Source organism: Girardinichthys multiradiatus, chromosome 4 (assembly GCF_021462225.1).
Source record: "Girardinichthys multiradiatus isolate DD_20200921_A chromosome 4, DD_fGirMul_XY1, whole genome shotgun sequence".
NCBI lineage: Eukaryota > Metazoa > Chordata > Actinopteri > Cyprinodontiformes > Goodeidae > Girardinichthys > Girardinichthys multiradiatus.
This window is the reverse complement of record NC_061797.1, coordinates 39,129,282-39,201,370: the sequence shown is the minus strand read 5'-3', so window position 1 is coordinate 39,201,370 and position 72,089 is coordinate 39,129,282. Positions and strand designations below refer to the sequence as shown.

The following is a 72,089-nucleotide window of genomic DNA, read 5'->3' as shown; positions in this document are numbered from 1 at the left end:
AATAAGGCCTAACAATAGCATTTAAACCTTCTGTGCTTGTGGGGGGGCAACCCTTGTGGGTCTGCAATACCTTTCAGGTCCACTTGAGTTAGTGCGTGTTCAGTTTGTTCCACCAATTTTAGCTGGTGTGACCCTCAACACTACAGACTGAAGATAAGTGTCAAAGCCATGTTACTAGAAACCAAAGAGCTGCTATTTCTCTGTATCTCTTGCACCTATTGATAGTCAGCAGAGTGAGTCGTTAAGTTAAGAGAAGGGATAAGTTTCCAGGCAGGGTCACCAACCTTTCTGTTATCTGAAAAAATCCTGAATAAATGAAGCAAGGGTTGAACTTAAGCTATACAGTGCACCCTTGTTCTGACTGATACGTTAATGTTTGTCCGGATGAGAAGAGTGTGTCAAGGTGCTGTGGAGGGAGCCAGGGTTGGACGTGGTGCAGAAGTATTAAAGGAAGTGTAGTAATTACAGCAGAGGCAGTGTCAGTGACCTCTAGATTGCACTATCTTGTCTCCTTTGTGCCTGCTTTTGGAGCCTGCCTCATTGAGTGAAATTGTATCTTTTCATTTTGTCTCTCTTAAAAATGTGCATGGTATTGAGAGTCAGTGATGCGTGATGTTTCTTTTTTCCTTTTTCATGCCCTTTCTCCCTCATCCCCTCCATCCCGCCTCCCCCAGCTGCCCCTTTTCCTCCGTCCCCACCGCCTTACTAGGAGGTATTTCATGAACAGCTGGGCCCCAGGAGAGGAGAGGTTAGTGAAAGAGGCGCACTGTGTATAATTCAATGATTATCAGGTGTGTGTGTGTTTGTGTGCGCACTCGTTAATATATGTGTTGGGTGAATGTGTGTGGGCCTCCCCCCTTTCTATTGGCAGGTGTCAGGTGACAGGCAGGCCATGGTAGGGGCTGTCAGCTGGGCTTCTATTGGAGCAGTCACACTGTTCACAGCATTACCATAAGCTGATGAGGAAGGCTCGGGATGTCACACAAGAGACTAGAACTGTGTCAACGCCACAGCTTCTGCATCTCAACAGACATCTTTTATTTCACTTTGCCATGTGCTCCCATTGACTTTAAACCATGTAGGGGAACAGAGAAACTCAGAGATTGGAACAAGTTTAAACCTACAGGTCAGATTTCCCTTAGAAAATCAATGAGTCATAAAAATCAACACCACTGTCAAATTTCTTAGTTTTGCTATTTATTTGTAAATCATTGCTCAGATGGATGAAATACATCTTTGCAACAAACCAACTGTCGCATCTGTACATGTCACTAAGAGGCCTAGAATGCCTTAGTTTATAGAATGGAGTATGGCTAGGTTTGACTAATGTGCTAATGCACATATATTTGTAGTTGTTTGCTGTTTATTTATAGAGCTGTATGTTGGGAACACTGCATAGGTTTCAGGATAATTTCACCACCAAACAAAAACCACATGAAAGGGTTTCATGAAGGATGAAAGACTGAAACGTCCATGTTTGATTTCTAAGAACCAACTGTATTTCTTACTGAGATTTTAAGTCATTTCTCACTTATGTATTTTTTCAGCATAACTTAAAAAAACAATTAAATATATATATGTATTTATTTTTAGAGTGAAAATCTAGTATATCTATATGTGACGTTCCATTTAGGGTCCTTTATGACTCCCTGACCCACAGCTTAACACACGTTTACCTCCTGAATCTTTTCCCTAAACCCCACATGCTTGATAATCTTGCATAAACACTGAGCCAGTCTGCCCATTAGTAGCACCCATAATGGGAAAATTGGTTCAGGGCTGATTCAAAGATGGCCCTGTATTTGCGCTACCTTTAGCATGCTAATTGCCATTCTCCTCCACAGTGGGGATCCTGTTTGAGAGGGAGGGTAGAAGGCAACTTCGCTCGATCTCTGTAGCTGCCTCCCTGGGCTGTATTGTCAGCATGCTGGGCCATGCAGGGGTGGGTGTAGGGGAGGTGACATCCACACCAACCATGAGTCTTTAAAGCAAACTTCTTTTCTTTTAATTTGTTCTAAAGAGTTAAATTAGAATATTTGTTTTTTTCAACTTGTGCCTGATCGATGAAAAGTGAATATCAGAGACCTGAAAGATGTTTGAAAATAAATACTCAACAGCTAAAGACAGCTGTACATAAAATGATTTTTAAAAACTGTGTTTTGTGATTAAAATTCGTATATCCACATGATGCAATCCTGTAAGATCAGATTCATTTTAAAAGTTAAATGATACACACAAAAAAGTATTTATTCAAGTTTTAATGGGGCTATGACAAGTGGCAGTGCTGATCAATAACATTGGCTGCGACAAAATACATAAAAAAGGGAATCAATGCTAATAAAGTGAGCTCAGCCTGACAAGAAAGCATCTGCCCCTTCCACTCACCTTCAGGTCTGCTGTCTCGCTTGTCCAGCTCTTTGTGAGACATGAGTGACTATCTGTGACACAGCATTCAGGTTAGAGATCACATGTATTAACAATTATTAATCACCAGGTTCCTGATAGAGCTTAGCTGTTGAAAAGAATGATAAAGGCTCCTTTTGAAATGCAAAGAAGCCGCTTCAGGCACAGCTCGGGAAAGCATGTATAAAATGTACAGTGCCTAAAAAAACAAAAGTATTAATGCCCATTGATCTTTTTTTGCCTTTTGTCACATTAGAACCACACATTTTAATGTATTTGTTTTATTGGGATTTTATGTGACCACATAATGCATAATTACAAAAAAATGTAATTCTGTTTACAAATAAAAATTAGAAATATATGATTCAGTACTTTGTAGAAACCCTTTTTGTAGCACTCACACTTTCAAGTCTTTTGGAGTATGCCTCCATCAGCTTTGCACGTCTGAGGCTAAAGTTTTTACCTATTCTTTTTTGCAAGGTAGCTGAAGCTCAATAAGATGGGGAGAGTCTGTTGCAGTAAAGCAGAGATGTCCAAAGTGTGGCCCGGAGGCCATCTGTGGCCCTTGGAATAATTCTGTGTAGCCCCCAACCACAGTTCAAGAATGGTACAAATTTGGTTTTCCAGCAAATGGAGCTGATGCAGATAGAACTTTTTTGTATTTTTTTTAAGATTACATTTTAAATGACAAATGTATATTTCTCCTTAAAAGGAACAATACTAAGTATTTTTATTTTATTAGCCATACTTTTTGGCCTTATTTTGAGATCATAATAAGTAGGACCACAAATGTCCAAGCTACTTTTAATTAAAAAAAGACGTAGGGTAAGGTTTTCATTAAACTTGGCTAAAAGGAAAGTTCTCAGTTTTGTTGTTGTGAAAAGACTACAACATTTTGTACACCAACAAAATAGAAAACATTCAACCTAAAAAGCTAGGAAACTTTACACCTTTTTTCTATTAGGACAAACCTGTCATCTTTATGGACCTACAACAATGTTATTTTGTATTTTGTTATTTATGCTGAGCAGGTAAAAAGTAAAGAATTTGATTTTGTGTTTTTAATTTAAAAAAAGCTATGGGCCCTGAATACTTTCAACTTGCTGATTTTGGCCCACTGTGCAACAAGTTTGGACACCACTGTACTTAAGGATGGCGAACCTCCACCAAAATCATTTGTCTTTTGGAGCCTTATCTTGACATTAACACTGTTCAGCTTCCTTGGTCCTGCTGAAGAAAAGCATTCCCACAGGATGATGCTGCCACCACCATGTGTTGCTTGAAGACGGTGTGTTCAGGGTGATGTGGAGTTTTTTTTAATCTCCACACATATCATTTTGCACGTAGGCCAGAAAGAATTGTGGAGACTGTCTCACCTAGGCTGTGGATCTCTGTAGTTTCTCCTGAATGACCATGGGCCTCACAGCTGCTTCTGTGATTACTGCTCTCTTTGATTCTTCTTTCAAAGTGCTGATCAGCTGAACTCCACTCTGCATACTTGTGCCAACCTTTAACAGTCTAAGCCAGCTCCCCCTCTTAAGTCTCAAGCGCCTGTTAAACACTTGTCTCCTGGACCGTGTTCTCAAAATAAAAAAAAACTTGGCACGGTTTGTTTGAGAAGAAATGCCAGTTTGTATTGTAAGAAGAATAAAACAAATTAATAAATAGCATGTGTGGTAAACTACAAAGTTTAGTAAAAGGTAATATAAGTTGGTCTTTAAATGTTTTTTAAATCATTATTATTAATAATTTTCTTTTCTTTTTTTGGGAATTATCTATCAAGGTTTATGTAACCTTTAGCACTTTGTGCATAGTTCAGACCATTCATGATCTGCACATAGAGGTCAAGTTATGCAAGGTCTGTTTGATTTAATTGACATTCACGGAAGACATGTTTGTGGAAATTGAATGAACCTGGCAATCTTTTTGTCACACAGAAACTTTTGACTTTGTTTAACCTGAGATCAGTTTCATGTTATAAGGCACAAACGGGTATTTGCACGTGAGCCTTCTTCAGCCTTTACTTTGATTGCACATGAGTAAAAATATACATGTTTTTAACATCAATAATTATTTAGGATACATGTAAGGCACTTTATGGGAAAATAAACTTTTTTTACATATCTTTTTAGAATTGAAGTGAATATCTGAGGTAGATTTTTACCTTGCAACACACTGAGATAGATATCCAGCAGCGTTTTCAAGAGAAACTTTTCTATGTGCTTTTCTGCCTCATTTGAACACACAGACATGTCCATTTTGAACATGTTTTTGTGTTCCTCTGAGCTCTGGTGAAGTGACACTCAGTGATCTGTAGAGCAGTGCCCCACAGTGGCCGGGTCTGGGACACATTTCCTCCCCTGCTCTTCCAGCGCCTCGAATCTAAACAGCATCTGCTGCAAGGTGGACAGTGCATTTGCATAAAGGTGCAACCGCTTAGCGCCTGCCATCATCAACACTGTTTATCAGTTGGTCAGCTATGATTGATGCTCTGTTAATACAAATTTAACTTAGCATATTTTGCCTGCCAAGGGACCCATGAAGAGGTTCAATTACAGAGCGATCTCATTAATTTGAGAGCTTGTTACAAAGAAAAAGGACAGCAGGCTTTTTTGAAAAACTCTAGAATGCAGATGTGTAAGGGACATAATTAGAAGATAAGACACCTAATTGGATCCTGCTGTGTGGCTGTGCAGGGTGTGCAGCCTTTGCCATCTTTTTCAAGTTCCATGGTGTGGAGTGTCATGACCTGCCTGTGTTTGAGATTTTGAGTTTTGAGTTCTATTTACTTTTCCTCACTGCCATGTTCTGCACTTTCAGTTCATTAAATTCATTCTGTTGTTTAGAGGTTTGTTACTTCCCTGGTTCGATGTGTTGGGTGTGTTTATATTTTCCTTATTGTTCTGGCTCCCCTTGTTAATGTTCTTAAGCTAGTCTCATTGCTTACTTGCTTCAAGTCATTTAGATGTGTTCTGTTACCCCCCTGCACCCCCTGCTCATTTGTGTTAAATAGTCAGTCTTCCTCTGTATTCCTCAGTCTTTCTTCCACCAGCTGCTCCTGATTCTCTCCCTGATTATTCTCCTCAGTTCATACTCCACTTCCCTATGTGTTTAAACTCTCTGGTTTTCATTGGTTGCAGGGTATTATCGTTAACAAAAACTAACGAAATAACAAAAACTAGTAAAAAAACATTTTTGTTAACTGAAATAAAAATAAAAATGAGACTTTGCAAAACAACAAAAACTAACTGAAACTGTAATGAGTGTTCACAAAATTAACAAAAACTAATTGCATTTATAGAGATAATGTGCTTAGTTTTCATTTGTGTGTCTCATGCACAAGTATGAAGTTTAGTCTCGGGTTGTTTTTGTTTTTTTTCTTGCTGTGCCGCATTCCACCAAAGATGGCGGGTATGTCAGTCAAGTCATCTGAGCGGTCCGTCCACACCTAGCGTCATGTCAAAACTTGGGATAAAGTGCCAGAGCCCAAATTGGGATTACTTTGAATATGACTGCGTTTTAGATAAAATCAAATGTCTTGTAGTGTAGGATGACCAGATGTCCCCGATTTAGATTACCTGTCCCTGGCTAAAGCTGTCCCTGGAAATGTCCCTAATTTTAGCATTTTATGATCGAGAAATGTCGTGTGTAGACTTACTACAGTAGACGGGGGTAGAAAGCGCGAGTGAGCATGTTGCGCGCAACAACTGCTGTAACGTTATAGACAGAGTAGAAGAAGAAGAGCTGTGTGCGCTGTCTTGGACTGGGCTGATCCTGGCTGTGATGAACATTCAAAAAAATGGTAAAAAAAAAAAAAAAAAAGTCTTGGATGTGTTTTGTTTTACTAAAGGTGAAGACACAAATGCTAATAAATCAAGTTTTTATGAATGAACAACATTAAATAGGAAGAAAAGAGGTAGCTGAAGCTCAATAAGATGGGGAGAGTCTGTTGCAGTAAAGCAGAGATGTCTAAAGTGTGGCCCGGAAACCATCTGTGGCCCTTGGAATAATTCTGTGTAGCCCCCAACCAGCAAAGAAGACAGACATTACAATTTCTATTTATTTTTTTTTTTTTTTCTCTTAGGAAATGCTAACAACAGTGTAGATTTACTTTCCTGCTATTACACTCGATTTTTATAGTTTAATTATGAATAAATATTTTAAAATAAATGAAACTGTGACTGTACCAATGTTTTCATTATATCTTGATAAAATTTATTTATTTTAATATCTGAGCTGGAAATGTCCCTGGATTTGATTTCAGAAAAAAGACTGAAACTATAACTGAAAATAATAAAAACTAAATTGAAACCAAGCATTTTCAAAAACTAAAAACTAAACTAAACTATCAAACAAATTCTAATTAAAACTACTTAAAACTAAAATAGAATTAAAAATGTGAAGTCCAAACTAAATAAAAATAAAAACTAATGATAATTGCAAAACTATTAAAACCTTGATTGGTTGTCACCAGTTCCTCTTGATAACTACCCTGTTTGCTACCCATCAGTTTCCTTGTGTGGTTTTCCTGCCTGAATCTGTTACCTGCCAGTTGCTCATCACTGTGCTCTTTGTAAGTTCTGGTTTAAGATTCATTATTAAAACCATTTTCATCTCACCATTATCCTGCTCGGCTCCAGCAATCCATGACATGGAGGTACACTTTTTTTTTTAACCTGCTCACACACACACAGACCCTCAAAGTCAAAGGAAGCCCCTTTGTAGCTCTTTTGTCTTTTTGGTAAAAGATTGTCACCGCAGAAGCATGAAGCATGAAACAGTTGTTTGGTTCTACTCCACAGTTCTCTAGTAATGTTTTTAAGACCTGAGTCCTTTTTTGCCTGGATTCATCTCGCAGGTCATGTAAAATGTTAGCCAGGTGGAGGCAATATCAAAAGGCAAACCACCCTTAGGTCCAGACCTTGCAGAGATGACTTCATTGCCTTGTTGGATGGTCGTGTTATTTAAGCCAGTATGTCCTATGGCCTCTATGGGAGATCCCACAATGTAGAAATGGGAGTGGCATCAACACATCTCTAAGTGAAGATACGAGCTCAACAGTGCTCACTGTGGTGGTCCTCCAGTGCCTGAACTCTCCCGCCCTCCGCTCGTTCTGTCAGGAGTGAGCTCCATGCTCCACACTGAAGGTGCCGGTCAAGAGGTGGCTGAAACTGTGGAGGAGGGGGGTATGTAACCCCGCAAATAGGTGGCAGATCTCCCACCAGCTGTGCCCATCTGAGGGGAAAAGTGGCCCAGAGGAAGCTTTATTCTTTACAGGGCAGACCCAGGCCCAGAGTGGCTGATGGTGACAGCACAACAGTAGACCCTGCTCTCAATTACTTCTTTCTGAAAGAGGTCAATGGACAATGAGTGTAGCCTCTGGAGCAAAGATTTAAACTTTATTTACACAGCTTTTTTCATTCACAGTAACCTTTTTAAAGACGATTCTCTGAATTTACACCTGGACATCTTACTTTAAGTGTGGACAAGGCATGCTGCAAACTGTGCCAGGCTGCTGTGGTCTTTCAGGTACAAAACAACTTTTCAGCTTCTTCATTTTCACACTGCATGTTTGTATAAGGAAGCTGATAGAATACATTATCTTTAACTCTAATTCATAAGCATCTGTATGATATTACACTCACTTGTCACTTTATTAGGTACACTTTTCTAGTACTAGGTTGATCCCCCTTTTGCCTCCAGAACTGCTTTAATTTCTTATAGTAAAGATTCAAAAAGGTGTCAAAAACATATGATCTCAGAATTTGGACCCCATTCACATGACAGCATGCAATTGCTGCTGATTTATTAACTGCGTATCCATGATGTGAGTCTGCCGTTCCATTACATCCCAAAGTTGAGCAATTAGGTTGAAATCTGGTGACTGTGAAGGCCTTTCAAGTACAGTGAACACAAACCCGCTTGAATTGATTTGATCTTCATGACATGATGCATTATCCTGCTGGAAGTAGTCATCAGAAGATGGGTACAGTGTGATCATAAAGGGATCGACATGTTCAGCAACAACAATCAGAAAGTTGTGGTGTTTAAACAATGTTAAGTTGGTACTAAGAAAAACCAAAGTGCACCAAGAAGATATCCCCACACCATTACACTACCAACACCAGCATGAACTGTTGGAGGCAGGCAGGATGGATCCATGTTTCATATTAACTTCATTCATTTCTGAGCCTACCATCTGAGTGTCATCGCTGAAATCGAGATTCAAGGCAACATCTGTTATTGTCCACTTTAGAAGCATTAAGGTGGGCTATGTGATTGACTAATTTGCTATTTGTAGCAACAAGCAATTGAACAGGTGTACCTAATCTATTGAATGTATCTATTTTTTTTTTTCATGCGTTTGTCATTACCTTTGTAATTGTCGTTATTTCTCTGGATTGCCACCTTTTTTCTTTTCTCCCTGCCCTTGTCATCTTTGTCTCTTTATGAGGCTCATTCCCATTCCCCTTAGTCGCCTGAACTGCGTCCTCACTATCCCACCACCAGTGTTTTGCTAAAAGCTATGTTATTACAATTAGTGTTTGTGTAACTAAAACAAAGCACCAAATCTCTATATTGTAAAAATTAGACCATCTCATTTCTTATGCTGTCCAGCTCTAGAGTCAGAAAGTGCATAAAACTGGGCTGAGTCTCAGTTGGCTCCTGATCCATATCTCTGTTAATTACAATCAGAGCTTACTTCTCACACACTAGCTCTTTCGGTCAGGCTACTTCACCCATAAAAATGGACAGATTTGTGTCAGCTCTGTGGCCTCTCTGTGACACAAACAACTCGTGTCTTGCTGCTATTGGTTCACCCATAAGGAGCTGCTGCAGTATTTTCACATGACATTTGAGAACCAGTTATAATAATAGGTTGTTTATTTTTTTTATTTTTCCCATCCCCCCTTTAGAACCTTCACATTAATGATTCATCCCTGTTTTCTTTCGAAGGAGGAGCACTTAGAAGTTAACGAACTGTTACAGATATTTTCATGCAACAAGAACTGTGTTTTTATGGCAGACATCTTGGTTTCATGGGTCTGCTTGCGTTTCTTTGAGGACAAAACACTTTGACCATCTTCCCCTGTCATTTTTGGTTTTATGTGTACACTGCTGTTTTGTACTTTATGCCACCTAGTTTGGCTCCATGTCTGTGTTTCCATGTAAACACGGATTGTTTGTGTTTGTTTATGTGTCTCGTAAGTCTTGGCCAAGCTATTCTGGCCTGGTTGCCTGCTGTGTTGCCTGTCATTCTTACATCCATTGACATTCAAACTGAGCCACTGTGGTTCTTCATGTTTTTCAATTAGACATCACTTTAGACCAGCTGGTTTAGAATTTTAAACAGCCCGTCATCCCTGTTTGCATAACCTAGAAACAAGGAAAAGCTAAAAAAAAAAAAAAACATGCATATATATTTATAATTGCTTGCAATCAAAAATAAGAAATGCTTACTGTGAGCTGCAGTAGATTATAAGAGAAATGTCTGACTCATCCCAACAGGTGTCCCACCACAGGCTCGGCCAGAAAAAAGCAAAAACACCCAGTGGTGGCACTAAATAACCCAAAAGGCTCGCATTTTTCCAATCACAACAGAGGTGTCATTTACGCCCCTGTCACCAGGCGTGACCTGGACCCAGACTGAGCCCTGAGGAGACACGCTATTGATCCACCCAGCCAAGAAAGCCAGCTGCCATTAAAGCCATGACAGTAGAACTGTACGGCATCGATCCGCCAGCGCCGGGGCCACACCATATTATTTATAGAGAGCTCCATCCTCTTACTCTCTTATGTCTGATAATTGATGGCAAGTGGGGCCTTGCTTCCTACCCTGACCCTGACAAACTGAAAGTCAGATGGATTACATCTAACACAATTATGATTGATATTATCAGATTACGCCATGCACGACAAGGCATGCTGGGTGAGCAGAGCTGAGGCATTCACTCTGTCAGGTCGTCTGCTTTAACTCCTCCAGTGGGAAAACGAAGACTCCGTGGTCAAGATGCACTGTTTGAGAAAGCAAAACATCTGAAATGTAACCAGATTTAAAGTCTAAAGATAATGTAGCAGTTGTTTAGCTATATCGTTGATGTAATCATCAGGACTTTACAACACATATAACAATGCAAGAAAATTCCTAAATATTTCTCAGATTAAGATCTCCTCAACATCAATAAAATGAATACAGTTCAGTCAAGACATTTTGGGGAAAAACACTAATAATTAATGTAATAAATTATTTTATTTCATTATTGATTAACCCAAGGTCTATTTTGTGAGGATTTAATTTGGTACTACTACAGATAAGGGGAGGTTTTATTTATAGAAACTCACCATTCGCAACATTATTTAAACTGATTAAAGCTCTGACTTGGTAAGTCAATTCAATTCAATTCAGTTTTATTTATATAGCGCCAATTCACAACACATGTTGTCTCAAGGCACTTCACAACAGTCAGGTACATACATTACAATTAATCCTAGCCATTGAACAGTGCAGTCGGAGTTAGCTTTTTATTCAAATTGGATAAAAAGTTTTTCTATCTAAGGAAACCCAGCAGGTTGCATCGAGTCAGTGACTTGCAGCATTCCCTCCTCCCGGATGAGCATGTAGATACAGTGGACAGTCACTGGCGTTGACTTTGCAGCAATCCCTCATATTGAGCATGCATGTAGCGACAGTGGAGAGGAAAAACTCCCTTTTAACAGGAAGAAACCTCCAGCAGAACCAGGCTCAGTGTGAGCAGCCATCTGCCACGACCGACTGGGAGTTTGAGAAAACAGAGCAGAGACACAAAAAGAACACAGAAGCACTGATCCAGGAGTACTTTCTATGGGAAGGAAAAGTAAATGTCCTTATCAAAAATTTACTGGTCGTTCAAGAGTTTAAAGAAAGAAGCTTTTTGTCCTAGAATTCTAAGTTCTGTTGTGTAATGTTAATTTAAGAGATAGAGTTTGGAAAAGGTAAAAATTGAGGAATTCAAGGTTTTGGAATCACTTATTTTCTCAGAATCAACTTGAGTTTCTTTCAACTCAACTGGGGCTCCTTTACCTCCGTTCAACGGTTCTGTCCGCATGGAAGATTGTTGGAGATTGAAAGGCAGTTGGTTCTGGTTCAGCTGCTTGGATGTCCAAGTAGTGATTCACTTCTGAACCACGTGTTTACACTTAATTAGATTACAGTAGCAAACAAAACAAAAACAACCAGCTTTGTTCTGTGGTGGGCTCAGAAATCAGCTGCTTTGTAAGCCAGCAATTTCTGAGGGAAGGAGTCATCATGAGGGCCCAGATCAGCCAATCAGAAGCAGCCTTTCAGAAACGTGCTGCCACATCAGACTAAAAACCCAATAAGAAAAATGAATTGTACTATTTTTTTCAGCCACGTTAGATTTAGAAAGAGACCAAGAACTTCAAACAAACTATCCTTGTAGATAAAATGATCTTAAGCTTTCACTATTAAGGTTTCAAATGTTTAATTGTTCTATAGAAAAAAAAATGCATTTAACACATTATCCAACATATAAAGTTAACTATTCATGGTATGTTTTAAAAGGTTTTTGAATTACAAAATAATAAGTTAACGTATTGACAGATGCAGATGCAAACATTCTTTTCTGGGCTGTACTTCAAAGTCAGAAAAATAATATTCTGGATGCCTTTAGCTGTATTTGTGGCCAGGTCTAATATGTCCATCAATTATATTTTTTGAGAATTTTGAATCAAAGCAAATTTTAATGGAAAATATGAGCAGATCTGGTGTGTTAGTGTTCACCACAATATGTCATGGCTTGTTTTCACTTATGCATATTAAAGTGGCGAAAAAGGCAGGATAATTGCAAAACTACCTTTCTATCTGAGGGCATGATCATATCCTTTCAGCAGACTTTGTTTGACTTGAGTAAATTAGTTGGTTTGCTGAAATTAAAGTTGGTGCATTCCCTTCATTGATTTATTTCCACCACATTTATACGACCCCCCGAGCGTAATGATCGGATTGAGCACTTCACATTTTCTTCCACCTCAATGTGTTAACATTGTTAAATGGTTTTGTGATTTTCCTTTTCCTTTGGAAGAAAAAAAAATAAAAACACATCCTCTGTCATGAGAGATGGATTTAAATAATTAGGCCCAGAAACCCTTTTATCTTTAATATAATTTTCTGAACCCTGAAATAATAAATATTTTATAGATCATGATGTAATATTATTAGCTAATATTAGCTCCTGAGCAGGAGCCTGAGAAAAAGGAGGTTTTCCATATATACAGTACCTGACAATTTTGCATGTTTTGACTCGCAGTTCACATGTTTGCACCCAAATGTTGGCGAGCTTGTCCATGCTCAATTGCCAGACTGTGAAACCTTAACTCCAGACAAGGCAGGGTGAAAGTGGCATACACCACTACAGCACAGACTCTTCCTGTTCCATCAATGACTAGCATACCGCTCCCAATCCATTTCTTTATATGCTATTATTATGAGGTTTGCTTGCATTTTTCCCCCTTCCTAATCCAATCACTCTAAAGGACTATAATGCAATTTAGACATTGTTTATTATTCAATTAGAGGACATATCTTTTCCTCTCAAACATGCAACGCTTGCCCTTAAAGGCCTGTTTTATGAGTGGGAAGTTTCTGCATTCTGCCGAGATCATCGTGACAGGGAATTAAATTAACATGACAGAGGGAGTAGTTCCTTATGAGGCTTAAACTGTAACGACAAGCCCGTTAAAATTCATTTTCCACTCTGATTGGATTTAGGGCACTCATCACTGCTTCACAGATATGTCTGTTCTTCATTCATATTTGAGAGAACAAGAGGAAAAAAAAAAGAAAAAAACATAAATCTCACAAATTGGTTCCTGTCGGTTCTTGTTAAAATGATGGAGATTTATGGCTCAACTGCAGCACATGGCCTCAACCGCTCTCTTGTCCTTGCCAGGATCCGATCCCAACAAAAAACAGTTTGACTACAATTGCCACAGCAGTTGTAGCAAATTAAATTAAACCTGCATTAGTCTTCTGGGAGATTTTATGCCAATTTAATTGGAAAAAATAACATTCTTATTAGATATGGATACTGGATAACATAGGGAGAGCGTGTCCATTTTGTGGGGCATTCTCTTGTATGTCTTAACTACGTCTTAAAGGCATGGGCTGGTTTATGCTTCATGTGTGGGAGAAACTGTTTACTGTTTGCATTTACAGAAAGGAGGTGTTAAATGATGCTAAGATGTAGTGCAGAACATAAAATGTGTGCCCATTTGGAAATAAGTGTGTAGCACACATATATCTGCAGTTTCATGAAACAGTGGTGGAGCGCAGGAGGAGACTTACTCTCCTGCTGCTTCTGGCCTGTTTGCCAGAACCAAAAGCATTTTAGCACCTGAGGTCCTGGCCAAGTTTTTACCATGGACCACACTCTAATGAGCTGCTAAGGAGTTTAAGGGGAAAAAATGACTGAGGAAACATAAAAATGTCCCCATTCAAAAAAATGTGTGTGTTGCATTCCAGTTAATTGTTTTAATTTAAATTCCTCTTCTCATTTGTGATATTTGATTTCATTTTTTACTTCAGCCAAGAGATGGGAGGTCTTATATGTATGGTCAACATATGGCACCTATTAAATTACACATATATTGTGTTTTGTTTGGGCGGTATCATCTTTCTCACGCAGCAGCTTCATGCAACATATGCTCTTCCTCATTACTCATATCGCACCAGCTATTGAAGAATATCTGGTGTCTGATACTTGCAGTGCTTCTTATCTTAAAAAAAGATCACTTGATCTGAGATGTTGGAAGCATGACTTCAAAAATGCATTTATATGAACCACTGCTGGTGGTTTTTATAAATTCCCCTGAATTATCTTTTTGAACTTGTACTTCTAACATCTTTTTATAGCAGTCACCTTCTAGACTTTTGAGATAGGACCCAACAAAACCCCAAACCTGTTATTTGATTGATTGATTGATTGATTGATTGATTGATTGATTGATTGATTGATTGATTGATTGATTGATTGATTGATTGATTGATTGATTGATTGATAACCTGGGTCACTGGGAATGGATTCAAAAGCCATTTTCATTTTGAAGATAATAATATGAAACTAACTGCAGTTTGATGTATGAAGTTATTTTAAGGCTAAATATCCAATCTAGATGTTCCCTGCCAAATTCCAGCTAATGCATATGTTCCTGCATTGCCTCAAACAAAGAAAACACACCCACCAAGGCCATCACAGGAGCACATAATGTATGTAAACATATTCCTCCACCAAAGTTTGATGTCTGCTGCTCTTCCAGAGTTACCATGGGCCTCTTGGCTGCTTATTCTTGCCCGGCCTGCTACTTTACATGGACAGCCATGTCTTTTACAGTGGCATACTCATTCTATCTTTGATTCATTCATCTTTTATACTGCTTATTCCATAGTGGGTCACGGGGGAGCTGGGGCCCATCTCCAGCAGTCTAGGGGCGAGAGGCAGGGTAGACCCTGGACAGGTCGTCAATCCATTGCAGGGAAGTTACCTCATTCTATCTTTTTGGTGATGAATTCAATGGTGCTCCATGTTGTATAACCTAACCCTGCTTTAATCTTCTCCATAACTGTATCTCTGTCTGCTGTGTTCCCATGTCTTCACAAACCTCTGAGGCTTTCACAGAACAGCTGCCTTAATGCCGAGCTTAAATTACACACAGGTGGAATTCTTTTACTAATAGACCTCTAAAGGTGATGGGTTGCACTAGATTTTTTAGGGGGTATCCAAGTAAAAGGGCTTAAAATACACATTCTCCCAACCCTTTGCAGGTTGTTATTTGTAAAAACATTTGAAAACCTTGTTTCATTTTCCTCTTATATCACATTTGTGCTCTACTTGATCTATCACTTAAAATGAAGTTTGGGGTTGTAAGGTAATATGATGTGTGAAAACGTCAAAGGGGTATGAAAACTTTTGCAGGGCAGTGTACCTCTTTTGTCACGTTCCTGGTTGCAGCAGGGGAGTTTGGAGTCTATCTGAGCTGTTCCTGGGTGGGATGAATCCTTCTGTCAGGCTGCCCATTCATTAAACAACTTTTAACAGAAAATGAAATTCAGATCTCATGATTACTTTGGTTGACTGATGAACCATCTCTGGTCCATCGCCATGTTTCCATATTAAGCATATCGGCAGAATTATCTCAACTTTTATCAAATCTTGATGAGACAGCCCTTTTGTATCAGATATGTGGCATCATGGGATGAGGCTCTTCAGCTGAATTGTAAAACCTCTTGGCAATAATACAATTACAATATGTACAACGCAACAGGGCAACAGTGCAGGGAAATAAACAACTACTGGACAAACTGGCATAATTCTGTGATGAAATGAGACACCAGACACCTCCTGTTCTTTGGCAGTCACATAAACATATCATATGCTATCATATGACAACCATGATAATGTGACTGAATTCACTTAACCTTCCTACCTGAGTCATCAATTATCTTGTGCTCATCTTCATCTAAATTGCATTATGAAGTCAAAATGCAGTCCAATACGTTTTCAGTGCAGCTAGTAATTCAGCTTATCAGCTACCAGAGGCTAATAAGACCTATTTTTTTAATGTAAGAATTGTACATTGACAAACGGATTGCATTTACTTCCTTCTACCTTGCTTATTATCAGTAACGTGTAATATAAAAATGCAAATCCGTTGCTTGAACTTTACAATCCTCCATAGAAGCTATTCATCTCGTTTAAAGTGTTCATTTCCATGTGGAGAGCCCCAATGCATCAAGCCGTGTCATTTTGAAAGCAAATATTAATCAATTTTGCATTGTGTATTGGCCTAGAGCAGTGTGTAATATATGATGCTCCTGTGCTAGGACAGATGCATGCAAACGCTTCTCCAGTCAAACCTCAGATAACTGGAACCTGGCTATACCATTATATGGTATCATTAAGCTTTTATCTTCATACACATGCTCTGTCTGTTCTCACTCTGGAGCCTTTGTTACTCCAAAATTGCTTTGTTTTCCAGAGAACCTAAGTTTGCTCTGATGTTAATTTACTTATTTACTTAAGCTATATATTTATATATATATAAATATATGTGTATATATATATATATATATATATATATATATATATATATATATACACATATATTTATACATAACTTTTCACTAATGCCATAGTACAAAACCTTGCAGAAGATCATATGTGAGGTTCCTCTAGGCTCAGTTTTCTGTCCACTTTTACTCAATATCTATATGCTCCCCCTAGCCTAAAACTATAATAAAATGTGTTGTCAATATTAATGCTGCTATAAATCATCTACATCCAAACATTTATTTTCAAAGCAGTAGATATAGTTTACACTTTGAGTAGAGTAAATGAAAATTGCAACAAAAAGATAAAAAATCTCTATTATGTGTTTCATGGCAAAATACAGCAAGCCCTCACAGAGCAGCCTTGTGGTACTGTGGATTTGACAAGCCATCATATTGAGTTAAACCACATTAGGATAGTCCGGCTGGTTATTGTGAGTGGCGTGACAAGCCTTACCAAGCAATTTGACAGAACATAACAACAATCCTTACAAAGCCAGGATAGCAACTAAGTAAAAAAAAAAAAAGAGAAAGAGCATACAGCAAATACAGCAGACTGGCCCATTTCCCTAAGGGCTTCCTCCTACTCAATAGTGTCAGACACGGCAGACAAACGATGATAAAGTGATCCTCTCATGACTTTGACAGGCAGGAAAAGACAGCAGCAAGGACTGCCCATGCAATAACGCCAGTCAAGCAGACTCAAAGAAAAGCAATGAGACACTTTTCATCTGTAACAGTGCAATCAAAGCGAACACCTACGCCGGCAATCATCACCCTAATTATTGCCAGCGACTTGTTAATAAAGAAAAGAATATTGTTGATGTCAGGTCAAGTAGGCCTTTTTTTCCTTTAAAAGAGCCCCCTAAGGAGAAAACACAATTTAATTGGCTTATCAGCAAAATGTGTAAGTGGTGCTCTTTTGCCATGTCATGGCATTGAAATAGTATCAATAGCAAAGCATTCACTCTGCTTATAATTAAAAGTTTTGTCAAAATAAAATTTTGTAGTTCTTTACCACTAAGCTTTAGACCATCTTGCAGATTGTACCTCAACAAGACATGGGGACTCGAGTCCCTAAGTTAGACTTTTTAAAAACCAAGAGTTCAATTGGACTTGATGTCTGGCGACTTGAGTCTCAAGAGCACAACATATCTCATATAATCAGAGGTAAAAACCATCCAGTATATCAGTCACCGAATGTAACTCCAACCACTAACTCTGTGTTCTGAGTTTGATTTATTCTCTTGAAGGTTTCAAGCAAATAAATAACAATATGTGCAGTACAGACCAAAAGTTTGGACACACCTTCTCATTCACAGAGTTTTCTTTATTTTCATGACTATGAATATTGTAGCTTCACACTGAAGGCATCAAAACTATGAATTAACACATGTGGAATTATATACTGAATAACAAAATGTGAAACAACTGAAAATATGTCTTATATTCTAGGTTCTTCAAAGTAGCCACCTTTTGCTTTGATTACTGCTCCACACACTCTTGGCATTCTGTTGATGAGCTTCAAGAGGTAGTCACCTGAAATGGTTTTCCAACAGTCTTGAAGGAGTTCCCAGAGATGCTTAGCACTTGTTGGCCCTTTAGCCTTCACTCTGCGGTCCAGCTCACCCCAAACCATCTCAATTGGGTTCAGGTCCGGTGACTGTGGAGGCCAGGTCATCTGGCGCAGCATCCCATCACTCTCCTTCTTGGTCAAATAGCCCTTACACAGCCTGGAGGTGTGTTTGGGGTCATTGTTCTGTTGAAAAATAAATGATGGTCCAACTAAACGCAAACCGGATAGAATAGCATGCCGCTGCAAGATGCTGTGGTAGCCGTGCTGGTTCAGTATGCCTTCAATTTTGAATAAATCCCCAGCAGTGTCACCAGCAAAACACCCCCACACCATCACACCTCCTCCTCCATGCTTCATGTTGGGAACCAGGCATGTAGAGTCCATCCGTTCACCTTTTCTGCGTCGCACAAAGACACGGTGGTTGGAACGAAAGATCTCAAACTTGGACTCATCAGACCAAAGCACAGATTTCCACTGGTCTTATGTCCATTCCTTGTGTTCTTTAGCCCAAACAAGTCTCTTCTGCTTGTTGCCTGTCCTAGCAGCTATTTTACCATGAAGCCCTGATTCACATAGTCTCCTCTTAACAGTTGTTCTAGAGATGTGTCTGCTGCTAGAACTCTGTGTGGCATTGACCTGTTCTCTAATCTGAGCTCATGTGAGCCAGTTTCTTTGTAGCGCTTGATGGTTTTTGCGACTGCACTTGGGGACACTTTCAAAGATTTCCCAATTGTTCGGACTGACTGACCTTCATTTCTTAAAGTAATGATGGCCACTCGTTTTTGTTTACTTAGCTGCTTCTTTCTTGCCATAATACAAATTCTAATAGTCTATTCAGTAGGACTATCAGCTGTGTACTGTATCTACCTCCTGTACAACACAACTGATGGTCCCAACCCCATTTATAAGGCTTATTAAACCTGACAGGGCACACCTGTGAAGTGAAAACCATTTCAAGTGACTACCTCTTGAAGCTCATCAACAGAATGCCAAGAGTGTGCGAAGCAGTAATCAAAGCAAAAGGTGGCTACTTTGAAGAACCTAGACAGTATATAGTTGACTATAGTTCAGTATATAATTCCACGTGTGTTAATTCATAGTTTTGATGCCTTCTGTATGAAGCTACAATATTCATAGTCATGAAAATAAAGAAAACTCTTTGAATGAGAAGGTGTGTCCAAATATTTGGTCTGTACTGTACATGTTAGTTGTGGTTTTTTAATAATGACCAAATAGATGTGTCTCAAAGTGAACCCGGTATTTACTGACGTCAAGTTGTTTCAGAAGAAAATAAATGTAAGGTACCTGCGACTTCTTGACAATAAGCTAGCATTATTACAAATAAAGACATATTTGGCTTTTAATAATAAAAGCACTTGTTCTATTGATTTAGAAATTTGACATTCTCTTTGACTCACTCCCTACATTACTAAGTGCTTTTTTACATTACACTTTATAAAGTACCTTGGAACATGTTTAATGTTTAGATTTGATAAGTACAAGGTTTTTAAATAATCTTGCACATTTTGCAAATATTAAAGCAGTGGACAACTTAGACACAGGTGAACAGATGTTAACAATGCCATTACAATTGCTCTTCACTATTATAGAGCTCCCTGTTTGATTCATTCAGCATTTTTTCTAATAATTTACAGTAGTTCATAACAACTTTATACACTGAATTAAATGTTAATTATTAAAATGTTTTAACTTGTTCCCAAGGATACGACAGTATGTGCTTAGAATTAATAACCTATAGTAATGTAGTATTATAGGCAGACCATACGGCATGCACCCAGTGAAATTGATTACAGACTTGAGACTTCACTTGGATTTCCCCGACAAACACTTGAGAATTGACTTAGGTCTGCCCATCAAAGACTTAAAACAGGACTTAGACTTGCCCCTCACAGTCTTGAGATATGACTTAGACTTGCCATTTAGAGACTTGCATTTGACTTGCCCCTTAAATACTGGATAATTTGATTGGACCTGTCCTTCAAACACATGAGGCTAGACGTGGACTTGCCTTTAGAGAGTTAGGGCTTCAGTAAAACTTCTCAAAAGCTTAAAAACCTGATCTGACAACTGAATTTTCCACTTGTGAAAGTAAATTTGTTGGGCTTTTTCTTGGTACTCAGACAACAGTTCTGAGCGCATAGGACACAGTAAAAAAAAAAAAAAAACAGAATTTGAACTTGTTTTTTTTTTTTTTTTAATTCAAGTATAAATTTGGACTGGGAAAAAAATACTTCAAAACAAAACAGAACATGATCTTTAGTTTTTGGGTTTTTGTCTGTTTTTTTTTTTAAGTGACTACATTATTCTATTAACTCCGGAGTCACCAAGTTGTTCCAGTGTAACAGTGGGCTGTCAGTTGGTGTAAACCAGCACCAACAAGAACACCTAACCATTTTCTTGCTGTAATTAAATAAAATGTTAATATATAAACATTCTTTTTACACACATGCCTTCAGTCACTGCCTTCTTTGAGGTACCAGGTGATCTTAAAGTGCAGAAAAGAAGCTGATTTGATTTGACTAAGCAATAGGGCCAACAGAAGATTTGCTGAGCCAGAAGGTTGAATGTGTTATATCAAAGGGACAGCACCAACACAAGCAATCCATTTCTCTGTTAATTATAGTCATATTGCTGTATTGAAGTCCACTGTTCCTTAACATATTCTTTGCTCTGGATCCCTTTTGTCTCAGGTAATGGGATGTCAGCTCTGTGTGATTCCTGTGTGTTGCAGAGTGTTGATCAAAGTGACCTCTGCTCCGGCAAATCAATACGCACACTCAACAGAAGCTGACACCGGCAGGCACAACATATAATAAATGACAATTCACCATCACAATGGCAAGAGCATATCTGACAACTGCTGCTCATGGCAGCCATTTTCGCGTGATGCCAAGCTGTTATGTTCAAAGTGGGATTCATTTGCCGGGACTGCTTCACACAGATGCTGATATTACAAGGCTGACTTGTAAACACCTCATCCCCGAGTCATACGCTCCCGCCGAAGCTGTCGCAGACAAGTGCTGACAGAGACAGCGGTATTACAGTTGTATCTTTTTATTGTTGTTGTCTTTCAAATGGAGCTTATATTGAAAGCAATTTTCCTCTTAAGGGAGCAAATTGTTCACTGAAAATTGTAACTGCCATCGCTTGGAGATGATTGGATGCATCTTTTGGTGGCTGGCAGCAAAGAATGGAAGGATTTCATATGCAGGAGGGGAGAGGAAGTAAAAGCAAAAAAAAAAGAAAAAACGAGCAGCACATATTAAAGAATGTGTTGTGAAAAATGAGTGTGAATTTTCACACACTCCGGATGATGGAAATGGCTGCTGTTTTGCCAGGTGGTGGGAAGAAAGAAATCTGATGTGTGGATTTGGTTTTGTTACAAAGAGGTAGAGGCAATGTGAAGCAGGGTCTGGAGATGAACTTTTTTATCTACACCTTGAGTCAGTCTGAACAACTAAAAATGGTAATTTACCTGCATGTCTTGCTAAAACATAAAAAAGAAACAAAAACTTTAAGGCAGTGATGTATTTAGGATAACATATTTTTAACCACATCATATAAAAGCTCTTGCAATATCAATTATAAAAAGCTTTGGTTTAGCTATCAGAATTATAAATAAATGTCTGATCACATAACCTACTCAGATGAAATCATTTATAGCTTTCAATTTATACGGAATTAACAGTACAAATCTATGATTAATTAATTTCCATTGAGAATTTATTTGTTTTTTCTGTTCCACTCAGTGTTTTACCTACATCCTTGGATTCAGCCTTATAACCTGTAGTTAAGACTAGGCAACAAATCCCTGCTTAGGTTTACCGATAACAACGTTCAGGTTTAGAAAAAACAAATCTACTTGTTGTGATTTAAGCTCATAGCAGCCTTATGTGCGATAAAGCATAGATTTTTAAAGGAGCAATTAACCATTAAGAAATCACTATTAGTAATACAACTATTAACAAAATACAGAAACATAATCAACTAATCATATAATCACGTAGAACAAATGTTTTTATTTAGTACCCCTTAAAATTCTCACACAGTTTTGCTTATAAATATTATTCCAATGAAAGAAAAAGCCTGCTTACTCCTTCCAAAAAACAGTAAAACTATAAAGACACAAACATATTGCAAAATCAACAGCATTAAACAGCATTTCATTATACTGTTATTTAACTATAGTTAGCATGTTTAAAGAACAGCTATAAATTGCTAAGCATGCTGGTGTCTTTGGAATATCCCAGTCAGTGTGAATGATTCACATTGGCGCTGTAAAAATTGACTTAAGTTAATATGCACATGCTCTACAAAATATCGACAATGTATTTAAATACTCACAGGTGTATATTTTATGTACTCAGAGTGGAGCACAGCAACATTTCTTTGTAACTCCCCACGCTGCAAGTCTGCATCTATGGCAAAACCATTAGGTCAATATTATTTCAAAATCACCAATTGTATAAGGTTTGAATTGAGTTTGACCGCTCTGTCAAAAGCCGATTTAGAGGCAGTCTAAAGCAGAAAATGTAAATATATGGTGCTACGAAGACCACTCAGCACATTTGACGCAACCCATCGGTTACAGAACGAACTCCTACCACCGGAGCTGCAGAGGCCGCCCCCAATGTTCATCAGACAAAAGATAATTTTCTCGGACAGCTGACAGCAAACAGGTTTTACTGCTACAAATTCCCAGTTACATCAGGCTCCTGGGTGGAGCACAGGGATGCATTGACGGTATCATACCAATGTAATGGTGCTTGGGTGCACAGATATGATTTGACCATTAAGTTGTTAAAGCAGAAAGTCAGCCCCATGGTGGTAGTAGTGTGCTAGGTCCAAAAAAACAAGCAGTAAGTTTGAGGAAGCAACCTGTTAAGTCACATGAAAGTTCAATTTTGTAAATCATCTCAAAGGCTTCTGAAAGTACCCTAAAGTTCAAGGAAACTAACCAGCAAGTTTTATGAAAATTCAGGTAAAATTCCCTTTGAGGTCAATAAATGTTGTAATAAAGTATATAGTAATTTCAGGGAAAGTACCTTGCAAGTTGTAAAAAAATTAGAGGAAAAGTACCCTTTAAGTTCTAGAAACTTTTTATCAGCACGTTTATCAGCACAAGTAGTCTATACCATTATCTCTATTTCATCCCCTTCTCTCCCCTTTCTGTATCGACACCAACAGGTCCCTGCAGCTGTTTGCTAATTGCCTCAATCCTGACAATTCTTTAACAATAGACATAATGAATTATGAAAGTGGCAGAACCGACCCAAACTCCCTCTGCACACGTATCCACACCTCCAAGCAACCCTGTTTGTTTTGCGCCAGCCTGCCTCATCCATTAAGGGTTATTGTTTTCTCCAAACATGACATTGATTCAATTTAGCAGCAATCAATTTCAAATGGTTCTGACATTCAGATATGACCTTAAAGCCTGGCAGACCAAGAACTATGATTAGGATTAAACTTTTGTTAATGAGGTGATTTCTCTTCACATGGGTTTGTGTGACACCGTGGAACAGGAGTGGTCAGTAAAAATTAGATCAATTATTGGGAATGAAACCGCTTTAACTTGATTACCCGTGCTCTTGGTAATTTGTGTAATTAATAACCTTCTCTGAGCTGCAGAGAGCAGTTTATTAATAACAATCTATATTTGTGCTTTGTAATGAAACAGAAGGGGCCGGGGCTGGGGCCGGGGCCATCCTTAATGCAGGTTATGTCACAATCAATGGTGTCCAACACACATGTTAATTACCGCAGTTATTAATTGTTACAGTTACATCTGAATGCTACATGCTGTCAGCTCCTTTGTCCTATTATGTATAGCAATCAGTGGATTGAAAATGGCAAATCTAATTAGCCATTCAGCGAGCAGGCTGGGAATCCAAATGAGACGGTATCGCCCCTGACAGCTGGCAGCTGAGGCGCTGCTCACACTGGGCCGGGAACAAAACCGGCATTATCCACTGCCCCGGGAACAACAGGAAAAGGCATGTATCGCAAACTAATAAATACATTCACAGCAGCGGCCTGCCATATCACACAATGGTCTAATGAAATGCCTGCTTGATGCCTTTGTTTGGGTACAAGGAGTGTTTATGCATTTATCTGTACAGGGAGCACCTCACCCATCCACCAGGCAGTTGCTTTCTTGGGCAAGACAGACATTCTGTGCCAACTGCGTCTCATGGTAAAAAGTAATTAAATTATAAAACAGACTTTACAGTTGTATGGAAATAGGTGGCCTGTGATCATTATTTTTATTTTTTGAAGAATAATTAAAAAACCTGTTTAGCTCGTACTCGTACTTGTTGTCTTCCGCTTATCTGGGACCGGGTCGCGGGGGCAGCAGACTTAGCAGAGACGTCCAGACGTCCCACTCCCCAGACACCTCCTCCAGCTCCTCCGGGTGGAGCCCAAGGCGTTCCCAGGCCAGCTGAGAGACATAGTCCCTCCAGCGTGTCCTGGGCCGTCCCCTGGGCCTCCTCCCGGTGGGACGTGCCTGGAACACCTCCCAAGGAAGGCGTCCAGGAGGCATCCGGTATAGATGCCCGAGCCATCTCAACTAGCTCCTCTCGATGTGGAGGAGCAGCGGCTCTACTCCGAGCCCCTCCCGGATGGCCGAGCTCCTCACCCTATCTCTAAGGGAGTGCCCGGCCACCCTACGGAGGAAGCTCATTTCAGCCGCTTGTATCCGGGATCTCGTTCTTTCGGTCATGACGCAAAGTTCATGGCCATAGGTGAGGGTAGGAACGTAGACCGACCGGTAAATCGAGAGCTTTGCTTTTCGGCTCAGCTCTCTCTTCACCACAACAGACCGGCACAGTGCCTGGTGTCCATTGTGTTGCCCATTACTGCGGCAGCCGCACCGATCCGTCTGTCAATCTCCCGCTCCATTTTTCCCCCACTCGTGAACAAGACCCCGAGATACTTGAAATCCTCCACTTGAGGGAGGAACTCCCCTCCAACCTGAAGAGGACAAGCCACCTGTCCTTTGATACACAAGTGACTGTATTTAATAATCAAATGCATCTTTGACCAAATTTGCCTGATCTTCCACTGTTGCTTAATCTTCTGAGAGTAAAGAGAGGTAGATTAGAAAAGGCCATTGATAAGGAAGGCAGGGCATAGTTCACTTCATTAAGTCTTGGATGGATGACCATTTCTGTCTTAATAAAGTGGATAGTATAACATATAATTTCTAAAACAATTTAAATTCAATAGTTAGCGTCTTTCTCTGGCCATAAGATGTGTTTTATTTTTTCTTCTCATGTGAGATGTGTGAGTATTTTGATCTGATACATTCTCTACACCATTATGTCAACTTTGTTTAAGTTTGTGTTCATGGACAAGAGTTGACAATAAGCAACAACTTTAAAATCTCAGTATGGCAACATCCTTTGTGTTCTATGTATTGGAACTATTCGAACTCTAATGTCTCTTCTGTTTTTAAGATTCTAACCAGCTGTGTTTTAGCTAACAACTATACACAAACAATGAAAACACTCCTAGGTAATGAAGACACTTTGGTAGCATACTTTCTCTTAGGTTGATGATGTATTCTCTTTGTGCTCAGTCAGATTATCCAAGTTCCCAACTGGAAAGACAACAAGTCCGCTGAAGTCGTAATTCTAACAGCAGAAGTCGGAACTCGCTGAGGAACCCAAGTTAAGTATCCAGAATGGCTGCCATGCATGCAGACTGTAGGGAAAATTGACAATATTATCCATATATGAGCACTTCTCATGGTTTGTATGTCATTAAGGAGCCATTGTGTTGTGCACTATCAAATAGTGTACATATTCCTTTAGCGTTTAAACACGTAAAATGAGAGAATGCCACCAGCTTGCACTATTTACAGTAGTTACCAACACAACAGCAAATCTCACTGTTTCCCTACTGGCAACTAGAATGAACTCAACCCAGCTGCAAAGTTCTTCCCAGCTCAGTTTTCCAAGTGATTTTGCAGACAAATTGAGCACAGCATAGAAGCAACTTTTATCATAGAGAATCAGTAAAAATACAGATTAAGTTAAACAATATAAAATAATCAAGTAAAATGACCATATAATTTTTTTTCCTTCAATATACATTATTTAAACAAACTGCATATAGGGAGAGAACTGGTACATCATGTCCTAAATTATTTGATTTTTAAATTACCTAAAATTTATGCTATTGTTTCTATTCCTGGATTGACCTAAGCCCCAAATATTTCTGAATGCTACAAACACCTCTGGTATGCAAACTGTTCTTAAACATTTCTTTGATCAGCCAAATTTAAACCTACTGTAGGATCACACTCTGATCCAACAAATGGTAACATTTCACCAAAAGGCTAAACTGACAACTGCAATAATAATTTGTTATTTTTACAGCAAAATCAAACCCATTAGATGTCATTCAGTATTTAACTGTACAAATATTGAAAATTATTGGTTTCATTCAGTTTGTTCTCAATATGAACATCGATATAATTCTCTTTCTTTAGCTTTAGGTAGTCTTTGTCTTTTGTATCACATTTAGAATAATAAACTCTAAAATGTAATAACGAGCTCGTGGCTGTGTGAACTTGGCTATTTCTAAAATGAAAATTACATAAAATAAAACATTACATTGCCTCACATAACAGCAGCAAACATAAGTGAATTTTATTGGGATTTATGTAATTGAACAAGAAAATGCTCAATTACATGACTGTGAGGTGAAAGAAAATTGATACAAGTATTTCCACATTTTTTACAAATAAAAATTTGAAATGTGTAGCGTGTATTTGCATTCGGCCACTTTACTGTGATACCCATAACAAAAATCCGATGCAACAAATCCCCTTTAGAAGTCAGCCTGATCAGATTAAAGCATCCACCTTAATGTAGTTTTATCTTAGTTTAAATACAGCTGTTCTTTGAAGGTCACACACCCACTCACTGTTTAATCCATCGTCCAAAAATGGGTATGAACAAGGTAAAGTGACAAACCTAAACAACCCAAAAACATTTAGCCAGAACTACAATGAAATAGTTTAGATCAAATTATTTTAATTGTCCAGTTAACATTTACATCTGAATTTAATTGAAAATGTTTGGCTAGACATGAAAATTGATCTCCACAGATGCTATTACTCCAGTGAGACTAAGCTTCAGCTACTTTGCAAAGAATTAGCCAATATGAATATTTTTTGCAAAACATTGTAAATAATTTGTTTGGGACCTGCTAGTAAGGCATGAAGCCCTTCACTTTTTAACTGTTAGACCCTGTACAACCCCCCCCCCCCCCCCCCCCCCCCCTCGACACACACACGACCATTCATATTTAAAGACGACAGCAGCTTCTGTCCTCATCCAGTGGCACCTGTAAATAATGCAGTGTTAAAGGTGGCAGCCAGGCAGAAATTAGAAGGCAAGCAGGTGGAGGGACCCCCACCCCAGCACCCCACTCATACACCAACCCCACTGCAACACAGCTTCATGCCAAGTCTCACTTTCAGCCTCACTATCCATATTCTTAACACCACAGGTGCTGAGCACCACCGCTGCAGGCCCCAGAGGGGGGGCCACCGGCCTCTCCACTCACCGTACTCAAAACAGTGATGGGCAATAAAAACACTTCCCATCTTAAGTGAAAGATACGACTTTAAATATTTTACACACATTCTGCATATGCAATTTATTCACACCTGGCTCTTAGGAGCAACAACATCTGGTTGCTGTTGCTTTAGGGGCAATTAATTCTTCATCCAAATGTACAGGTCCTTTCTGAAAATGTGGAGGAATGACTTATGTTTTACTTAGATTAGCACAAATTTCACAAAGTAGTCAGGTAAAAAGCATAAAAATACATTAAAAGCGTAATTTGTTTGTTGCACTATTTTCTTTGATTTGGAAAAAACTAAAGTTAAAATTATATTTTGCTAATTTTTACCTAAAAAGTTCCACTTCAACTCTGAAATAGTGTTTGGTAGTTGTTAAAACCATTTGAACACACACATAAAAACAGATAACCTATAAAAGTAAGTAAACAGAACCAACAACAGCATTTTAAAATAACAAACCAAAATAATAGTCCTTCAATGTTGCTTTGACCCTACACAAGCTGCTGTCAGTTGACATGTTTTTATTAGTAATTGCAAAACCTTGTTCTACATCTACTTGGTGGCAAGACCATTCAGCTTATTTTCTGCACAGAAATACAATTCTGTGAAAAAGCTAAATGCATTTTACAAATAATTAAATTTTAATTAAGGATAAACAATTATGCAAATCAACCTGGCCCCATGTGAAAACGTTCTGCTCTCCCCTCTTTAAATCAAATGTGATTAACCATATTTTTGTCAAAGAAAAAACTAAGATTTAGGATCACGTAAATAAAACCTGTCTAAAAACATGAAGTAGGCTAAACAAACTCAGAAGGCAACACATCATCAAGAAATTCAAGAACAGATGAGAAACAAATTCTCTGAAATCAGCCTGGAAAGGATTACTGGTTCCAAAGCTGGTGTTCCAAAGCTATAATGCTTTGGAACACCAGCAAACCACACTGAGAGTTATAATCTACAAATTGAGAAAACACTGAACAGTGTTGATTCTTCCCAGGAGTACAGAAATTACACACTGTGCACTGAAAACCTATTAAGAAAATTACAAAAACACCAAGAGTAAATTCTAAAATGCTACAGGCCTAAGTTGCTGAGGTCAGAGTTCATAAAGAGACTGGGCAAAAATGGCTTCCATGAGATAGATAGAAAGACAAAAGCCACTGCAAGACAACATAAAGGCCTGTCTCATATTTGCCAGAAATTATCCCCAAAACTTAAAATATTCTGTGGACTGACGAGACAAAGGTGGACCTTTTGGAAGTGGTGCACTCTCTTACATCGCACATAAAATTAAAACTACATTTCAAAAATGAAAATCATGCCAAGAGGAAAACATGATGTTAGTGTGTTGGTCTGGCGCTGCTTTGCTGCTTTGGGACCTGGACAACTTGTTGTAACTGATGAAACTATGAATTCTGCCCTCTGACAGAAAAAAAGAAAAAAGGAACGTCCTGCATCTGTTTGTGACCTAAAGGTCAAGTTCAATTTGGTTATGAAACAGCACACTGATCCAGCAAGTCTATCTGTGAGTGGCCTAGTCAAATTGTGGACAATAATCTATTTGATATGCTGTAGCATGAGCTTTAATAGAACTTTTCTACGGGAAAGTAATTATGCAAAGAAAATTGGACAAAACTTTCTCTTCAGCGATCTAAACGACTCACTGTCCAACATTTGATGGCATTGTTTCTACCAAAGGTCGCACAAACAATAATGTTCTGAGGGCAATTTAATAAGGTCAGTTTGGTTTGTACAGCTTTATTCCCTTATTGAATTAAATTCTCATTTAAAAACTTCCTTTTGAATTTACTTAAAAAATCTTTGTCAGATTTTAAAAAAACATTTAAAACAACCAAAAGAAATAGAAAAAAACAGAAGAAATGTGTAAGTGGCCAAATATCTTGTCACAGCACTGTATTTAAAAATGCATTTGTGCATAAATGTTTGTGTCATTCCCTTTCTTTTAAATTCAGACAAGACAGAAGTTGTTGTCTTTGGACCAGAGTCTTCGAAAAAGGCAATCATTTATTATGGAATACATTAAATTGACCTCCTTTAATAAAGTAAACAACCTTGGTGTTATTTTTGACCAGGAAAGGTTTCTGTGCTTTCCTTCTCTTACCTCTGAAATATTGCCAAGATTAGAAAAATCCTGTCCAGGAGGGACACTGAAAAACTAGTCCATGCATTTGTTACTTCCAGGCTGAACTATTATTATTCTTTACTATCAGGATGTCCACAAAATGCAGTTAATATCCTTCAGCTGATCCAAAATGCTGTAGCAAGAGTTCTGATCAAAATTAAAAAGAGAGATCATATTTGTCGTATATTAGTTTCCCTCACTGGCGCCTGTTACATTTGGAATTGAATTAAACTTTCTCCTTCTCATATATAAAGCACTCAATAATGAAGCTCCATCATACATCAGAGGTCAGATTGTTCCATATGTTCCTAACAGAGCAGTTTGTTCTCAGACTGCAGGCTTACTGGTGGTTCCTAAAGTCTCTAGAAGTAGAATTAGAGGCAGATATTTTAGTCATCAGGCTCTTCTCCTGTGGAACCATCTCCCAGTTTCAGTCCACGAGGCAGACACCCTGTCTACTTTAAAGGCTAGGTGTAAAACTTTCCTTTTCGATTAAACTCATAGCTAGAAAGGCTTACGTTTTCTCGAGCTACTTATCTCTGTAGTTATTCTGCTATAGGTTTAGGCTGCTGGAAAACAAAATGACCGCTTTCTTTCACTCTGCTACATTCTCCTACTACTCTCCAGAGTTGCATTGTTTGAAGTTTGTTCAACTTTTAACTTGTTCTTTCTCTGTTTTTTACTCTGCCTAGAAGCTACATCTGGCCTGGTTCTGTGTTTAGTTGAGGCATCTTTGCTGGAGGGGGGAAAGCTTAGCTGCTGCTGTCAACAACTTCATGTTCCCCTTGTATAGATGATACATTAGGCCTGTCTTTCAGTGTTAAACCATCTCTCTCCTAGATTGCTATTGGCTGAGCTTTTACTACAACTAACTGTATGCGCTGTCTTTCATCTAATAGACTTAAAACTGGCTCAGAGTTTATCTGCTTAACTGTTTCTCTCCTAGGTGAAGCCACTAAAGGAGCTACTACTACCATTAACTTTTTACTCTTCCTGAACATGAATGTACTCTTGGATTCTGTGGTTTTTGTTTGTGTATGTATGCTCTTAAATCCCCAGTCATTAACCTAAAGAAGGACTGAATATTTAACAGGTGGACTAGAGAAATCAAATACATACCTAAAGTTATTATTCTGAGATTACAATCTCAGAATAATAAAAAGTATATTTCTATTCCTTGTGGTATAGAGAAATTTGTTCACAATATGCAGACTGAACACATCTTTGTGTCCCTAAAACGAGCAAGATGTCAGATTTAAAGGTTGATTAAAGGCTCTCTGGCACTCTTTTACTAAACTGACTTAAAAAATAAGAATACATTAAAAAAAAGTAAAAAGAATTACAAATACAAAAATACATACGAAATACTTCAGTTACATTTATTTGGAGTGGTGCCTAGTGTAACATCCATTATTTTTTGGGGAAAAAAAAAAATCTTAACAAATAAATATACTCAGATTAAAGGTTATATTGATCTAAATTGTTAAGTAAGATTTTTAAGTAACATTCATTGATTATATAGCTTTTCACATATCTTTAAACAGAGCCCCCAATAAATAAAGAGAATAATAAAGATCTGTCAGGTTTTTGTTTTTGGTTTTTTGTTGTTTTTTTTCCATAAAACAAAGAACCTGCAGTTGCATGAATTTAATCTTGTTAATTTGGGTAAGTTTAACTGCCCAGCAAAGAGGTTCGTTAGTTGTTTCTGACTTTGCACTGCTATATTGGATAATGAGGATACCCACAACATCTTTCTTGTCTGACTAAATCATCACAATTTTTATGACTTGCCTAAAAAACTGCTTGAATCCTATTTTTACTTTGTACAGAAATACTGAAGATACAAGATTCATTGCAATCTTCCTCAAACCAAAATCTGATACAAAGAGGATTATTAACACATAATCTTTTTTATATGAGAACTGTAGAACTGATCAAACTCTCCAGGAGACAGGTGAGAACAAGTGGAGACAGAAATGCTCATTTTGTGCCCTGACAACACACAAGCCAGAGGCAGCAAGCTCTTTCTGCTGATGAATCAAATAGATAGATCTGCCTAATGTGTGGGCGTAATTTTGGAGGGGGCATGTGTCTGTGAAAAAGAAACCGATCAGGATAATGGTGAAAAATAACTGTCCTCTGAGGCCTGAAGGAACAGAAAAACATCTAAAGCTCAGAATTTTAGACAGCTTGAAGTGACTGAGTAAGCGTAGAGTTAATACTTTTGGCAATAAACATTTAGGTTGATTACACCACTTTGACTTCATCAGAAACTGACCTTTGAAGACACTAAATAAAACCAGTTACCATGATGGAGTTGAAACAACACCGAAGTGGTATATTGGGTTAGGACTGATAGGCTTAAAAACATTCATTCTGCACTCTTTTTCATCTTTAGTGCCGAAAATCACTGCTTTCCTGTTGTCTGAGTGGCCTTAAACATTTACCTTCCTCCTGTGCTGATAGGATTCCTTTGTTTATTGCTATTTTTTCCCATGGGAATGAAAGCAGATTTAGAGTTCAATGCTAAGTGAGAAGTGCCCTGCATTCCCGTGTACTGTATAACAACTTGAGATGGCAAAGAGCCTTATAAAATGCTGTTTGCTGCGACCACACTGCCACCAAGGCCTGTGTCTAATGGTATGGAAGCGAGACCTGCAGCAATTATTTTTTTAGATTAGGTTAGAAGAGAACAAAACAGTCCTCTGTCAGTAAGAAATAACAGGAAACATTTCTAAATCTCCACCAAAATAAGAGTTTCTGTTTTGAGAGAATTTTACAGTTTAAGGTCGAGGAAAGATTTGTTGAAATTGAAATTACTGGAACTCCACTCAGTTCATGGACAATCATAATGTATTTCCTCCCCTTGCAAATCTATGTGTTTGGGTTTGGTAGTTGTTTGGGCGAAGCTCCGAGCAGGTGAGGTCAGACTGCAGCACTGCCGTTCGTTGTTAGTTTATAAGGAGGGTGGGGCTGATGTGCTGGATGGACACCGGTTGTGGTGGCTGTTTATCATAAACACAGCCAAGCCCAGAGAGGTCCATCTGCTTTGATTTTATTTAGTGATTCCCCCCAGGGACCCTGAGCTGGAGTGAGAATAACAATACTAGAGCCCATCTGTTCCTGTAGAAACCAGCCCCGGCTAAATTACCGCACACTACGAGCGGCTGGCATATGCTGTGGCATAAAGCTACAAGAGGGCATTGTACGCCAGCTGTTCTGTTGACAAATACTTATCTGGCACTTCTGAATTCAGCTTGCTGAGCTGGTTTCAAGTTTGACTCCAAACTAAACAGGGTAAGGTGTTGGAGAGGGTTCCTAGGGGGAAGGGAAGGAGGGGCTGTGAGGTGTATGTGTAACACATGCTGATTTATCCCTGGGTATCATTTTGTCATAAACTGTCTGGGGAATTGGGTCACTGGATGAAGATTTAATCTGAACATACAGGGCAAATAGTCGACTGAAGCCCGCCAAGTGGGCAAAACAGACATCTAATCTTTGTCATCCTCCAGTTAGAGTAACAGATTGCAATCATATTGTTGTTCTGTTTACAGCTCAGTGGATGATCTTCATCCAAAGACCTAAAGTGGGCTCGATCATAGTAATCCGATTGGTAAAGAAAAGGATTTCTACAGAAAGAAATAAAAACGTACAAGAGGTTTAGAAGGGTTTACACAAAAATGCTGGCTAATTTAACTTGCAAAAGTATCCACAGCGCTTGAACTTATTTGCATTTTGTCACATTACAACCACAAAATTCTAATAATTTTATTGGCATTGTACGTATGTGATAGACCAAGACAAAGCAATATTCAACAGAATCGAGGAAGTAAAATGATACATGATTTTCAAAATATTTAACAAATGAAAACCTGTGTGGCGTGCATTTGTTTTCAGCACCACTTCCACACCCACCCACATCCTCTCCCTGCTATTAAAGCAGAAAGTCTGTTCTCCATCTCCTTGCACATTCAGAGAATGAAACATTTGCTTATTCTTCTTTGCAAAGCAGCTGAAGTTCAGCCATGATTGTATGAAGCGCATCCGTCATCAGTCAGTCATTTTCTACCGCTTCTTCCATAGTGGGTCGCGGGGAAGCCGGTGCCCATCTCCAGCAGTCTATGGGCGGGAGGCGGGCTACATCCAATTGAGAGTCTTTGGAAAGACTTGAGAAATTTCCTTTAACTGACCCGCTTCATCCGTTAAAGGAAATTTCTCAAGTCTTGCCAAAGACTCTCAATTGGATTTAGAGTCAGGACATTCACTAATTATGCTTTTATCTAACCCATTACACTGTAGTTGTTCTTAGAAGGTGAAAGATAAACTTTTCAATCCCAGCCTCTAACACTTTCTTTGAGTTAAGCTCTAACAACTTTTCCATTTGAACTTTGACCAACTTTCTGGGTTTAAAAAAAAAAAAGCACTCCCCATAGCATGATGCTGCTACCATCATGCTTCAAAGTGGGGATACAATGTTCAGGGTGATGTGAAGTGTTAGTATTCTACAACATATCCTGTTTTCCATGTAGGGCAAAAGTTCAAGTGCTTTAAACTTCTAAAAAAAAATGTAGCATTGAATTGTCTGCTGTGCTCATGACACTGATCACAAATGTTCTCCAACAAACCTCTGAGGCCTTCACTGAGCAGCTGGCTTTACACATGCTAGATTGCACACAGGAGACTTCCGAAAGCAATTGATTGCGCTGGATTTTATTTAGGGATATCAGAATAAAGGCGATTAAATACTGCTGCTCACCTAAACGTTTCAGGATACTATTAGGAAGAAAAAGTGAAAAGTCTATGAGTTTCCATCCACTTTGTGTTGGTTTATCAATTAATCAGAACCAGTAAACCAACACACAAAAAACAAAAAATTATATCTCTTCAGACTACTTATACATGTAGAAAACCAGGATCTTCTTCTATTACTAATGTGCTTTTTAGGTTAAATGTGAAACAAATTGGTTTTTTATGTTTGTTTTTTGTCATTACTGTGTTTTAATGCATCTCCAGTCTTAACTTTACCAAGTAAAATAATTAAATGGAATTATATGTCGTCTGCTCTTCAACACCAGATACCCTGTTAATAAAAATATATTTTGAACATTTACCGTATTCATCTTATTTAGCAGATGGACAATTTATCAATTAAATGAAACCAACTGCAATGGAAGCCCATATTTGCTAAAACGGCAAGCTAAAGGCAGAAGATTCCCTTCTTCATAATGAAGCATTCGCAGCTGAATCGTTGATACACTGTAAAACATTCCTAAAACTATTTACAACATAGAGCATACGTTTCAAAATTGGCTTTCTTCAGTTAACATTTACTGGAACATCACTGGCATTAAGTTTCCACTTGTTACATATGTCTACATTGTAGATGTAACAAATAAAAAACAAAATCCTTTACTGAGAGATCTCTGCCAGTAAATAAGGAGCCAATCAGTGTTGAGCTCTCCTTCTGTTAAAGCCCTGCAACAGTGGACGCGACATTTTAAAAACCTCCCTTTAACTTTATACTCACAGCTAAATCTATGATGAAAACATGATTTGGTTAAGGAAAATATCTAAACAAAAGATGTATAGCTGATGGCAGATACATACATACAGTATACCACGACAAAACATTGTATGACGATAAAGCATCCTAAACTATAACTCAGAAAGGATTACGCAAATCATCTCTATTTGCTAAAGATCAAAAATAATAAGAATGTTAATTACTTTCTTCAAACTCAGAAGACTACATAGAAAGGTGTCTATGTCTTTAAAACTATTTGGGATGGTTTGCAAGGCACAACTGCAGACGTATTTTATAGCAAAACATCAAACACACTGATTATACAACGCCAGCTATGCAGTTAGCAAGCGGATTGTAGACCTCCACATCTGGTTGATCCTTCGGTAGTTTCCAGAAGCTTGAAAGTGTCGTATTCATCGGCTCAAATAGTTATACGCATCTAGGAACTTACCTGCCAAAGAGACTGCAGATGAAAATCAGCCAAGAAGCTAGAATCTGGTAAGTGCATCTTTAGAGTGTCCTTATCCATAGTGAAACTAGTCTTGTACCTGAAATGGGCTGAAATGCCACTCGGCAAGGAAGAAGCCACAAGTCCAAAAACAACATAAAGAAGCAAATTAAAGCAGGAAAATCACTTATTTTTGGCATTTAGCAAACAGAAAACTTCTGGTAACCCAAACTGACCCGAAGCACAAAGTTTGGTCTCATTTATTGTATTGACAATAAATAGTTTTTTTTTTAATTCAGCATATGTAAACATCTGGTTTTAGCTGTATTCTTTTGGGGCTGATGTTTTTCATTTTTTAATTTCTGTGCAATGTGCAAATATAGTTGCCACCTTGGATCTAAATTGAGTTTTCTGCAAAAATGGAAGATAATCAGAGCAATGTTTCTGTTTTATTTCTTTAATAAAATGTCTTATTTAAATACACAGATACATGGTGTTCCAAGGTTACACCCATTGTGCCTCTTCATTTCCCGTCCTTTGTTAACTGATAATTGAGTCCCTGTTAACAATCAGTAGTTGCTATAAGACAACATAAAGTACAAACACTCACTTAAATATACAGTGAAAGTGGACAAAGAGTACCCATCATCATCAACCCTGCTTTTTTTTCTGATTTTGTTATAATTAGAGTTTAATAAATAATATTTGATCAGATCTGTTCTGTTATCTAGGGCCAGGGTGGAAGTATCACACACCACACTTTTATTAAAACGCAGCAGAAGTCAATACTTTTCTTCTGTTGGAAATCAGACCTGCCAGGACAGGTAGGGGAGGGGAGAAAGGCTTTGTAAACATAAAACATAATTCAGACTTCCTCGTTAACACAAAGAGCGGGACACTGCATTTCTTCACACCACACGCTCTCGACTTGCAGGAAAAACAGCCAGACCTCTCCAGTTTTTCACCTCATTGACCCTATGAATGCACAGAGCGGTCCACCAAGCAGCTTTACAATAGAAGCCATTGTACAAGTCTCCTTTCATGCATTTATCTGCCACCTACTCTGCATTAGCAATGCAGGCCATTCTTTAGAGCTACAGCAGAGGAGCAAATTTGTATTCTGGAACAAAACTCTGATGTCTCCCAACCAACAAATTAGCACTCAGTGTGACTTCAAATGGGAGAGTATAAGAAAAAAACTTTAACGTTTCCTGATAGGTCCACTTGGAGATACTGGAAAGGTGCTGAAATTTGTGGCAAAGCGCAATACTTTCACAAATGCTGCATCTTATTCTGAAAATCATACACAGAAAGACTTTTCTACATATGATATGGAAATACGTAAACCAGTTCACAAAGAGCAGAATAGGATCTGCTGACATCTATACTGTTACTACCCAGAGAAGTCTATGCTACTTAGAGATTTTGCACAAGGTTTTAGAACAGCACATAGAGGCTGGGTGAAGTTTTCCACACTGTGTTGCTTCCCTAATGTGCGATATGGAAAGCTCCCATGTTTTACAGTGATTAAGAATAGCAGGACTCCTCTTTTCTTAAGGTAAATGAGGTGAGCAAGGTCCTCCCACAGGCTCGTTTTGTTTTTGTTGCAAATGTTTAGTCAGCCACTGCGATGCAACACGCTCCGTCGCCCATCATCTCCATGCTCCCTAAATAGGGAGTGAATCCTCATAATGCCTACTTTCGCTTCATTAATCACCGCCGATGCGCAGCTGTGAGACACATGAAAGCTACATAGGACTACATGAAGAACACAATACTTTAAACTAATGCACAGTGCAAATAGGCTTCTCCCTTCTCTCGTCCGTCTCCCTAACTTGGGAGAACCAGAAATGAGCCGGCATTGAGGGAGATGATTACTCCAGATACCACCCCCTGCTGGTAGACAGCATTTCTTTTATTAGTTCAGCCATAAGAGTTCTGGTCTTTCTCTGAACCTCCAGGCCTGAAGGAGTGGAGATGGAGTGGCAGAGGATGAAAGGCAGAGGCTTTAGGGAGAGGGATCTACTTGTAAAGGCTCATGGTTGGGCTCTGATACATGCACATGTAGGCGTCGCAGAGCAGACGTCGCGCCTGACCCTGGATGCTCTTGGGGTCCAAGGTGTGCAGCTCTTCTGGGGTCATTTTCAGATAGGCTTCCACTTCAGGACATAGAGACACCTGCGGTATGTTGAAACCATTCTGGCCCCCTGCAACATGACATTAAACAGTCACTGTTAAATTTAGATGCTTGGAGAACCAGATAAGTAAAATATCACACCATGCATTGAAAAATGAAGTGTTATTAAGATGATGAACCTTTTCTTTAATTAACTATACTAAACTTTCAGGACATGGTAGGATTTCAAACATCCCAAAAACCCTAGAAGAATATTTATGTTTAAAAATCCTGCAGTAAGAATGTGACAGCACTGGGATTCAGTTAGAGGAGTTAATTTATGGAATAGTTCCAATAATGAACTGAAAGCATGTAAAATATTAGGAAGGCTGAAATATTTATTTAAAAAATACCAAGTACAAATCTGATCGAGGTTTTTTTGGCAGGTCTGGAAGGATAAAACAAATAATCTAAAAATCTGTTTGATGTGTAATAATCTTGCCAGATTGTCATAACCATTCTGAACAAAAACCGGCTTATTCTGAATATTTTCATTTACCATCATTACTGTTGGACCTTATTAAATTTACTTTAATGATTTTTTTTTATTTCTAGTCCAAAATTATGACACAATGTTGCAGCTCCAGTTGTCAGATGACATCCAAATGTGAATAATAATAAACTCCTATTTAAAACGTTACTTTAGTTGCTTCTCTTCAGAGTTCATTTTGATCAAAAACAAACCATTGTGTGACAGTCGCACCCACCATCACGGTCCGCCATGCTGTCGAAGAAGAGCCAGGCAGAGTCCGCACTGCCGTACTTGACAAAGGCCACGTAGTGACTGGTTTCGATGCACAGCACAGCAAACAGCTCCATCCGCTGGCGAGGAAACCCGCCCTGACGTCCCATGCCTTCCTGTAGCTCCTTGGGGACGGACAGTTTGTTGTGTCGATGGGCTTTCCTTTTCGGGTGAAGGTGAACCTAAATCAGTATGAGCAGAGGCACTGCCATCATAATTTGTTACTCTGGTTTATTAAGAAATAAAAGTTACCAAATCTGTTTTTTTTTTTTTATTTAGAATAAAAATTGAAATAAAGTCCTTTATGTGATATGTTCTACTGGAATATTATAATAAGTTAATGGAGTTGCAATCTACTGTAGAAACATGTCCTCTGCAGTACTACTCAGTCTCCAAGAGAATGTGATTTCTTTGGATTTGGCGCCACCAACTGGACAAGTATGACACTGATTTAAAGTGATGTTGCAGAAGTGCTCTCTGTTGTTTACCTGTGTATTGCACTTTTCACAGAACTGTTTAATCTTGCCAGCAGTGATATCCCCGTCCTCATAACAGTCTCTGCATTCGTAGAGAGCCAGGCCTCCACAGATGCGACATTCCCTCGGAGCTGAATGAATGACAGAATACAAGCCTTCATCCCTGCACATCCCCTTGTCTGTTTGAAAAAAAGTTCTTGAAAAGCAAGAATTTTTTTTTTCTTTCATCTCAGCCGAGCTCCAGTGACAGGCCAGAGGAAATACATTACCAAATGCCACACAGCCGTGAATCACCTCTACAGACTGGGGGAAGAAAAGACAACTCACTGTCTTCAAGAAGGTCGGTGATGTCCAACTCCAAGGAGGGAAAAATCTTGTTGAACATTTTGAAGTCTTTGCCAAAGCGTGGCATCTGGATGATAAGGCAAGAGGGAGCCTTGGGGAGGGAGAATAGGAACATCTATGAAGATTATTATAAACCAGCACTGGGATGATTTTACACCGTGCATGTCTAGAATACAACACGCAGAAATGTAAGCATCCCTAAAAACAAACTTGAAAAAAATACTACTTACCTCTGCAAATTTCAAGTCACTGTTTATGAAGGACCACTCCAGGAGCTGCTGGATGGTTGGAACTCCAATCTTGTCCTTCTTGTCCATAAAGATTTGGTAAAAATAACAGTCTTGGACTTTCTGACCTGCAGACCTGGCAGACGAAACAAGATGTCACGGAAAGTCATTCCGTTAACTTATCTCTGTGGTTAGAGATATCAGGAATCATTCCCAAAGGCTGCAGGTTTACAGGTGCTCAATAAATTAAATATCTTTTAATTTATTTTAGTACTTCAATTCAAAATATGTTTCATAGATGCATACACACAGATTAATATACCTGAATATTTCTGTTAATACTGAGGTTTATGGCTTGCAGCAAATAAAACAAAACAAAACACATTCATAGAAAACTGGAAAATTACAAAGGCCGATTAAAAAATGGTATTTATGTCTGGCCTACACAAACATGGGGAAGACTGCTGTCCTTACGGTGTTTCAAGAGCCTCCACACACATGTGTACCCAGGACATGGGCTACAACTGTCCTTGTGTTAAACCACTCCTGGAACAGACATCTTACCTGGGCTAAGGAGAAAAAGGACTGGACAGTTTCTCTGTGGTACAAAGTCCTGACTTGAGATTACATTGATTTTTGCATTTCATTTGGAAATAAACTTTCCAGAGGTTGTTGGAAGAGTGAAAAGCCACATAATCCAAAATGCTTGAGGTCCGTTATGAAGTTTCCACAACCAGTAATAATTTGTTGAGCCATGTCATTTGCTGGTCTAGGGTCACTGCTTTTTATAAAGTCCATAGGCAGCATAGTCATCTACCAGGAAGGTTTAGAGCACTTCATGCTTCCTGAGAAGTTTTATAGAGATGCTGATTTCAGTTTCCAGCAAAGACTTGGAACATGCTCACACTGCCAAAAGTACAAATACCTGGTTTAATGAAGATGGTAACGCTGTCATTAACAGGCCTGAAATCTTCAACTAACCTCAACCAGCACTGCTGGTTGATCACAGTAATTCCTGCAAAAGGAGCCCTGACCACGTACTAAGTGTACAATACCTGGACATAGTTTTTTAGTTGGTGGACATTTCGGTTTAAAAAAAACTTTTTCCTCATTTTTGGCCCCATTCAAAGTTACAAATTGGTAGACAGACCTGTTGCGTATGTACGTTTTTCCTTCCATTCAACATTTCAGTAATATGCTTGGTTGCAACACCTTGAACAGCAAGCTTTTTTATCTTTAGCCTTTAGTATGTGTGCTGTACAACTGTTAAATTAGCACTGTTCCACATGAATTCACAGGCCATCAAATAATATTTTAGAAAATACATTTTGTTTTGTATTTGTTCATTTGGTTTTCTGGAATAATTTTTCTAAGAAACTGAATATTGAAACCCCTGAAATACATCACCCTGTGTGTCATGAATCTATATAATATGAGCTATGAAATAAAATCTACTTTTCAGTGAACTTATTGAGATGCAACTGTAAAAGATTTTTATGTAGCGCCCAAATTATTAGTAATTCCTCAAACATCAACGCGTCACTCTCAACAGTGAGCATATATCCATTGTTGTTAGGATTAGCATCTTGAAAACAATACGGAACGTTTTCCAGCGGTATAAAAACCAAAATCACAGTTAACTTAAATGTTGCAAAAAGGTTTTACTTCCTTCCGCTGTTCCGTTTGTACAACTTGAGCAGCTTCCTCTTCACACCTCAAGCTCTCCCTGTGCCATACTAGTTAATGAGAATATAAAAGCAGAAAGTGGCTGTTGATGTAGAAAGGATTACTCGCTAGAAGATTCTTAAGGTCTAGCCATATGGAGAAAAAAACAACAACTTTTTAAATCACTAATACAATAGGCCCCTCAGAAATGTATAACATTAGGCATTATATCTAAAGACCGACTTCTCAGATAAAATACACATTTAAGTCTCAGAATGGCCAAATTTTTAGATAAAACATATTGAGTCTGTAAAAGTTATCAAGTCCAGTGCAATCAGTTTTACTAATGATAACAGTTTCTATAGAGGTGCAGGTTTCAGATAAGACCCTCTGATGTGACTTAAAGAGTGTAAAAAAACAAAAAAAAAGAATGACACAGCCGTTTAAACTGGTAATTCAGCTCGTGTGAATAAGAGTAGCAGTTATTATCATCCTAAAGGGAACCACTGTTGTCTCATCTCTCTCTGCCCAGTACACAGCTTGAATGCAGCAGCACAAGGGAAACCTCAGAGGGGCCTAAATTTACATATTTCTGAAAAACACTGTAGAATTATGGGGGATTAGTTAAACTCATGTGATCTTAAGTTTTGTAATGTAACTTTCTGTAATTACAGCATTATTGTCTTTATTACCCATCTTTGCCTTCAGGTACTACATGTAACATTAAAAGGACTTTACTTTCTTTTCAGTGTGGGCTCCATCCTACCTTAGCTTCAGCAGCGGATCCACCCTCAATATGTGATGGAAAAGGATATTAAGGAACTCCTCAGGATCTGCAGAGCAAAGAGTGCTGCATTAAGGTTTGAGGTCATACTTATGTGCCAATGCTGCCATCTACTGTTTACACAGAATATGTTTGCTTTGAGAGTTAGTAAAAAAAAAAGAAAGTACTAAGCATTTTAAATCAAACTTTCTATATTTAAATTTAGGGTATTATCTCAGGGAAAAACTGAACCTTTTTCTTCAGAAGTAAATCCTGAGGCAGCTTCTACTTTCTCGAGGATCCTCCTGAGCTTCATCACTTTTGTGGCACAAACGTACCCATGTCTGGAGAATGACGACAGTGCTAAGGTAAAACTTCAGTCACGTTTATTTTGGGTTGGACAATACAGTTATAAAATTACACTGTCCTTTGAAGTGGGTTCTGACAGTGCCTTGCAAAAGTATTCATGCCCCCAGAAACTGTTCACAGCTGTTAAAATCACAAACGATGCATTTTAATCGGGATTTTATATGACAGACAAACACGAAGTAGTGCATACTTTTTAAGTGGAATATGCTAAGATCTACACCATTCTATTGTAGGCTGTATGTTCAGGCTCATTGGTCTACTGTAAGGTGACCCTCTGCCCAAGTTTAGAGTCTTTTGCCACCTCTCACAGGTTTTCTACAACTATACCCTGTATTTATCTCCACAGATTATGCAACAGCATCTTAACAGCTGGGATGCTTTACCGCAGCAGTAACAGAGAAGCTAGTCGAAGCTGACTGGAAGATGTATGAAGATGAAAACAGGGCAATGTGTTCTGGGTGATGTACAGTGTTATTTGTCTGACGCACACAGTATTTCTTTACTTTAAACTTTTAAACAACTTTATCCTTTACCTGTCTGCTGTGTTGCTTGGTCTTAAAGAAGCTCTTTGTTTATTTATAGTCTATCAAACCTCTGAGGCCTTCACAGAACAGCAGGATTTATAATGAGATGGAAATATACACACATTGACTATTTACCAATAAGGTGCTTTCTGAAGATAACTCTCTGCACCAGATTTTATTTATGTTTTAGGATGGAGACAGAATACAAACGCACACCCAACCTTTTCAGATTTGTAGTTTAAAATATAAGTAAAAAATACAGAGTGAGCAATAAACCTTACAGTTGGACCGTGGGAAGAAGCCAGAGTACCCGGAGAGAACCCACACATGCACAGGGGAGAACAAGCAGAAAGACCCCAGGTTGGTATTCGAACCCATGACCTTCTTGCAAGGTAATAGTGCTACCCACTGCACCACTGTGCAGCTGATGTCACTGTAACCTGACAATTTGAAACAATTCCAGGAGTACAACTACTTTTGCAAGGCACAATTTTCCAGCTCTCTGACCTTCAAGCCAGTTAAAAACAAAGTTTCCCATGTCTAAAACTTATGATGGCAAGCTACTGTCATGCAGCTGCAGCAGGTGGGAGTACAAATACTTACATGCGCAGTGGATTGACTATCTCTGTGCGTAGCAGCTCCTGAGTCTCTCTGTAATACTCGACATCAGTCTTTGATCGTGGCCTCAACAGAACCGTGTCCAGAACAGAACTGAAGGAGAAAAGACTGCAGAGCAGAGCACAGAAAAACCTACATTAGAAATAAGCATAACTGGCTGACGTGAACCTGCATGTTTATCAAATATGATCATAAAAATGCATCTACTGTCATGGTAAAGGACCACTGACCAGAAGAGAGTTGAATCCAGGTAGCAGGAATTGTAGTGGCCTTGAATGCCTTTCTTTTTTCCCACCATGACATCCAGACCATCATTCTCTGTACGTGGAGGAGTGTTTTCATGCACTACCTCACTCAGATAACCCCCAAAGGCTGCAAAAATCACAAGCAGTAACCATAAAGGTTTTAGAAGAAAACTGTTATATGATATATTTGATCAGGTGGAATCTAGCGACCTAAAGACTTACCAATAGAGTTGCACCGCTCTATGGGGTTGGATGAATGGTGCAAGGAGGGGAAGCGGGAATCAGGCCGGCAACATTTCAGCTTCACAAACAGAGCTTTTTTGGGTGGGCAGGTAAAGTAGCGAGTTCCTTTAAAAGTACCATCAGTGCATCCGGGACACTCTTCTTCCTGAGAGAAAAGGGTCAGATCAGTAGAGGTCATTAGTGGAACGGACTGTATTGGGGGCTTTCTAAAAAAAAAAGTAAACATCTTCCCCAAACCAATGAGCAGAAAAAACGTTACTGCAGTACTGTGATAACTGAAAAGCTAAAACAATTTGGGAAATTTGCATGTGTTCCTTTTAGCCTGGTGCTGTGACTTCCCCAAGTCTCCTCATCACCATAAAATTGCCAATAAAGCACAAGAGAAAGCAGGAAGTCACTGAGCTTAGTTAGATGAAAAAAACAGAGACAAAACCCCCTATGAAACCACAGTTTTTCCCCATTCTTAATCACAAAATGTTACATATCAGAGTGCAGGAAGTTGGGGAGAAAAAGCTGTGTTTACTTGCTACTAGTTGTCAAACTATAAACTATAAACTTAAGTTGACAAAAAATGTCCTATGATTAGATACATAATGCTCTGTACATAATAAAATGTTAAGTATTAATCTATACTACTTTGATATCTCACCAGCTCCAGTCCAGCCAAAGGCTCCAGCAGGCCAGGAGGAAGGCCCACCCAGCGAATTACACCACACAGAGGGGGGTTCTCCTTCACCTCCACCAGAGAGCCCACCTCAAGACCTGGCTGTCCTCGGGGAGGCGTTGGAGGCCGTGGAGATTGAGGGGCAGCGGGCAATGGGGGTTCGGGCTGCTCTCCCATCACAGACTGGACAGAGAGCGAGATGGCCCCCTGGCTTATATTCTCAGGGGTCTTGCGGTTCAGGCTGAAGGGCAGCGAGTGGAACTTGTTGTCACTTGACAGCAAAGAAGAGGGCGGGGCTCTGGAGGGCGGAGAGGACTGGCTGAATTCAGGAGGGGTTTCAGTGAGCGACTTAGCGGGGTCTTCTCCAACTGCCAGGGAAATGCCAAAAAGCAAAATTTAACTTTCGGTCATGATGTGAATACTGTCTTTAGCAACTTAGAGATGTTGTATGGAGGAAACTGAAAATTCATGTTTTGATGACAGGATGGTTTCAGAAACATTTGAGCTACTATTCATTAGCAGCCATCTCAACAACATTTGAACACATTTTCACAAATGAGCAAACAATCCATTTAAACATGCTGCTCCTGTGAAAGTTGCTGCTTATTTCACCTCTTTGCCATTTGGTACTTTTTCAGCTTCGCTCACCTTGCACCCGTCTTTTAGTCTCCCGCTGGATTTTGCTTTCTCTTCTCTACTTTGTTCAGAGCAAATTTTTTATAATCTACACCTAGTCCACTGTAAGGAAATGTGGATATATATCTCCAAAAAAAATCATGTCTATTAAAAGGAGGTCACTCAGAGTTGTTTTGGTTTCATTAGGACTCATTATCTGTCAGATTATGACTAATCTAAACGGATATCAAAACCAGAATCAATGGCAAAATATTGAGTAATATAAAATTATGTCAAATTCAATTCAATTCAATTCATTTAAGCATTTATTAGGAAAATTCCTAACTGTTATGCACAATAAACCTTGTAAAACGTTTCCAGGAAAGAAATGGGCTAAGAAAGAGATGAAAGGACCACATGTGGGTATAAACTGACCCAGATTCTGCTACTACACTGGCTTTTAGTAGAAATTTTGTTTATTCCCTTTTCCTAATAATCTAGACATAAAAACTATTTTACTATTATGAAAAGTTAATTTTTAGTTGTTTTTTTTTTTTAATTGTCCAATTTACCATCCCTCAAATGGTATGTGGCGGAAGGGTTAGGTTGACGTTTTTTTCGGATACCCAGTGATGAGGTTCAAAGATACTTTTATGCATCTATATCACATCGGTCTTGTTTAAAAAAACAAAACAAATGACTTACAATATTTTTTGTTGGCTCATCATCAGCTCAAGTCAATCTGTACCTCTCATCTGCGAACTGCTGCAGCAGTTGGTTAAAAAAAAAAGGAAAAAATAAACTCTTAGCTTTAGCCTTTGAAAACTTTAATAACCTGGCTCATTGGGAGGTAATCACACCTCGCCCACCTTGTTTGGTTTGATTAAGTTGTGCTGACTGATTCAGCCAATAACTGGAACAGAACCCGTGACTGAATAAAAGGGACAGACACACACAGTGGTTCTACCGCAGCCTACAGGGAGGGGTTTTTGAGTGATATACCAAGAACGAGTAGCACATAATTGTAAAGTGGAATGAAAACGGTTTCTGGTTTTCAACACTTTTTACACATAAAAATCTGGAAAGAGTGTCATGCATTTCTTTTCACCCCTCTTTACTCTAATGGTTCTAAAAGGAAATCCAGTGCAAAAAGCCTTCAAATGTCACTGTCCAGCTATTTTATGAAGGTCTCTGAGGTCTGTTAGAGAACAATAGTGGAGACCATCCATGTTAGCACCGCACCGTGGAACCCAAGAAAAACACAAGAAATATGAACCACAAAGCTGTGAAGAAGTATATGGCTTTGCTAGGTTCCAAAAAATGATCAAAACATTTAAACATCTCCATAAAGATTCATCATTTATAAATGGACAGCATGGCCATCCAACAAAGCTGACAGGCCTGGCAACATTAATCAGAAAAGCAAGAGATCCTTGGTAACTCTGGAGGAGCTGCAGAGAGCCAGACCTCGAGTGTGAGAATCTGTCAATAATGGAACTTTTAGAAATGGACTCCAGAGATCTAGCCTTAAAGGCAGAGTGGCAAAAAGAGTCATAGTGGAAAGAAAACAATAAGAAGTGTAATTTAACGTTTGCCACAAGCAATGCAGAGAAAAATTAAATGTGGAAAAATGTGGTCTGGTCCAATCAGACCAAAACTGAACTTTCTGACCTATTTGCAAAATGCTGTGTGTGGCTTTAAATCAAACTGAACACACCAACCACACCACAAAAAATAAAGGTGGCAGCATCAGGCTGTGGGGATTTTTTTCTTCTGAAAGGACAGAGAAGTTGGTTAAAGTTGTTGAGAAGAAGAAACACAAAACAACTCTTAAAAGGAAAAGACATTGGGGTAGAGGTTCATCTTCCAGCAAGACAATACTGTGTTAGATTAGCCCAGTCAAAGACCAGCTGAAATCAAATTGAGAATCTCTGGCAAGACTTGAAATTGATATCTACAAAAACTCCCAAAAGCTTCAGAAAGTGTATAAAGTAAATGAGCAAATAGGTTTGTCTGTAGATGTGTAAATCTGGTACTGATATACTTGGAAAAACTTGCCTCCTTGAAAAACAAAGTCTTGACTCTGTGGGGCTGAAGAGAAATGCCTATTATGCTTTTTTAAGCATGTATTGTTTTCATTCCACTTCACAGTTTAGCAGTAGGTTGGGCTGCACCTTCACATAGAGTCCTAATAAAATACATTGAGACGTGTGGTTGTCAAAGTTCAAGGGGTATGAATACTTTTGCCAGACACTGTGTTTAAAAGCTCTCTAACATAGCATCCTTATTTTAGGTTCTCTTTCTGCATTCAATGTTTACAAAACAGCAAAGTAAAATTAAAAGCACTAACTGAATGCCTATGAGTAAGTAACATTAGGTCCACACTGCAAGCAAAACGCGTCAGGGTCCGGATAAACCGTGTTAACCGGCAGTTGCAGCCACTTCCAGGTCCGGGATGGCTTCAGTACTGCCCCAGAACTGACCCTTTGCCAGATGTAAATGAGCAAACATTCAAAGGATGAGCAAGCAGTTGTAAAATCAGCATTTATGACTGACCTTAGTTCTGCAAAATAGTAAGAGAGATATCACAACGTAGAGCCGAAACACGTGCACACCTACTTGCATGTTTAAGGTTGCCAAACCAAATGGGAACGCTACAACCATTCGTAAAGTTTATGTACATCGAGTCAGAGTTTTAGTTTCATCTCACATTTTATCACACTTGTGAATTTGTCTGCCAAGTTTGTCTCATTTGAAAAACACCAAAACCACCTAGGTGATAAGATTTTTTTTTTAAAAAAGCTTTTTACAACTGGAAGAAACAGGTAATAACGTGAAATGGATCATTCACACCCATCAACAAAAGAATCAAAATTGTGTGCCAACACCACTGAAACAAAATAAACAAACGTGACGCTGAAATCAAATATGCTCGCAGCAACTAAAGCTCTTACAAATACTTAGGCATGCAAATAGCATCACAGAAACATTCAATATATTGTCAGCAACTGCAGCAAAATAAAAAATAAGGCACATGAATGAGTTTTTGCAACCTTGTGCATTACTAAAAGTCTTTAGCAACACCCATTACTCCATACTGAAACAAAAAAGAACACTAAAATGTTGATGAAGGACAAGACGAGTGGAAAAGTCTTCATAGCAAGCTCCTGCAACAACAACTAGGTTTCGTTCGTCACTGCCAACACAGCTGCACACATTTGCCTCGAGTTTGTTCGGTTTACGACAAAACAAATAAGTCCTCCAGCAAAATCAAGGGTGTCATTTTGTTTCCAAACCCAAACTGATGCATAGTGTTGCAGGGAAATCCAATTTTTCAACTACTTAAAAAAAGTCAGAAGAAAAGAAAAAAAAACTATTTGTTGATTTTAGTATGTTTTTTGTTTGTCGAAGAATTTTAGGACACATTCATTCTGGTACTGTTGTCACATAGCAAATGCACTTCCATTATTATAAATGTGCCACTCCACAAGTCAGAGACTCTTGCAATATACAGTCAAGTCAGACTTCTCCCTTTGCAATTTAAACACTGAGATTGGAGCAGTCACACCAAAACTGTTTTTACAATATACATTGGTATACGTTTACTAATAGAAGAACACACAAGATGTTCATGCGTATGTTTAATCAGTCTCAAACTTGAAAATTGCTTTTTCTGTAACCTACTGAAAATATAAATAATAGCCATAAGTGATAAGATATGTATTATTTGTGTTTTTTTGCCTTGCAACAGGACTCAGTGTTAGTTTGCACTGGATTGTATTGGTCTACGACATAAAACATCAATGAAGTATATTGGAATTTGTAGTTATAATGTGACGAAATAAAATTTCAAGGTCCATGAATATGTCTGCAAGGCACTATGTATCTTACATTAATCACCACAGTAAAGACAGCAAACCTGAACCCTGCAGCTTTATTTAGATTCTATTCAATGGGTATAAAGAAGTTCAACATGTAAGTCAGCAAACAGAAGTGCTGCTGCATAGTGGCGGATTATGGGTTTGACTTAACAATTATTTTCTATCGATATCAAACCCTCTCAAAATTAATAAGACGTAGTATCTCATAACAATAGGGTTAGTGTCATAATAAAGAAAATGTTTATTTAAAAAAAAAAGAAAATACAGATGTACCAGACTGAATGCGTCAGCAATCAAGCAGAACGTATTTAAGCAGGCCTCAGTGAAACAGATCAGTACGCAGATCGTGGTGAACAGGAGCTTGCCAATAAGACGACCAACATCTCACGAGTTTTACCTTCATCAATGTACCATGTGCTTTTGGATTTGGGCTGGGCTGGGGGATCAAGAGAGCTGCCATTTAAAGTATAATAATATTCAGACTTGCTTCTACCGCCACACTGATGAGCTAATCCTGCAAGTAACGCAAGTACATAAAGGGGGGAAAGAAACGAGAGAAGAGTTTAAAGCGCAAGTGCACAGCTGATCAGCAAACAAAAGGGAAATAAATCTAACAAAAAAAAAAGATTTCTAAAGCAGCTACCAACTTTTACAAAGAAAATCACAGAAAAGAAGTCCTGCACTCACATCAACTCACACCTCATATTCTTATTTTTAGCAAGACTCCCCAGCAAATGTTATTTAAAATGGTACAGTTAATGTTAAGAGTAGTCTGTAACTAGGGTTGAGAACTTGAGACAAGCAGGAGGATTTTCACTTTCAAACTGAAAAGCAAAATATTTTAGGGTGAAATGCCTTTTTAAGAATTAGCATCACAGGTTAGTTAGTGGAAATGTTAGGCAGCTTAACATCATAATGTCGGTGCTGTACCTTTGCTCTTTGGTTTGCTTTGACCAGAGGATGATTTGTCGCTGCCTCTGGGGGCAAAACTGTGCTTTGGCGGCCTTTGGTCCTGCATGGAATATTCTGCACAGAAGAAAATTCAAATTAAGAGGCACAAAGCAGAAATGTACATAAAACCAGAAATTTTCAACTTTTTGCCATGGGAAATATCCAAATAAAGCTCCAAAACCGATCCTTTAATTGGCTACACTATCAAACTTTTAAACTATATTTTTTTCAGGGAAGCATTCCAGAGCTCTCTATGGTGACCATGTTTGCTCTTTACAACCTAAATCAGAGTAGAGTAGCAGAGTTACAAAAAACATTTTATTTAATAAATTCATAATGTCAGTATTTACAGTTCTATGTATTTCACAAGAGATGTGAGAAACATGCATAAGCAAATCAATATGCCACTGTGGAGAACAAAGAGCCAGAGTATCTCACTTGACTGTCAAAAACAAGAAAGCCATCACCACAAAAGGCTCTCTGTTCCCGCTGCAAACCAAACACAAACTCAGACTCCTCAGAAGGGGCTCAGCGCTGGTCTGAGGTAGGGACAGCTGAAGGTTTCCAAAAACTAAAAGTTCTAGCAACATAGGCATGGAGTAAAAACGGTGACACAGACGCTGCGACTCACCTGGCATTACGTCACCGATGGGGACAAGTCGAGTGTGCTCCAAACTGGCAAAATTACACACCAGCTTCCCTTCAATCATGCCATCCCAGTCCCCAATAGGATTGTCCTGGAAGAGTTGGAGACATGAACACATTGAAATGCTCTCAGATACTCCTCCTCTATAACGTTGATGCCCTTTCGTTGGTGGCACAAGCATTAATTTCCTTCGGTTCTGATGATTAGCGAGGCCAGTTGTCTTGTTGCACATCCTAGAAGAGATGCTTTAGCTTGAGGCTTCTTACCATCATTATATAAACTATTTAACTCCTCTTGACCACCTAACAAGCAGATCTGCCAACTCAAGGCGTTCCTTTTGAAAGCTCCAAGCCGAACCTTGCCATTCCTCCTCCTCAGGTTCAAATTTAAGATTCTACTCCAGAAGACTATCAGGAATAAGGTTGAGTCCACAGCGACTAGCAGGAGCAGGCAGGGCGAGGCTGGACGCAAGTGAGGCAGAGCAGTGGGCTCTCCTCAGCTCCAAGCTGGCCCATTGCCACGCAGTTGGGTCATACAGCACTAAGTCTTTACCTCACTCCCCGCGTGACTGCCTTGCCTTTGTGTGGGAGGCTCAGATTCACTGAGTGGGCTGCCGCTGCAGCTGCTGTTGGTGATGCTGCTAACAATCTGTAGTTAAATGTCTCGGTTATGTGTTTCATCACCCTACAAGTAATGCCACGGTAGTTACAAACGGAAAATATTAGTCACTTAAAGAAAAACATTTATATTAAATGACTTCATCTAGTCAATCTAATAATTCATCATTAACCACTACCCAATACTACAACATGTAGTTTTATTTCATGGCTTGGAACAACTAGTCAAGAGCAAACAGATTATAACCTAAGTAAGAAAATTACTAAGGTCTTAAATGGTCTGTTGCTTATTTTTAGCACGTTATCCAGAGAAATTACACATAAAACTGTAACTTTCTTTATTGCTCAGAATAGAGGTTAAGTACAAGTCGGGTGTGATAAAACAACATCTTACTTAAAGTATATTCACATAATTTATTTGAATGTATAAAATATTTGACAATTAAAATATTTAGCAGCAAGATGCTGCATATCTTCTATAAGTCTGTTTTGGAGAGTCTGATCTCTTCTACCATCATCTGCTGGGGAAGCAGCATCAGAGCCAGGGACTTAAAAAAGCTCAAAAAGCTGATAAAGAAGGCTGGCTCTGTTCTGGGGACTCCTCTGGAACCTCTGGAGATCATTGTGGAAAGACGGATTCTTCATAAAATGAAGAACATTATGGAGAACCCTGAGCATCCTCTTCATGAGACTGTCCTACAACAACAGAGTGTCTTCAGTCAGAGGCTTCTTCAGATCTGCTGTAAGACGGAGCGCTACAGGAGATCCTTCCTGCCCACAGCCATCAGCATCTACAACGGCTCTTTGAGGAAACTTTCATAATATGAGCTATAACAACATTTAATTTCCCTTTGGTATTAATAAAGTATTTTTGAATTTAATTTGAATATCAGTGCATCCCTAATAACAAACCGATACTAGATCGTTAATTAGTCAGGCTAGTCAGCTAGACACATATTAATATATCTTATAATTTAAATAAAAATGGCATTGAATGCCTTAATTAAATCAAACTATATATATATATAAACAAGTGATTATTTACTTAAAATTATATGCAATTATTACTGAAAGATTTCCCCTGCTACAGTCCATAGTGGTATAATTTAAACTGTTAGTATGAATCATTAGATAGTCCCCACCGTAACCACCGCACATCAGTAGCATTTAGCCACACCTGTAGACTGAAAAACTACATTCATAATATGCTGCAACACAGGACTATGGGGCAATGCAATAAAATAAATACTAAAATTGTCATATCTGAGTAATAAATCCAAGTTTTAAAGAATTATTTGATATCGAGTTTTTGAATTATTTAATATATAATGTTAATATTTATGACACTCTAAGAACCAAAGAGATCCACAGAGAGAATCCTGGACCCGTTTTATAGTATCTCAATAAAAATATTTTAACCTAATAATAATAATAATAATTCTTATTGTTATTATAACAATATAATTGTAAAAACAAAAGATTCAATAAATATTAAGTTGTCCACCATTTAAATGCTTCTTAGGTTCCCAGTATGGCAGAAACAGCAATGCACTTTCAAACAGGAAAAGATCCGCTGTAACACTACTAGCATCACTCCCTACTTCACACACGATGTCCATGTCTATAGTAAAATAAAACTAGCATAGCATATAACGCTCTTTCAGATCTCACATTCGAAACATCAAAATTTAAATCCTCAAATTAACAACGCATCGCATTTAGCACCATGTGATATGCTTGTCAACAAAAACCAAAGAAAGTCCATCTTTAATGCTTACCAAGATGTTAAAGCAACTAAGGAGCAGCCAGGTACTACAAATCAAATACAGTGATTACCTGAGCAGTAGTAGGTGTGAGAAGGTGTGGTTAACATTAAAACCACAGAGGAATTTTCACCTTAAACTCAACAATTAGCTTATTAAATGTTCAAGCAAAAGAAAAATAGACTGAAGTATTATTCATCTGGAATGTGTTGCAATCTCTTCTTCTTTAACGCAAAAAGCTCCATGTGGAAAATAGCAGACACAGCATCCCATTTAACTGGAGCCATACTTACCATGTCAACTCCCACATAGTAACCCAGAGTCTCATTCCCTGGTAGAAAGTCGCAAAAAATGACGGTTCCTCTCTCGGGCTCCTCTCTCAGCACCACCCTCGAGTTGATCTCCAGCGGAGGATAGTCCTGGTCATCCTCCAGTCTAACCTGATTCACCTCCAGCTGGCTCAAACTTTCATCATCCTCATCCTCCCAGAGTTCAAGCTTGTCCAACGCCACAAATACGCCGCATTCCTCCTCGCATCGGAAGAGTTGCCGACCCTGGTAAGAGCCCTCAGTGAAGCCCAGGCCCCGACCCTCCTCCTGGGACACAAAAGGGAGAAATGATCAAACATAATTCAGTGTGAGACAGTGAGACAGGACGAAAGCGATCAGATGAGTGCAGTCAGCAGAGCTGCTTGCTCAGCATAGTTCACACTGGATGGTTTAACAATTCTTACCTAAAATGTGGTGGAACTTTTTTTTACATGCCTCAGCACCCTCATAAACGATAGAGCTGGACTTAGAATAAAAAACATTGTGCTGCAATAGACAACCCTTCGTATCTTGTTACTGTACATGTGGTCCAGAACGCATAGCATCCCATCAGGGAGAAAACCGGGAACCGGGAAAACCTCACTTTTAAATATAAAAAGAACATATCTTTATTCATCCACCACTCTAAGGAGGCCATCAGCTTTCTACCAATTCACAGTGAATTGACATCTCTATTACAAGTTATAAAAACTTTCCAGAACTTCATTTACAAAATGTGAAGTATCCCCTTAGAGCTGCAGATTAATAACTAGAATATTACTGAAAATTGTATTTATTTCAGCAATTTAACTAAAAAAAACAAATTTAACGGATGTGACACAGATTCATTACAAACAGAGGTATGTAAATGAAGAGTTTATTTCTGTGAATCTATCATTCTTTCTGGGGTTTTTTAAAACTGGTTTTAAGTAATATATACATTTTCTCTGAACGACATTTTTTAAATATTAATTAGCTTTAAGCAATGATCAAGATAATTTACAGAAATAAATGGCTTAATTAATCACCCTGTGTGTAATAAAGCAATAGTTTATCTTTTATTATTTATTTTCAAAGGAATATAGACTTTTCAATGATATTCTAATTTATTGAGGTGAACCCATAAGGTTGCTGCTAGTTGTGTTACTTTTGGCTCTTTGGATAAATTAAAGCTTTCACTAAGCTTTGAGATAAGTGAAAGTTCCTACTTTCACTAATAATATAAAAATATGACACTAATAGTTACAAAACCACATTATTTTTCTACCAATGAGGTGTGGTGTGGTTCTCTTTGAATCAAATTACGTTCAACATCTGTGCAGTGTTTTGTTCTGTGGTTCTAGCAAAGATTTACATATTCTTTCTGTATCTACCCTAAACTATCAGGATGCTTTCGATTTTAAGTCATTTTCAGTTCTATATGAATTTAGTTATTTAAACAGTGTAGATTTTTTTTTTTTTTTTTTTTTTGCTTTATTAGTATTTATTCTATTGTAGAAATTCTAGTTCTCACCAGGAGCTCCACGCCAAACCAGATTCCAGAGAGGGCTCTGTCAGGAAGCAGTGAGCCCTTGAAGCGGACCACTCCAGGCAGAGGTTTGTCTCCTGAGCGCAGCTGCACGCGCACCTTGGAGCCACAGTCGATGTCTCTGACACGTTCAAGCCGTTCCTCATCACAGAGCAAGTTGCATCGCTCCTCACAGTTGGTGATGGGGAACAGCAGTTCAGCCAGCTTCTCGTCCAGCTCCACGACTTCCCGCTCATCCAGGCTCAGCACCACGTTGGTCTGGTCCAGGATGCGGAGGCTCTTCTTGCCCTTACATGGTGGCAGCGGTCGCCCCAGGCTGTTGCGCTCCTGGCAGGACTGGCCGAGGCTACCACGGGGAATCCTCAGGGTCTTCTGGGCGGGCTTCTCCACAGTGCACTCTTTAACAACCATGTAGAAGCGCCAGTCCTCCCTGAAGCCCCCGCTAGGCTTCTCCTGGCTCCACAGTGCCGAGCTCATGGCTGCATGGCAGATTGGGGGTCCAGCGCCAAGACAAGCTTGACTGGTGGTCTGAAATTAACATTAAAGAGAACTCTTCAATAATTGTTGCTTTACTTAAATAAATCATCTCCCCTGAAGGTATACAGAAAGAACCAACAAGATAAATTATAGTGCCTGGAACAAGCTGAAATTAAATCTACCAGAAAATCCAACACATCACACAAAAAAGAAGTTACCTTTATCTTTGTTTAACTAGAAGCACTAAAACTGGATGGGTGGATGGCCTGTCTGCAAGGCTGCAGCAGTTTGCAGTTTTGCAAAGCAAAGGTTATACTAATACCACAAAGAGTCAAAATTCAGAGCATTATATAATGCAAAAACACATACAAAATGAAGAAGAGCTGTTGTTTCAGTTTCACCAAAGCAGAAATAAATGAGCAGAGATTACCTGGTTGTAACATGCCAACAAGCATTATTGGGAAAAGCATCTTACTATTCTAATGCGTCGTAAATGAAAAGAGTAATGTAAAATAGCTCCACCAGCCACTTATTAGGTATACATGCTGAATTGCTTGTTAACATAGCAAATCAACCAACCTGAAAACACTTCAAACTGTTTTTTTCTTTACATCACAATGATCTAACTGTACTCCAATGGTCTCCATGTTCATCAGATCTCAAGACAACAATACAACACCTTTGGGAGATAGTGGAAAGAGAAACTCACATCATAGATGTTGAGCTGATATACCTGCAGCATGATGTTGTCATGTCAATATGGACCAAAATCTCAGAGGAATGTGTCCGACCTCTTGATGAATCTATGCCAATAAGAATTTAGGTAGTTCTCAAGGGAAAAGGCCCCCAACCCAGTTCTATCAAGCTGTAACTAATAAAGTGGCTGGTGAGTTTGTCAAATCTGACATCCAGTTTCTAGTCCCTCTGGGCAGCCGAATCATCCCTGTGTGACTGACACCTTTGTTTTCAGCAGCACCTCGTGTGTAATTGCTCATATCTACACATTTGAAAGTACTAAAAATAGACAGAGAGCAGACAGTTGCTTTTTTTCTGCCACGCATAGCAGGACTAACACCAGCACGGTGGATTTCCCCTGATCACGTCTCAGATATGATGGTGTACAGCTTTTCTGATACACCGCATCCGTCATTTGTTTCAAGGATGATGGCAAAACCTGCTTTAAAACACTGGTATTTATATAACATGTTTTTGTTTACAAGAACAGACAGAGCATATGGACAAATCATTAACTTACTATTGGCATGGCTCGCGATGCAAATGATAGACATTTTCGTAACTTAACCTATTTTGAACTTGACACGGGCAAGCACTCGCACTATGACATTCATTTATGTTGCCTATTAGAAAAGCTCAATGGGACAACATTTGGATTCGTTCATAGTTAACGTTTTCCTTAACAACTCATACAGGAGTGTATCACCAGGCAGAAACTGTCAGTCAAAACCCCCCCTTTTTCTAAGAGGGAAATAGCTCAAATGCACCAAACACTCATCCATATCCAATGCAAGCGGGGAAGACGACTTACCTTCGAGACGAGGCAGGTCACTCAGAGGCTACGGATGACTGACAGATCATTTCATAACGCCTAACACAGTTAGAAAGCGTCTTCTAAAGGCATGATAAATTCCCCCTGTTATAACCTCTGCTAGCTCAAACGCCAGCTAGCTACTGCTAGCGTTCAAAACAGCTGAGTGTCAGGCTAAAGTTAGCCGCGGGAGCGGGCAACGCTGCGGGCAGAGGACTGCCACCAGCTACAGTGGACTAAAAGCATTTAGATATTCGCTCTACGTGAAACATACGCTATAACGCAGCATACACAGACTACATTTATTAGTTACAGGAGACGACCTCACCATTGGTATGGCATGACGTCATTGCGCTGTCTTACAGACATTGGCCAGTTATCTTTTTTTTTAAGCTCTGATTGGTTAATTTTGTATGTCGAAGGTAAGCGTTTCATGAGGGGTTTTCCCACTTTGTCAGGAAAACATAGTTAGGTTGAAGAACACACACACAGACACATTTGAGGCACAAAACTCAAAAAAATAAAGCTTTAAATTTAAATTAAACTGGATAAATTATAAATTTTACAGACATAAAACTCCAATTCATTTTTTTACTTAATATTTTTTTATCTAAACTAGATAACCTGTATCTTCATACAGATAACCTGTATCTTATTTTCTCTGTCATAATTCCTTACTTTCAGTGTACAGAAATAAAAGAGTGGTGTAAAAAAATCCTGATTGAAGCCACTTTTTCAATTATCTCTGATTGCTTTTTTTAATAGAAATGTAAAAAGCAATTAGAGCATTCTTTCTCAACCCATCAAGGGTGCCCTGTTAGAGATCAAGCAGCTACAGTTTTTCTGAGTTGCTCTGTGAAATCAAAAGCTTGGGTCTTAGTCTAACCAGGTTCCTTCTCTAAAAAACTGCCTGCTTTATATTTAGCATTATAAATGAGTGTCATGACAGAAAAGGGTTGTATACAAAATCTTTATTGACATTGCACATTAGGCATTTGAGCCCATCAGGATTTGTACATATAAATTCTGGGTGTTTTGTGACCCATAATCCCTGAGTGACAGGACACCGAATCAGAAAACAAGTCTTGCTTCAGTCTGCTGCATTTCTTCAACCTCTTCTGAACTGAGGTCATTGTTTTTCAACCTGGACAGGAAAGAAGGAGACTGAAACAATTCATCAACAAATACCATGATATTAGGTATAGTGCTTAGAGCCAGAATATATGGTGTTTTTGAAGTTTTTAATGGCACTGACTCTTGCATTACAACCTAGCTTTGATCTCAGTTCTGACTACAATACAGTGCCTCCCAAAACAATTTACACTCCTTGAGCCTTTACATATTTTTTGTCAAGTAAGAACCACAAACTTCAGTTTATCTTATTGAAATACTATGTGATGGACCAATACAAAGTAACACATCATTTTGAAGCTGAGGGAAAAGGATACATGGCTTTCATTATTTTCAGAAACAAATTTAGCATGCATTTTCAGCCTCCTTGATTTGCTTCTTTATAGAACCACATTTTGCTAGGATTACAGTTGCAGGTCTTTTGACGTACATTATATTTCCACATGTATTTGCTCACTACTTAAAATCACTAAATTCAAGGGTTTCCAGTTGCTTCCATGGCCACAAATGGAGACAATCTAGCACTCAGGCAAACATTTCTGAAAGAATGAGTTGCTCCCAGGTGCTTAATTAATTCTGGCGTAGTACCATGATAGGATGTTCACAGTAAGTACAGTCATGAAATATTATAGCTACTAAATATCCACAGTGAACTGTCTGTTGTATAACAAAGTGGAAGCTATTGAGAATGAAAGCAACTTAGCCACAAAGTAGTAGGTTACATACAATCACATTGTTGGTTCAGTGGATGCAGAGAGAAGTAGTGCTCAAGGGTCAACAGTTTTCCGCAGAGTCAATAGCCAGACCACCAAACTTCATGTAGCCTTCAGATTAGCTCATGGACAGTGCACAGAGACCTCAAAGGAATGGATTTCCAATGGCCGAGCTGCTGCATCTATTCCTTACACCACCAAGTGCAGTGCAATGGAAAGTGTCAAATCCAGTGGTATACATCATTTTACTACTGTATTTTAGAGCAGTGGAAATGTTCTCTGGAGAGATAAATCATTCCTCTCTGCAATCCATTAACCAGACAGGGTTTGGCAGTTGCCACTTGAACATCGCTTTTCCAGACTGCATTATGTACAGTACTATTTTGATGCAGTGGGGATTATGCTGCAGGGATTTTTCTCAAGAGTTTGTTCCATTGAAAGGAACTCCGTCTACTTTAGCATACCAAGACATTTTGGATAGTCTTATGCTCCTATCTTTGTGGGAACAGCTTGGGGAATGCCATCATTCCTATGCTGGCATGACTATGCACCAGTACATAAAGTAAAGTCAATAAAGACATCGATTAAAGAGTTTGTTGTGGAAGAACTGGACTTGACTGCACAGAGTTCTGCCCTCAAACTGTTATAACACCACTGGGATGAATTAGAACACAGACTGTAAAGTTAGGTCTTGTTGCCCAACATCAGTCTGTGACCTCACAGATGTGCCTCTGGAAGAATGTCCAGAAATCACCATAAACACTCTGCTCATGGTGATTATAAACCTTGTAGAATGCCTTTGCAGAAGAGTTGAAGCTGTTACAGCCTTAAATAGGTGGACTGACAACATATTAAACACAATGTATGAACAATGGGATTTTCAAGTTCTAATTTATGTAAAGGCAGACTAGCAAATACTTTTCACAGTATAGTGTACATTCACATTTGTGGTTTTAATGTGACAAAATATGAAACAGTTCAAAGGGTATAAATACTTTTGCAAGACAATGTATATTGGTATGGTTCTGCATCACCTACCATACTGACTTGACATGATCATTGTGTTTTAAAGCTTGAATCAGAGACTCCACTCCTGTTCTGGTTATGCAGTTCTCAGTCAACCTTGCAAAGAGAATAGGAAGGCACAACCATTTAAGCACTACTGCACAATTTGCTCAAATCGCAAACCAGACAGTTGGCTTATGCGAATGAAGTCTGCACTTGTTAATGGCCTTAAGGCTTTCCTGTAAGACTTACCAAAGCTCCTCCAGTGATGTGCTGTACCTGATAATGTTAGAGAGGGCACAGGCCCCTGCACTTCCTACACCATTGCCTACAAGGCTGCCAAAGTATGCATGTACATGTTAGTTCTATTGTTGTTTTAATGTGTAAAGAAGATAAGAAAGAAATGGAAATGTAATTCTAAAATATTTGAACAGAAATAACTGTTGCAACTCATACACCCTCAAACTTAAGCAGTGCTGTTTGATGTTTTTTTTCACACTGTCAAAGCTTACATAACATTTGCAAATGTTTAAAGCAAGTATTACCTGAACCACACAATGGATTTGCTGTACTGTAAAGCATTTGCAAGGGCCTCTGCTCCTTCGTCACCTATCTTATTGCCCCAAAGCCTTTGAATACAAGAAAATATAGATATTGTGCATAACTGAGAAAAAAATGAATGAAACATTGCACAAACATTTTTTACCCTAAATACTGCAGTGAATGATTGAATTTCAGTCCCTCTGCAAGCTGTTTTGCTCCTACTGCTGTAATATTATTGTTACCCAGCCTGAAAGAAAAAACATACTGTTATTATTCTGTTACATTACACAGTCATTGTGAATACTGTAACTGTAAGCACTACAGGAGTGCCACTTTTGATGACGGTGTGTGCTGACCTTAAGGACAGGAAATTCTGCTTGGTCTTTAGCAGGTAAGAAAAATGCAGTGTACAGGCATCAGTTAGCCTGTTGTTGAAGAGGCTGGACAAAATGAACATAATGCTTAAACAAACTGATAACATTTGACCTGTAGGTTTATAATTAAGTTAGTTGATGAACTATTCCTAATTTACTTACGCAATTTTCTGGAAGTTTTCAAGGTTGAAGACTTGATTGATCAGTTTGCGGATGCCCTCGTCTGTAATATTATTATTTCTGAGGCTAATAAACAAACAACAGGCATTTCTGGTTAACTATGAAAGCTTACATTAAATAAGATGCATTTACTGTAATAAACAAATAAACTAAACTTAAATAAACTTCAAATAAACTGATGAATAGTGTCAAAAAAGGAAAACAAGTGTGATAACAGGAGAAAGAACACATAACAATCTCAGTTTGAAAAACCAGTCACTACTGAGGAGCTAGGCTAACACCCAGTGAGAACCTGAGCAGCTACAAAGCAGATTTTAGCCATCCAAAACTACTAAAAGTCCAAACTTTTACAGCCAGTCAAGCGGTCACTGTTTTATAAAGTTTATGATGAAACCTAATGTGTAGATTCCACTCTGGAATAGGGCTAGTTCTTAAAAGCTGCTTGGCTTTGTTATAGTCCCATTCAGATTTTTCCCACAATTAACATAAAACTACAAGCCCCTCTTTAATGGATCATTTTGTCATTCAAATCACAAAACTTAATCTGACAAGGACACAAGGCTGTTTTCGCAGCAGTGCAGCTGGGAACCAAAGAGACATGGCCTAAAACTTAGTAGTATTCCCCTGGGCAGCATAAAGAAGGTATGTTTAAATAATTTTTACTAATATTGGCTGATTTCTGTGTTGCATAACTCATGCATTTAATGCTTTAAAATACAGCAAAAGTTGCTGTGTACCATCCATAGCATGTTATCTGTATTAGTCTGTGTGATGGCCACACCTGCAGCCACACAGTCGGTAACCCCACACACCAACATTTTTTCATTTTGAGTTTTCATATACACATTTACTGCAGCATAAATACATGGGTTCCTGTTTATATTTTCATTTGACAATATTGAAATACATTAGTTCTAATTGTAGCACGCACATTTGCTTAACTGTTGTTAATGGGGGAAGACCATGGAGTCTTTATTCTAATTTTTGTATAAGTTCTCTTTGCTTTTATGATTTGCTAATTTTGTTTAGTTATTAGTCCTTCAAGTTAATTTTTAAGCTAACTGTGTTTAGTTATTTTTGTTAGTAAAATTTCTGTAGACGTTTTACTTCCCTCCTCCTCAGTGTGTCAGTCTGGTCTGATCAGCCAGTATTTAAGTCCCCTTTGTTTGTTGTGTGGGAGGTCAGTTTGTTTGTTTGAGCAGTTAGTTTGAAGTTTTGTTATGTTTAACCCTGATTTTTTTGTCTTGAGTTTAGCTTCTTCATTGGACCTCTTTTAAGGGCCCTTTAACCGTTATTTGAATTTTGTTATTTTGGAGAAATAAAACCCATGTTCTTTGAAAATTATTACTGTGTCCTCATGCTTGACCGGCCCGGTCTCTGCAAAATCATATGGTGTCTCTGGCCTTTTTAATCCTGTGCTGCTCCTATTTTTGCAATTTACTATATTACTTCCTTACTCTGTGCCGCATCCATTACTTAAACAGCTCATAGTCTTTAAGAGTCTGAGACTACATCCCTATCAGAGGCTTCATATTGGTGGATTGACATCAACTCTCCGATCCATATCTGCACTCGTACTCGTATTTGTACTGGTCGTCTACCGCTTTATCCGGGACCGGATCGCGAGAGCAGACTCAGTAGAGATACCCCCTCCCCACTCAAGCTTCTCCGGGGGGAGCCCAAGGCGTTCCCAGGCCAGCTGAGAGACATAGTCCCTCCAGCGTGTCCTGGGCCGTCCCCTGGGCCTCCTCCCGGTGGGACGTGCCTGGAACACCTCCAGAGGAAGGCGTCCTGGAGGCGTACGGTATAGATGCCCAAGCCACCTCAACTGGCTCCTCTCAATGTGGAGGAGTAGCAAGCTCCTCACCCTATCTCTAAGGGAGTTCCTGGCTACCCTACGGAGAAAGCTAATTTCAGCCGCTTGTATCCATGATATTGTTCTTTTGGTCATGACCCAGAGTTCATGGCCATAGGTGAGGGTAGGAACGTAGATCGACCGGTAAATCGAGAGCTTCGCTTTTCGGCTCAGCTCTCTTTCACCGTGACGGACCGGCACAGCGTCCGTATTACTCCGGAAGCGATCCGTCTGTTGATCTCCTGCTCCATTCTCCCCTTACTCGTGAACAAGACCCCGAGATACTTGAACTCCTCCACTTGAGGCAGGAACTCCCCTCCAACCTGAAGAGGACAAGCCACCCTTTTCCGGTCGAGAGCCATGGCCTCGGACTTAAAAGTTATAAACAGGATCGGTGACAAAGGGTAGCCCTGCCGGAGTCCAACATGTACTGGGAACAAGTTTGGTCCGCAATGCCGAGGTTCGACTATCGGCCGGACTCTTCTCTCCAATACCTTGCCTTACCAGGGAGCCTCCATATCTGTACCTTTAAGCTAATTGCATGCCTAAAGAACATGTGCAGATTGCAGATTAAGAGTAATTGAAAAGGCTGAGATGGTTTTGACTTTTATCTGCACCAGTAAAGATACTGACTAAACATTCAAACTAAATTATCAAACAGTCAAAACATTTAAGCTAAGAAGCATTTAGGCATTGGACTCACTACAGAGAGTTACAAATCTGCATGCAGGGAAGAAGCTGCTCCACTCCAACATCGCCTACTGAATTGTTGTCCAGCTGAAGGCCCACAGGATTCTTTAGGTGTTTGAGCACATAGGCCAGTGCAGTGCACTCCACAGGGCCAATGTTACAGTATGTCAGTTTCAAGTGGTCAACCTCTAGCTTGCTCATGGCATTCATAGCAATCCTGCTCTCCTGCATCTCATAGATGCATTTGATGAGCCAGACAAATTCTGGCATTGCATGCATACTCTTCTTCTCTCCCTGCACTGGTTGAGGGATTGACCTGAAATGTTGCTGCATGCCTTTTGAAAGGCATCTTGCTGCCTGTCTGGCCTTTTTCTCCACCAAAACACTGGAGCTGCAATGGAGCCAGAGCTTTTGATAGCGCTGGGACAGTAGTCCAGACACAAAGGTAGCTGTGATCTGCAGATTTGATGTTTCTGCTGTGGTAGAATGTTCCTCCAAAATCTTCTGTGTATTACTTGAATGCAGATAGGCTCCAAAGCATGCACAGCCAACACTGTTCTTCTTAATTTCCTGCAGCTCAAAAAGCTTAGGGATAGCTGAGCAACCAGTGTTACTTGATAAAATGACGTAGATAGCAGCAAAGAAGCACTGCATTGTGACATGAAGGAATTCATAGTATTTACTGTGGGCTGGGGACATGTTTTTGCTTTGAATGAGAAAGCCCATGCAGATGTCTGATTCAGTTACACCACATATCTCCAAGTCTGCAACTGAAAAGATATAGTTGAAGTTTGATATTCCCTCAAAAGCAAGCTGCCCAAGATGCAAGACTGTCCCAAGGTTCTGCTGCAGCCAACTTACTCCAATGGAAAGCTTAAAGGTGCTGTGGTGCTGAAAAAAATGCTGCAGGATCATCAGGTAAACATCAGTGACTGTTTGCGGGCTTCCCTCTCCACATCCAAGCAGCTCCTTGTGGCACTGTGAGACTATCCAGCAGAGAACTGGACTGTGGCACAGTCCAAGTAAAGCTGTGTTTGCCTGTAGCGATTCTAAAACCATAGCAGCCTCATTTGGATCACTGTGATGTTTTCTCACAAAGCAGTCAATGCCAGATGGGGAAAAGCCTTTCAGATGCACCTCTTTGTGTAAGTGCTTCTTCAAAGCAGGCGCCACTGCCTCTGGACGGCTGGTGACTACTTTTCTCACCCCTTTCATTAGAGAACCTTGGATTAAGTTAAATAATAGTACATGAACAGGTGCCCGCTGGTTGGGGCAGCAAATCCTATGTTCATCCACAAAACTCTGCTTAAGCTCATCCAGACCATCAAAGGTGAAGAGGACAAGATGAGGGTGGTCCAGAATGAACTGGAAGATCTCCTCTTGCTCCCTGTCTGGCCAGCAGCAGTGCTGAAACAGCAGTTCTTGTACTGACAAATCCTTGTGCTCTGAGTTCAACCTGCGGCAGCTGAATGGAAACAGAAGAAGAAAGTCTTGAAGAGCGGATCCTTGAGCCCAGAGAAGGTGCAGCTTCTGGAGCCAGGTGCTCTTTCCACTTCCGGCCTCCCCGGATACCAGCACTGTGTCGGCATCCTCATTCACTGTCCCCACAGGGCCTATTATGTCCTCGAAGCCCATGGATTTGTAGATCTCAGCACTGTTGTTTGGTAGCTCTAGCTGGACTTCAGTGTAGATGTCATCTAAGGGCATGTGGCTGGTCCCCCCATAAGTACTAAGGAAGCGAGACTGTGCCGACACAGAAATGCTCAGCTTCTTCTGGTATTTTACAAACTCTAAGGGAAAAGAAGGATACAATAAACAAAACGTTAAACACAATAAACCCCAATAGGTCTTGTACTGCTGATAAGAGTGTGTCATTATCTGCACTGGCAGTTCTGTACTGGTATAGGCTGAAAGGCCACTTGAAAAGAAAGAAACAACAACTCCAACAGATACATAAAAAGTCAGAATATACTTTGCAAATACACTTAGGAACAATGACTTAAATATATGAAGACATGCTATGTAGTCTGTTGAACGTTTTGCCATAATGGCCATCATTACATTTGGAGGAAAAATGGGGAAACTTGCAAGCCTGTGAACACCCTCCCAATTGTATTTTTGCTGGCAGAATTATGTTATTGGATATTTTGCTGCAGCCAAGACTGGTGTACTTCACTAAGTAGATCAGGAGGAAAGAACATTGTGTGGAAGCAACATATAAAGACCTCAGCCAGGATGTTAAGCTGCCTCACTGCCAAATTAGTTACAAAGTGGCTTAAGGAAGTCAAAATCAACATTTTGGAGTGGCTATAGCAAATCCCTGATCTCCGCAGACCTGAAAAAGCTGTGTGTGAGCAATCCTGGCTCGGTTATACCAGTTCAGGTCAGGAGGAATGGGCCAGAATGTCAACAAGCTATTGCAAGAAGCTTGTGGAAGATACCCAAAATGTTTGCTCCATACAGTTTAAAGGCAATGTTACCAATAATTTAGGAAATGTAAGAAAACCTCTGACTTTGAAGAATGCCATAAGAAATTTGCAAAAAAAACAAAAAAAACATTTTTCAATAATTGAAACAGTTTGAAACACTTTGGGTAAACACTTCAACCATAAACTTATTTCTTTCTCTGGACATTTCACAAAGAATATTTGAAATAAATTTAAAATGATAGAATTTCCAAAAAAAAGGACAAAAATAAACCATTTTGATTTATTTATATTTCCTTCTGCTATTAGTAGCATAACATCTAATTTGGGTCCTTTGTTTTTGTCAGTATGTAAAGTTGTTCAAACTAGCTGCACTACTATTTAACGTTTTTTTTTTTTTTTATCTGTGTCTACACATTACTTTATTGGTGCCTTTTCAAAAAGGAACAGGGCTTTATCCATTGTAGGCAACACACCTTTAGTCAGGACTTGCTTCTTCTGCTCTAGGCTTGATCCAGATTCTTGTCTTTGCTGAACATACTGTAGGACAACTGACGCCGCCGACTCTCCTTTGGATCTGACATGATCGAGTAGACGCCTTGCCTGTTACACATGCAACATGTATGACAACAGAACTATTCAGATCAAAGAAACAGTTTAACATTTGGGAAATAGCTTTACTCAAAGTACAGAAAGCCCCCCAAATCTTTAAATTCAATAGAAGCCATGTGAATGTTTAAAAAAGAAAGATTGTCACAAGTTGTTGTGAGGAAAGGTTTGGAGGAAAATTGCAGTCTAGTGATCCTTGGCTCATTTAGGCCAGAGTCATTTTAGTTATACGTTACAACCCTAAAGTACAAAGTTAATACCAGCTGCAGGTGTCAGTTTGAGATTTACTGCAAAGTTACAGTTTTGTATTTATAAATATCATAACAGTAATATGTATTTTATAAATTTACTTATGCATGTATTTGAATAAAACAATAGATCTCGATTTACCGGTCGGTCTACGTTCCTATCGTCACCTATGGCCATGAACTCTAGATCATGATCGAAAGAACGAGATCCCGGATACACGCGGCTGAAATTAGCTCCCTCTGTAGAGTTGCCGGGCCCTCCCTTAGAGATAGGATGAGGAGCTCGGCCATCCGGGAGGGGCTCGGAGTAGAGCCGCTGCTGCTCCACATCGAGAGGAGCCAGTTGAGGTGGCTCGGGCATCTATATCGGATGCCTCCTGGACGCCTTCCTCGGGAGGTTTTCCAGGCACGTCCCACCGGGAGGAGGCACAGGGGACGGCCCAAGACACGCTGGAGGGACTATGTCTCTCGGCTGGCCTGGGAACGCCTTGGGATCCCCCCAGAGGAGCTGGAGGAGGTGTCTGAGGAGAGGGACGTCTGGGCGTCTCTGCTGCCCCCGCAACCCGGTCCCGGATAAAGCGGAAGACGACGAGTACGAGTACGATAAAAGTGAAACACCACCAATAAATGATTTATAACATTTGAACCACATGCATGTATCCATCAATAAAGTTTTTATATTGCCTATAATTCTGTGCAGAGTTGCAGGGAGGCTAGTGTTACCTCAAGCAAAGATTTGTGTAGTGTAGGCACACATATGAAATGACCAAAAAGAAACTTACAATGAATATTAACATGACCTAATACAGATATCGCTGACTGACTTAACATTTGTGTGGGATATTTACAGATTCAGTGTGACTCATGCAGTCGGTGGTACCATTTGCAATGTATTTACATGGATCCAGTAGAAATGCCAGAATGGATGAGAACGGCGCAGGACTGCCCGCTGTGTCACTGATAAAAGTGTTCATTGTTTTCAGGTTTTCATAGTTGTTGCATTCTTTTTTCCAAGTTAGATTTAGATAATTTTTTGGTTTAATAACCTTTTTTTTAACTTTCCGTTTATCTTAAATAAAAAGTTTGCAAAGTTGTTTAATATTAAAAGCTATGTTGAATAAAATACATGTTGTATAAAGAATGGCGTTACTTGTCTTTAACCCTGGACATCAAATGTACTTATTTATTTTACAAAAATGAAGAATATCCAGTATATACATTCTAAAGTACTCTGGTTATAATATAGCTCAGTGTTCCCAATCCTGCTCCTCAAGCAGTGCTCCTCACACCTGACTTAAATGAAAGAGTGATTATCAGGTTTCTGCAGCCCTGATGGCTGTTGCGGAGGTCATCCAATCATTTAAATCTGGTATACTAGAACAGAGCCACATCTAAAACATGTAGGGCAGGGGTACTTGAGAAGCAGGGTTAGGAAACACTGGTATAGATGACCGTCTAACATAATCATCTGAAGAGATTGTGTTGTCACCTCTCATGATTCTGGAAAAATTACTTGTTGAAAGTGACACAAAAGTATATAACAAATAAGCATTAGTTGGTACTTTGACCTGTTATATCTCCAAACATCTACCGTAAAATTATTAAATATTTATTTTTTACATAAACATGTATGTGAAAGTTGTAAATATGTCATTAATATAAATGTTCTTAAGGTTACTTTTCTGTTTTCCTCTTAATTTCTCAACCCTTGTCCGGAATGGCATCTTGTCTGCTCTATTATTGTAATGCACCGTGTATGCGCAAAGCTAATCTTCAAAAGAGAGCTAACGTCGACTGGCGTGACTGTCGGCTCACTTGACTGCAGTGTACTGTGCTGGGTGACACAGAAAACATAACAACAATATCCCTGATGGTTATGCCAGACAGCACTAAAGTCTTGAGTGTTTTGCTCTGCATATTCCATGCAGACACGGTGCTTAATGGCTCTAGGGTATCCACAATGCCGTCGTCCATGCTAACATTCTGGAGAGCAATTATCATCCCAATCATTTGAAAGATGTCATCCAAACAACTCAAAATGGCATCATATGATAAATTATTCCCCTCAATTTGATCTGCTGAGGTAACCACAGCTGAATGAAGTTCAAGAAACTTCACCATCCTTCCTAAACCTTGGGCTTTATATCATAAAGCTGATTTTTAATGGAAAATGAAATATATTTCATGATAATGAGCTGATAATTTAATATGCATTAAATTATTTCACAATTTCATTGTCACATTAAACCATTATCTATTATTTATTGATCTAGATACCTATTTCATAATGTTTCATTTATTTATTTAATTTGGAACACTTTGGCGTTCCATATTTAGCTACTACCAACTGCAATAATGTATTAGCAATGCCAGACAATGAGTCCTTTATAACACTGTGGAGGATTATTGGCCCACTCTTCTCTGCAGAACTTAAGTCAGCCATATTGCATGATTTACAAGGATCAAAAGCCTGCTTTAGGTCACTCCATAGCATTTCAGTCAGATTTAAATCCAGACTTTAATTAGACAACTCCTAAATCTTTTTTTTTTTTTTTTTGAGTCATTCTGACTGCTCTAGAGCTTAGGGTCACGAACCAATCGCTGGACATTCTCATTTAAGATTTTGTTATAGCATAATTCATGCTTCCACCAATTATGTTTGGATGTTGTCTAGTTTCTGAAGCAGCAAGTCAGCCCCAGACCATCACACTACCACTGTCATGTTTGACTGTACGAATGATGTTTTCTTTCTGAAATGCTCTTTTTAATATTTTCTTCTTTTGTAGATGCAGTTAGCTGGAGTCACAAAGCCGTTGGAATGGCTTCGTAACCCTTTAAAGATGGACAGATGTTAATCACATTGTTTTTCATCTATTCTTGAATTTCTATAGATCAGATTCTATAGATATGTGTTCTATCCAAGTTATTTATTTTTATTTTTGTTATTCTTTGATTTTACAGCTCGGGCAAATGGTCTCATCTTTCCAAAATCGGATTAATCTCAGTTGATCCCAGTTATTACTTTTTTCAGCTGGTAAAAATAGCTTTTTTCCATAATAAATAGAAATCATCATTTGAAAACTGCTTTTTCTATTTACTCAGCTTATCTCTGTCTGTTATTAAAATTTATTTGATGATCTAAAATATATAAGTGCAAGAAATGAGGATACAAATACTTTTTCATAGTACTGGAAGTCTAACACATTAATAAAATGTGCTCCATTTTCTTACTGTACCTGTTGAGAAGGAGTGTGAATAGGCAGCTGCACTCCATCACAATCTGTGGAGGAAAAGTGACCTGATTCAACAAGAGCTCCCAGAACACCATCAATGCAGCCTTGGAGCTTGCAGACGAGGCCTGGCCTTTGAGTCAAGAGATCCTCAGTGGCTGTTCTTTGGGGCTTTACTCTGTCATCCAAACTGGAAGGGCATTGTGAAGAGAAGAAACCAGCACCCTGTGCTTCCGGCAATACCTGTTTGACAGCAGAGAAGAAAAGCCCACAGCTGTCTGCACCCTTTGTATAAACCAGGTCAAGCAGTTGCCTTGCGTTGCTGTACAGGGCCCTTCCTGGTACCAGAACGTTCTGATAGTCCTCCCATCCGAGCTCCCCTTGGGCAAGCAGCATATCCACGACTTCTTCAAGATGTTCGCCTGACCTGCTGCTGCATAGGGCGTGGAGAATTTCAGCACGTCGTTTCAGCAAGATCTCCTGGGCAAGCATGTTTTTTCTAACATCAGCTCCCATACCCGTAGCAGCCAGCTCGTACTCAAGAGTCACATCCTGTCACAACAAACATTAGCATGGTTTCATCCACACCAAAAATGTTTAAGATAAAGCTTCCCATCAGATGATTTTTACATACAAATATGGCAGATTTATTTTTATTGAGACATACACTGACTGCATCCCATTCTATTTTGTTATACAAATATACAAAACTCTTGACAAGAAGTAAAAGCTTGGCTTTCAAGACTTTCAACACATAACAAAGCTGGTAAAAAGAATAAGTACTCACCGTAAGATTTCAACAACAGAACTCTCTTCTCTCCATCTGATACTTGGGCAGAAACGATTGAGAGCTTAAGACCTGCCCCTTCCTCATTTCACATCTGAAACCGAAACTCACTCTGTTGCCATGTCTTTCAAGTAGAATGAAACAACCTATTGGCTGCAAATGAAACATCATCTAAAACATCCCCTAAAACACCAGCCGGTCTCATGAGAAAGGCAACACAATGAGGTAATTTGCCTGATGATTTATGAAACACAATAGAGGAAGTTGAATTCAGTTGGCCACTTGGTAAAGCCCTTTGTTTGTTGTGATGTGGTGACCTTTCCATATTCTTTTGCAGAGGTTTGCACCACAAATACTGTAAAGAGGAATAGTCATGCCGAAGAAACCAAGAAACCAAAGGGCAAACCCTGGAATCATATTTTTAAGTTTGTCTAAAAAGAATCAGTAGACATACTGAATGTCTGTGGGCTACACTAGTTGTAATTTAGTGTTGGAGCCACAGGATGGAAGTGTTGCATAATAAGTAAAACAGTCCATCATGCTTAGAATCCTGGCATCTTTCATTCTTGATTCCTCATTTTGTTACACTTCCTTCTTTCTTTAATCAGTGGTGTAATTTCCTTCCTGTTGTGTTATCACAATAAAACCAGGGGTGAAAGTGAGCCGGTACAGTCTGGTACTGCGTACCACTAAAAGATTCTGCGGCGGTACGCAGTACTGGAAAGAAGGAAGAACAGCTGTCTGCTATGAAGCCTTGTTCCAGAACCAGTTACGGCTGCAAAAATTCGTGAACACACAAAGATCAGATCCGCTACCAATAGGCAGTCTAAAACACGATTTAAACTCGAAAACACCGATTATGACCAGAGATTTCACATACACTACACGAGAGCGCATGCGCGCTTACCTCCAAAACAGAGCGGTTGCCAAGGAGATCGGTGCGTTCGATTTAATGAACTGGGAAATTTTACATCGGTGGTGTAGACATAAAAAAACGACGCTTGCATTAGGACAGGACGAACAATAAATCACTTACCATCTACAGACTTTTAAATAAAAACTGCGAAAACAACCGAACTGTCAAATTTT

The 72,089-nt window shown here is 39.1% G+C and overlaps 2 protein-coding genes across 2 annotated transcripts; both read right to left on the bottom strand.

The window, feature by feature from the left end:
* Positions 1–36,261: 36,261 nt before the first annotated feature.
* Positions 36,262–57,558, bottom strand: cylda (cylindromatosis (turban tumor syndrome), a). The gene is made up of 17 exons (XM_047363148.1): positions 57,210–57,558; positions 55,172–55,714; positions 53,644–53,946; positions 50,956–51,061; positions 50,304–50,399; positions 49,771–49,887; positions 44,863–45,245; positions 44,193–44,358; positions 43,956–44,097; positions 43,711–43,833; positions 42,467–42,558; positions 42,218–42,284; positions 39,790–39,922; positions 39,542–39,650; positions 39,227–39,345; positions 38,704–38,920; positions 36,262–38,027 (listed from the first exon to the last, which is right to left on the bottom strand). Exons 2-17 carry the CDS (start codon positions 55,661–55,663, stop codon positions 37,843–37,845), a joined length of 2,850 nt encoding a protein of 949 aa, XP_047219104.1. The 5' UTR covers positions 55,664–55,714; positions 57,210–57,558; the 3' UTR covers positions 36,262–37,842.
* A 607-nt stretch (positions 57,559–58,165) lies between these two features.
* On the bottom strand, positions 58,166–71,284 carry nod2 (nucleotide-binding oligomerization domain containing 2). Its single transcript, XM_047364171.1, has 11 exons — positions 71,001–71,284; positions 70,220–70,765; positions 66,603–66,729; positions 63,714–65,490; positions 61,138–61,221; positions 60,958–61,041; positions 60,765–60,848; positions 60,604–60,687; positions 60,311–60,394; positions 60,092–60,175; positions 58,166–58,353 (listed from the first exon to the last, which is right to left on the bottom strand). Exons 2-11 carry the CDS (start codon positions 70,727–70,729, stop codon positions 58,281–58,283), a joined length of 2,991 nt encoding a protein of 996 aa, XP_047220127.1. The 5' UTR covers positions 70,730–70,765; positions 71,001–71,284; the 3' UTR covers positions 58,166–58,280.
* Between the last annotated feature and the right edge of the window lie 805 nt (positions 71,285–72,089).

Excerpts from the sequence above, each read along its gene's own strand:
- cylda (XM_047363148.1), bottom strand. The coding sequence starts at position 55,663 with ATGAGCTCGGCACTGTGGAGCCAGGAGAAGCCTAGCGGGGGCTTCAGG. Across the intron at positions 51,062-53,643 it reads ACTATGTGGGAGTTGACATG|GACAATCCTATTGGGGACTG; the intron begins GTAAGTATGGCT and ends CAACTCTTCCAG. Across the intron at positions 42,559-43,710 it reads ATAGTCAATCCACTGCGCAT|ACATGGGTACGTTTGTGCCA; the intron begins GTAAGTATTTGT and ends GTCATTCTCCAG.
- nod2 (XM_047364171.1), bottom strand. The coding sequence starts at position 70,729 with ATGGGAGCTGATGTTAGAAAAAACATGCTTGCCCAGGAGATCTTGCTG. Across the intron at positions 61,042-61,137 it reads GAAAACTTCCAGAAAATTGC|CCTCTTCAACAACAGGCTAA; the intron begins GTAAGTAAATTA and ends CATTTTGTCCAG. Across the intron at positions 58,354-60,091 it reads GATCATGTCAAGTCAGTATG|GTTGAAAAACAATGACCTCA; the intron begins GTAGGTGATGCA and ends TTTCCTGTCCAG.